The sequence below is a fragment of the Poecile atricapillus genome, chromosome Z (assembly GCF_030490865.1).
Source record: "Poecile atricapillus isolate bPoeAtr1 chromosome Z, bPoeAtr1.hap1, whole genome shotgun sequence".
Classification (NCBI taxonomy): domain Eukaryota; kingdom Metazoa; phylum Chordata; class Aves; order Passeriformes; family Paridae; genus Poecile; species Poecile atricapillus.
The window spans coordinates 94,992,524-95,064,612 of NC_081289.1; positions in this window are offsets into that span (position 1 = coordinate 94,992,524).

Genomic DNA, 72,089 nt, shown 5'->3' on the forward strand with positions numbered 1-72,089 from the left:
CCAATTCAAAATAAATGAATAAATAAATAAATAAATAAATAGGTCTATAAGGTCTAAACTTCAATTAGCCATACTAACAAATTTTTGATTGATATTGAATCTAATTCTTGGGGTAAAAAAAATCAGCAACAATAACCCCAAACAAACTAAGAGGAACATGGAATTTATTTTACGGGCTCAGGACAATTCTTACCACAGATATAACAATATGGCTTAGCAGCATTCAAGCCAATGACAAAAGATTCAAAACATTATCCATTTTCACTGTAAATTTGAATGTTATTTGAAAATGACATATTTCTGCTAAGGTAATTGTCCATTTCACCTGTGCCTTCAAACATTCCTAGGATATAAACTTCAGTCATTTAAATACATATTAAAATCTATTACAATATTTATTTTGAGTGACTCAATCCCATCTAAAAATTTTGCCATAGGTATTAATAATGAAACAAGATCCGGTGAACTGTGTATTCCATTCTCCTACTAATCCTTGCTAAAATAAATTGTTCCCACGGAGAAGCAGATTCTGCTTGAGCTGGCATCTGTGGAAAAGTAAATACAGTTTTGAAGCCAGAATCATATTCAGAAAATTGGAGCAGAATGTAGCCCTGTACATTTTTCTGATCCTGTTTTAAACAAGGGAAATGATGATGCTTTTACTGGTTCCCTGAGGAAACCTCTTCACAGTTTAACAGATGTGAATGCAAAGGTTACTTTTACTCCTGAAATTTGCTTTATTTTTATTTTCTCAATTTCTCCCTGTTTCCCCACTCATTTCCTAATGGGTGACACAGTGCATGCTATACCTATGTATAGATAATGACAAGCTCTGTCTGCTACCACTAGTATTCAGAGACCAAACATGACTGCTGAAATTACCCTGTAATCTTATTTCATGTAACAGATTCAATCCAACTTTTCTGGAATATCTCACACCACATCTTTTAGTTTTCCAGCACACTTCATTATAGCTCTGAGTCACAATGCATGTGTTGATGTGTTGTGTGATATCCCCCCATGTTCAAGTTTCAGTTCATTTTCCCCAGGCTACTCAACTATTGACATGCCAAATGAGGAATTCCCAAACAGCCTTCAGCTTTCTTTCTGCCTCCCACCCCACCCCCCAAAATGTGATGTATCTCATAGGCACAATTTTAATATATCTATGGAAATCACACATAGTTTCTTTAAAAAACCTTGAAGGTCACTCATGACAATGATTTAATATTGGCAGTTCAGCCAGGCAGTAGGACTGTTGTTCATTTTTTGAGTAGGACAAGGAAGTGCAGCACCACCTGTGTTGTGCCTCTCAAGCAGAGCACCTCCAAGCACATTACACACAAGAAACACACCACTTAAAATGAGCGCTACAGACTTGGGGTGGTTGAAAGGTGGGCTAAGAGGAAGAAAGCTTTTAGGAGAAAGCTGAATTTACAAGAATCAAAGAATCATAGAGACATGATGCATGTTTCCCTCCAACTCTTTTCCATGAATGTTATGGTGCAAAAAACATACCACTCTCAAGAAAAGAGCTGCAGCAGGAGGGTTACAGCGACTGGAGTCCTCCGGAGTCTATAGAACTGTTTTACTCTAATTAATGTTTCTTTATTCATCTATAAGCAGGCAGTGCTCAGATTTGAACATAAAACAAATGCACTACCAGGCAGGTAAACATAGGAGTTTCTTTTAGTTTAATCTTTTATTTAGTGAAATGTGATGGACAGTCAAGTGCCAGTAAATCTGGCTAGTCTGACTGGTTTTTTTCCCTGAAGAACCAGGGAAATCCTGTCTGATTTCTGGCTTTTGGAAAGGCACTCCAGGCTGTGGTTCTGTTCTAGAAGCACCCTAGAGGTATCTTCACCAGCATAAAATGTGAATATGCTTAGTATAATATATTCATATATATAATAATATATATTAAAATTCTTCTTACCAGTACAAACTTTCAAAGCAAAACAGGAAATGGGGGAAATTACTTGGAAATTAATTAATTATTTAGGATATTTTGACATTCAGATTTTCTTTACTAATATTTGTAAATTAAACTGTGGTAGATAATTTTTCATCTATCCTTTTGAGACTTCTCATTAGGACATGCCAGTATCTGTTTTTCTTTTTTATTTTTTACCATCAAACATTGTTTTCAGGATAACGCTCACACAATCTTTTGTAACTCATGATGTTTGCATATGGTCCTCTTGTAAGACTGGCTTTAAAGTGCTGTAACACATTTAGTGACCATCTGTCAACTGATTTTTGCCCTTGAAATTGGAAGTAAAATCTTTATTCGTGTCTCTGTCCAACACATATTAAGGAAGGCAGGAGGGCATCACCTAAGGCTGTCCTTTGACTACTGATGAGGATCACAGTATGGACATTAAAGTTAAATGAGGTATGTAGGGGAGAGATTTGTAAAAAGTAATGCTTTTCAGCACACTTATGATCTGCCCTGATTTCTTAGCTGAAACTTTACAAAAAGCCTCCTAGCACAGAAGAACCTGTGGAATTTTCTGGTAGGTCTCCTGGTTAGGCTAGAGGAGGACACACACTATAGGGTAGATACATGCTGTAGGATAGATATAGCCATGTGGAGTCATCAGATTGAATGAAATTGCTCTGTCTCAGTGCTGAGCGCAAGTCCTAGTCAAGGTAATATTTATAATTCATAATTGCCTGAATAGAGAATCAGGGAATATTTAATAACTAGGCAAGCAATATACATGTGCAATATAAATGAAATACTATTAAGTGGACCGGTTTTGTCCAAGGCTGTTTGTAAGAGATTCCCAACAGATGTGCATTCTGCACTACTGTTCTAGGTAAAAATAAAAGCATAATAAATAAAAAAATAAAAAAAAAAAAAAAAAGCAGATAAGGTCATGACAGCAAAATAAAAGTGATTTTCTTTGATACAGACAACCCTGTGACCCACATCTGGCACAATTTAGCAGTTAATCAGGAAGTTCCATTTGTGTCAGGCAATCTGAATCTGTTTCATTATCAGACTCCTTTAGATAGAGCATGCTGTGAGAAACATCAGAAAAAGCAGATAGAAATACATTATTTTTTAATTTTTTTTTAGTAAAGAGGGATAGTGTCAGAACCTAAAGTCAGTGGCACTTTGAAATCAATAACAATTAATTCTGTAACTATTCAGAAGTCAGTGACACCTGACAGAATAGTCAAGATATCAGATTTTAGAGACGTGAGTTCACTGAAGTTATACCAGCAGCCTTTAAATGTATTTCTCTGTAAAATTCATTATATCAGAAGTGCATAAAAAAGACAAGATGTAATGAAATAGTGGTGGATAAACTGAAATGTGAAGGATTATGGAATAAAATAAATCTGACTTTTGTGATGATGCATGAGTGATGATTAAAATAGATAATGTCTGAAAAGAGTAGACCAAGATTGATTACAGCAGAAGCCTAAATTGAAATAAATAGCATTTTTAAAATCTACAGTTCATATAAGAATTCATTAAATGAAGTGTGGGAACATGTAAAGTGATCACTTGAGAAAGACACAGATGATATTTATTGATGGAGAGAAGAAAAGTAACACTATTATTTTCAAGGGTGCATTAAAAAGAATGTTTATTAAAATAAAATATTTCTTTATTTCTTAGTTTTTATTCTTAAGTTTTGCTACTAAGATAGAGTTTCAATCAATAAATATATAACAGGGATTTATGTTATTGCATTAATGCCAGTTCTCATAAATTAGATTACTTCATCTATGATACACAACTATGTCCCATCCAAAACAAGTTAGAAGCAGAGCATGTCTGAATTCTGTGGTTACTTCATATCTTGCAGTGAGAATCAGATCATTAAAACACCTGTCTTAAAATGAGATAAGGACATGCAGTAGCCAATTTGCCATTTCCTGTAACACATTCCAGTCAAAATACAGTTATTCAACAAAAACATTTCCATCACAGATTCACTTGGCTTTTTAAATGGACAAGCCCATTTTCCTAGGAAACTGAACATCCTTCATGAAAAACTGCATCTGGTTAAAAATACAGAATCTTTTTGAAAACTGTCATTGTAAAACTGAATACAAACCCAGTCTGGTGTTACCTGGGCCTCACATCAGAATATAAGAATTGATATTTCTAGTTCTTATTTCTGCTTTTTCTCATCTGTTCTCATAGTCACGTGAGATAAGTTACTGACCTTCTCCTTTTCTCCTTTGCAAAAATTTATGAAATTGATTCAATATTCTTAAAATGTGTGCTGAGACTGACCTATGTGAAATGCTCCGAGATTTTTAAAAAGAAATGTTCTTTCTGAATGGGATTATGGATAAAGCACTACTTTTAAAGACTATGTTACATGCTGATGATCTTGTTCCCCCAGGATTTTGTTCTCTGCAGTCTCAAAAGACAGTGATCAACCCAAGATACCCTGATGGAACTTAATGGGAAAAAGATTAATTTCTCCAGTCACCATCTTCTATTAATTACCAATATTTATAATTTTGTTCCCATCATCAGACACAACACCGAGTACATTCTGTGAAAGAAACAGAGCAACTTTGTAAAAACTCATACTGCAAAGTCTGCATGCAGAATTCTGTTGGCGGTTTTAGCCTAAAATCATTCATGAAGACCTTGTGGGCTTTCTTCAAAGTCTAACAAACCTACTCTCTCTTCTGTATACTAAGTGTGACTAACTTCATGGCAGAGGCACTATAAACAACATTTGATCATTTTACTGGGTCTTTGATATATACTAACCTAGGAAAAAAGTTGTTCATCACTTCTTGCAAAGTTGAAATTCTGGTAAACAAATTTCCAATGCGCTTACTAGTGCTACCACTCTAGGAATTAACATTACATGAAATATGACATGGGGTTTTATTTTTAATTATATATATTTTTTGAATTTCCAAATTCAAAAATCTTGACTCAAAACTAAATTAACACAAGGCAAAAAACAAAACAAAACAAGGAAACAAAAAAAATCCACCAAAAACCAAACAGAAAACCCCAAACAAACAAAAAACAAAAAAAATATCCCACACAAACAAAAAAAACCCCACACAAACAAAAAGCCCAACCAAAAAAAACCAAGCCAACAAACCCCAAAAATCAACAAGAAAAAAAAAAGAAAAAAAAAAAGAAAAAAAAATAAGTGGAGGGAACAAGAAGCACCTGAGAAAATATCTCCTTTGGACTGAATTGCTTCTCTGGAAGCAGAGTCCCTTGGAGCAGGCATAGAGGAAGAAAGGAAGGAAAGGTTGAATTAAAATGCTGTAAGGCTGAAGAAGGATTACACAGCAGAAGATATAGGAGAAAAAAGATAATGGAATTTTAAACATTACAAATAGAAAGCATTTGTCTGGATATAAGGGCATTGATAAAAGTTAAAAGAGAATTGATAACTGTGACTCCTTAATCAAAAGGCTTTTATTCCCTTTGCTCTTTTTTTGTTTTCCTTAATGTGTTTTTACTGTGTTAATACAGAGGTATCAGATGTCGTTTTAGGTTAACCATTTAAAATCCTGATTCTGTGATCTATCACAGTACCTTTTGTGAGTATATCTTGTAAACTCTGGCCAGGCATCAAATAGCCTTTTCAAAAATCAAACTTTTGGGGCTTTTTGAAAAGTCCACATGCAGCATATGAAGGAAGGCTAAGTTAACAATTCTGCTGCAAGACAGGTCTGGATCTGGGAAACTTAACAGACGAGTATCCATGGGCTATATTGTACTGATAAAATTTCACTAAGCTCTTCCAGTGGCAATCCTCCACTTTCTAAAAGAAATCTTATGTCTGCAGCTTTTTGCCCTTATATCATGCCATTTTCCTTACCTGCTCTTAGTAGTTGTATTTGAAAGATCATTCATTTTGTTCTGAATTTTTTTTTCTATGTCCACGACACTCCAAGTTCTATGTTGTCACTAAATTTCAAATAGTGCACTCTTAGCTTCAATGACAAGGTTGCTATCAAAAACGTTGGATAAGACCTTCTCCTAGACTGAATCCTAAAGAGCAGTGCTTGTAATTTTCCTCTCACAAGAACAGTAATCTCTCACAAAAACTTCTGGTTTCCTTCTCCAATTGGCCAGCTCTCTATACAATCAGGGAAAATCTACATATTTTATGGATTATTTGATTACTTCCTACACAGCATTGACAAAGGCCTTGACTGAAGAATCTCTAAAGGATCAGGTTTTTCAGCAAAGAAGGATACCAAAATAGATAGATATTGTGTAATAGATTAATATTGTGTAAGATTATGTTTCCCTGTATACAAGAGCAAATTTGATGCCTTTCTTTAATTACTCTGTCTTTAAAAATTACTATTCCTAGAACACAGAAAGTGTCCTCACTATTGCAGCTACATTATATATATACATGTATATACATACACATTATCAGGCTAAATGTATGAGCCTGCCTGGATCACCCTGAATCCATGTTCTGTGTAACATAACATAAAAGGATTCCTGAAATGAGAGCTTATGATGAGCTTGCACTCCAGGGGCTGTTGTGATTGTTAGACTTGGCTGGACTCTGTTGTCAAGTATCACCTGCCACAGCTTTTTCACGCATGCAGTCTGGTTAATATTCAGTGCAAACGTGTTCTGTCTGCTTTCATCAAGGCAATATGGTTCTCCTTACTGGCACCAAAATTAGAGGTTTTTTATCTAGGGCTGATGACAATTTCTCTGGGTGATATTAAATGGGGAAACAGTGCCAAAATGACACGTTATAAATGGAGAAAGCATTAATTATGTTGTATGCTAACAGAAGGGTAGAGAGGAACAGCAGTACAGACAGTGTCAGTTGCCTATAGAAAACAGAGCAGAGGTGGATATTCCGATATTCAGGTGCTTCACACACTGGATGAGATGTTGAAAAGAGGAACACAACATATAACTGTTAGAGAAAAGCCAGTTGTAAAAAGACCTGAATTTTTAATAATCATTCACATTCTAAAATAAAATACAACACCTTAGCTACATTTCAAATTGCATAACCAGTTGAACCTGATTATGGCTGGTGTCTCAATCAGCAAGATCCATGAGTTCCTTAAAATATGGTATTGTTCCATCTCCAGAATGGATGACTTACATAAATAGCCAATCCAGTCCTATGAGCTCAAATTTCCAAACAGTTTTAGCAAAAATATAACTAAAAGTTAGTTTGTATTGTTACAGACATATATATTCAGTATTGTTGCATGCAAGTATTCATAACAGACTCCACTAGACAAAAACTATTCATTTGAAGTTTCTGTACCATTTAGAAATGAACAAGCTAAAGAATTCATTTCTTTGAGTAGAATAAATTATAAAAGTAATAAAAAGCTGTACTTATTTGCTCATATGAAACTTTATGAGAGTCTTATCTTATATCTGGATTGATTATATTATATCATGCCTCTGTGAACTAGATACAATGAGAAAAAAAAAAAGCAAAACAAAAATTAAATTGTGCCTGTTCTTAAACCTTTTAAAATATAAATGTCTGGCTCGTGGTATTGAAATATCGTTTGTGTGTTGATACTGTTCCCAAACTGAAATAAGCAGAGTAGAGGCTTCCAAAATAGCTGCTATTTTGTTATTAGTCAACAGACTATGAAAAGCAAGGGGTTATCAAAATAACTGAGCAATGGATAAAAAGTTGGAAGAAAACCAAGTCCCAAATTTTTATTCCCTTATTATTCAAGTTTGATTAGCTGTCTGCTGTAGCTGTTCCCCAGAGTACATAAGAGTCCAGAAAAGGAACTCCAGCAAAAGTGAGAGTACCTCAATCAGGAGCTGAATCCGTGGATTGCCCCAGAGGATATATCTGATGGAAGCCATGCTGGAAAGCAAAGCTCAAGGATTAGCTGTCTGCTTTAATCAAACACCATACAGATCTGAGTAGTGAGGCACAATATCTGAGAATAGAATCATAGAATACCTTTAGAATGGAAAAGACCCTTAAGATCATTGAGTCTAACCACAAACTTAGCAGTGCCAAGCTACCCCCTAAGCCATGTCCCTAAGGGCCATATTGATAGGTCTTAAATACCTCCAGGGACTTCTCTAGGGCTGTCACAATATTTGGGAACCTTTACAGTGATGAAGTTTTTTTTTAATATCCAGTCTTAAACTTTCCTGGTGCAACTTTAGGCTATTTTCTCTTGTGCTAGCTCTTGTTATTTGGGAGAAGAAAGAAAAACCTCCAAACAACCTCCTTTCATGTAGTTTTAAAGGCTTTTTCTCAGTGACTGCTCAGAGACTTACTCTCTAGACACCAAGACTGTGGAAAGTGTATAAAGTGTCAGTTTGGATGGTCTGGAGAAAAAGTATTCAGCAACCAATGCACTATGATATTTTTCACATATTGAGGGGAGTTATCAACACAGGCTGCTGGGTGAGAGGCTGGACATGACCCAGCCATGAGCACTCCCAGCCCAGGAAGCCAAACGTGTCCTGGGCTGCATCCAAAGCAGCGTGGGCAGAAGGGGAGGGAGGGGATTCTGCCCTTCTGCTCTGGTGAGAGCCCACCTGGAACCCTGCATCCAGCTCTGGGGGCCCAGCACAGGAAGGAGATGGACCTGCTGAAATGAGTTCAGAGGAGAGTTACAAAAGTGATGAGAGGTCTGGAGAACCTTTCCTATGAAGAAAGGCTGAGAGAGTTAGGGTTGTCCAACATAGAGAAGAGAATGCTTCAAAGAGACCTTATTGAGACCTTTCAGAATTTAAAGGGGGTTTACAAGAAAGATTAGGACAAACTCTTTAACAGGGCCCGTTATGGTAGGAAAAGGAAATTACAGGAAAAGTTTTACCTGAAAAGAGGGTAGATTTACACTAGATAAAAGGAAGACTATTGTCTCAGGATGAGCACATGTAAACCCTGGAACAAGTTTTCCAGAGTGGTGGCAGGTGCCCCATCCCTGGAAGTATTCAAGTTCAGGCTGGATAGAACTCTGAGCAACCTGATCTAGTTGAAGATGTCTGTGATCACTATGGGCAAGTAGGACTAGATAGCGTTTAAAGATCCCTTCCAACTCAGACTACTCTATGATTCTATAACATCTTCATAAAGATCCATTACGAATGAGTACGCACTTTGAAAGATAACACAAAGCCAAGATCCTCATCTGTTTAATTTAAATTCTAAAATATGTTATTTCTACAACAGATTCATTCTTCTGCATAATTTAATAGAACTCCTGGGGAAAAATAGCCTGAACACTGGGAGGAATGAAAAAAGTCCCTTTTGTTATTCCTGGGACCCGTCTTCCCTCTCATTTTATAAGATGGACAAAAAGACCTTATCAAATTTTTCAAAACTGCCTTTAAAGATTACAGGAATTAAGAAAACTTCAGTGAATCATAGACGTTTTTAAGGGTCTCTCAGATTAGTATTTCTTAAAAAAATAAATAGAAAATTAACTGACTCTTTAAAATAACAGAAGCAGTGAAAAGGAAAGTGAACTTCAGTATTCACAACCTAATTTACATTCTCTCTTCTTTCTGGCAACTCTTGTAGTTAACAGATGGTGCAAAGGCAAATATACCTTTTGATTATAGGGAAAAAATGAAAAAAAAAAAAATAGGTGATTCAGGAAATGTGTTCTTTTAAGTGTACTGTATGTAAGTATTAGGACTGGTTCACATGTTCTGCTTATACTTATACTCATGATATATTGTAACACAATATAAGCAAACTAGAGGACATTGAGTGCCTAATTGTCTTACAGGATTCTAAAAATGCATCCCATTAGCCCCAGTTCAGGAAACAGCTTGGTTCCTAAAATCATGCTGTATTCTAAATATGGACATCAGTGTTATTGACTTCATTGCTTAACTCCAGCCTCTCCATAAAATTCAAGTCAGGCAGGTACCAGTGACATTATATAATTCATCAGCATCAAACAGACATTTAGATGTCCACCTCCTTCACTTCCTGAGCTCTGAGTCAGATACCATAAATATGAGAGGTTGTCAGACATTTCAGTGCTCACCAGAGCACCCACAGTAACAGCTCTCCACAACTCCTTTCACAAGAAAAGACCAGAAAAGTCAGCATCAAAAAAAGGATAATCCTTATAGTCAGACCATTCACCAAATGACCTTTCTGTTTGTTCTGATGGTGCCCTGCATTTCATTGGAGCCCAGATGGTTTTGCTGTTTTTGGGCAGCAGAATACCAATTAGCTGTGACAGCACCAATTATTAACTCTTATGATACAGATTCTTCTGCATGAATATCTCATTTATCACCCCTTTCATACTGAGACCTTTATATTCTACTGCAGATAAGCCTAGCATCTTTTTCAAAATAATAATCGCCATAGTTAGCATGCAAACCTTGTTTTTTAATTTTTTTCTCTCCTTGTTTACATTTTAATATTTATGGAGTCCTGTGGACAATTCATATAAACTATTGAGAAGGTAGGCTCCATTTTCTGGTCTTCAGCTAAGGAAAACTGCAGTGAATGTAAATATATATTTCATCTATGAAGGCAAGTTATTGCTTAGTTTTCAAGTTTTGGTTTTGTTACAAGTCCCTGAGTAAGAGTTCATCAGACAAAAAGAGGGTTTCATTCCATGTGAAAGCTAAAACGTGAACTTTTCTCAGGGATAAAGATACCCAAAACTGTGAACTGGCCATCAAACTTCACCAGACTTCCTTTCTTCCACTTTCTTTAAAAACACAGCTCTTCTGTGTTTCACTTTGAAGTGGGGAGTATTTCTCATCACAATATTGTAGAGAGATGTGTGTATTGTGAAGCTTCTCTCTTGTGCAGAAGTCAAAAGAAATATAATAAAAGAACTAATTGCTTCATAATCAGCTAGTACTAGAAAATAAAATTGCCTTCCATATGTATTCCTGTTTTCAAGCACTTTTTGCATGCATGAAATATAATGTGGCTGGAGTCTCTTGTTCTATTGTAGTCCATGTTGCCAGAAGGCTGCAGCTGAAGCTTTCAGTGCCTGTTTTCTGCCATTTGTCATAGGGGTTGGGTTTTTTTGAATTTTATTTGTAACTCAGGTCACTCTGTTAATTGGGTTGTTTTATTTTGATGCTCAGGAGCAGTATTGTCCAGGCTGTATCTCTCTCTATAAACTGTTGTTTTGGTTTACTGTAAATTTGACTTCAAAACAGATTTTGCCATATCACTATTCATGACCCTGAAACAATTCATGTTCCTGTGCTCATCTCATGCTTTGATTGAGTTTGGGGACACAAATAAAACTCTCTGCATTCTTAAAAAATTAGCTGTTCTAGCTTGATAGTTCCAGCTGGGAAATGTTTCTTTAGTTTTCACCTGTTTTTCAGGAGAGCATCATGATACTAACCAGTTTTGATGTACCTTTATTTTCATTTTTTTTCCTCAATTGCTTCAGAAAATTTCTGTTGTGAAAAAAAAAAAATTAAATTTTTCACTTCAGGAGGCTTAAAATTCATCCTTTTCTCATTTAGAACATCATAAGGAGTTTGTGGGATTTTACCCTTGGCATAGGATATTTCTGTAGATCATTGCTAGTAAGATTTCTGGACTTATATCAAAAGTCTCCATTCATATGATTAAATTCTTGGTCTCTGTTTTTTTGTCATTGTACCAGGATGTGATATTTATGAAAAATCCTGTGGAACAGTTTTCTCCTTGTGATGTTTTCTTGTTTTGTTTTGTTTTGTTTTTTTTAAATAGGTATGCACAGGGGGATACAGTGTTATTTGTTGCTCCAAAATTAAGGAACGGACACTTGGAATGAATATCATATGCTCTATGTGGTACTTGTAAAATCCTATATAAAAGTACTGCTTTATTCTGGTACAAAGTCTTGTATATAACTCTTTTGTATCTCTTGTTACCGTAACAACAAATTGAAAAGCAAGACTAAGTTAATATCATAATACAATTTTTGACTGTTTATTCCTTCATCTAAAGATTTTCTTCTTCACTCTGAAGAGGCTTACATTATAGTTCATTTGCTGAATTATACTATAGTAATTATGCAGAGTTTAATATGAGAGATGAAAAGAGCAGGCAGACAGGATTCAGGATTTTAAATGAAAACAGATGATTTCTCCTTGTGGAACAGTATTTGTCCACAGACAAAAACAATCCAGCAGTCTCAATTCTCTCTATTGTACATCAGCTCGTGTTTCAATCACTTGTTGGCTGTGCATCTGTTATGGTAGTTGTGCATTAGCCTAAGGATCAGCATCTTTACTTTTCCTCCTGTTCCATAAGAGTACAGAGGGATGGCAAATGGTGTGATTATTCCACCACTAAACACAACCAGTAAAAATCCCAAAATGGAAATTATTTGCCATTCAAAATAGGAGTTGATAGAAAATTGTTACTTCTTAGGCTGATTTTCTAATGGACCTAGAAATGGTCTAATACTAGTGAATTTACAATTCTCACAGAAGTTTCTTTCACTTGAATAAGAATCATCTATAAAATGATTGAAGAACATATTTGAAAGATCCCACAAAGTACTTGAGGTCTGTAAAGAAACACAGTGCCCATGTCTTTGCATTATACTGCATACAAAACACTCTTTATATTCCCTATGTGCTCTCAGGGGTGAAGACAACAGCGGAGGCCAATGCACTGCCACCTTCTCTGTTCTTTCCATGCTGAGCCAACTGCAGCACTGAGCTTGCTAATCACTGATCAGGGTCACAATGAAGCACTGTAATATCTCTGTATTCTAAATTGCTACCACTGTATTTAATTTTGTTTATATTCCACTTCAGGAGACCATTTTTTTCCCTCCTGTCTACAGAATAGGCTACTGAGAGTATGCTAAGTCATTAATAGGTTACAGAGGGTAACATTCCTATGAAATCCTAAATCATTTCAAGCCAATTTGCAGAATTCAGAAAGCTCAGGTTGAGCAAAGTAGATCATGATGAAAACTGAAGTTTAATTTGTAAACTACATTAAACTACACTTTGGTCTACAGTAATATTTAATGTAAAAAAAAAAAAAAAAAAAAAAAAAAGTAGTATTTTCCCTTTCTTGGTAAGTACTAATTGTCCTTCAGCTGTATAATAAATTATTTTTAGGCAATAAATCAAAAAAGTAGTAAAAAGAAAAGTGCACAGCAACTTTGATCCTCTGTTACTTAAACTCTACACAGTGTTTTAGCTCTCAGTGTATTTCTTTCTCTTCCCTGTCTTTTCACATCTTTTTGCCCTGAGCACTCTAACTTCTCTGTATTGTCATTTGGGTTCTATTTTTGTTCATTGAATTGCAGATTATCTGAGGGCGTTAAAGTGTTATGATTCATTTACTAGAGAGAAATACAATTTGAACCACTTTGCAATAATTTGTTTTGCTGTAGTATAATTGCCATATCATGACATTTTTTTTGTAAAGACATCAATGCATTCTGTAATCTGTGCAGTTACCATGTATTATCTCACTCAATATAATTTATAAAATGTTGAAGTAACCAATCCAAATTTATTCTGTGTTAACTGGGAAGATTGCTGTGCACAGTGCTTCAGGAAAGAGGCAGGGCACACAGAGTGGTGTTCACAGTCGGGCTCATCGTTGTCACCCACTTGTGCAATAACCGCAGTGCCTCAGGGTGGCACGAAACAGGCACTACATGTTGGACACACAACACGAGCAGCTGTGTCCTCCCCATTTTCTGCACCTTGGTCGCTTCTGTAAGGGTGAAGGTCCATTTCCTGGTTCTTTTTCAGAACTCATGAGCCATGACTGTGCCTTTCTTGGAGCATCTCTTGATCACAATGTTTTCATCCTGATAAATAAAAGGGAGCATGGAGGGGACTGAATGGTGGTTCTTACCCTAGTTAATAGTTTATTTTAAAAAAACAAAAAAAATTGCATAGTGAACCTTTATAGGTTCTGCTTCTTATTTTTCTAATTTTCTAAATAATAATTTAAGATATTATTATTATTATTATTATTATTATTATTATTATTATTATTATTATTATTATTATTATTATTATTATTACTGCTGCTGCTGCTGCTGCTGCTGCTGCTGCTATATGACATCAACTCGAGTATATCAGAAGGAATATGGAACTGACACTGGAGGAACAGTAGTGAGATTTTATGTGGAACTAACAGTGAGCAGGTTGGAGAAAGGACAGCTTAGCTTTACCATTGGATAGGCCATCCAGAGGTTCTCTAAGAACTGGACTTCTACATGGTCCCCCTCCAAATTCTGTAGAAAAATATAAAAATATATCTCAAAAGGAAAACACGAGATTCTTGTTTGAAGAAGCAAGATGATATAGGATACAATGAAATAGTCAGAGTGCCAGAAGGTCATGATCAATGAAAATAGATTGTTAAAGCACAGTGGAAACTTCAAAGTACTCACAGATCCAAATAGGTTTATAAAAATAGATAAGTGAAAAAGGTTGCAAGAGAAAACAGCACAAACATTTTAATCATCAATTGCTTCTTAGATTGCTTTTGTTGTGCAAATGAGATACCCAGGAGGAGATTTTTTTTGAACACCAGTTCAGAGGGGTTTTGTACTCTGATTTTACATTTTTACATTTCCCACAGGTGTGGTGCTTGTGGAGAAGCACACAGAGCTCACTATCAGAGCTACCCAGCATCACCATTCGCATCTTAGTCACACTTTTGGCAGCCACAGCAGATTTGCCTGCAGCCCTACTGAACATCAGGAATCCAGCAGTGTTACAGGATGAACCTAGAGCTCCCATTCCTGCTTGTTAGAGGCTGCTGCTTCATCACTGCTGTGTGATTAATGAGCAATTTATTTTTTGCTCAGAAAGATCTGTGACTCTTTTTCTGTTTGCAAAATGGGTTCTGGGAATTGAATGTGGGGGGATGAAGTTAGATTTTAAAAATCTCATTTAGCATTGAACTCTACAAATGTTTTTGTCAGAAATGAGGAGATTTCAAAATGTCAAAACATTTTACTCAGAAAACATGCAAGTAAAATATTTTTGGCATTTTCAAAATTAAATGCTTCATTAAACAAATGGTGAAATGAAATGTTTTGAGAAACAAACCCTTCTGACTTTGTATTTAGCACTCCCCATACTCCACGTTTAAAAGCTGTCTTTATTAGAACATTAAGGTCAGAAGAAGATTAAATAATTCAGAGCTGAAAAAAATGCTTTTTAGTTTGATGTAAGCTGCTGCTTTAATGTTTTTGATCTACTTCATTGAAAACCTTACAAAATTTCCCCAGCACCCTTTTAGTCTGCCAGGTTTCTGAGTGTTTTCCCAGGCAACCACTGATGTGAAATGCATTACAGATCTACTTTCAAGCTTTCACTTTTCTACTGGTTTTTCTTAGTCTGTTGGTCTTTCTTAGCCCTCTCTGTACCCCAGAATAAATGTTTCTTATTTAAAAACTGCTGAAACTCCTCTTTAGCTGAATACTCCCTAGTCACTGTTCTTGCCCATTTGCTTACAGTCTGGACAGACAGATGAGGCATTGGATGTGGACTGCAATGCACACCAGGACAGTAGTTAAGCAGGAAGGGCTTTCAGATTTTGACATATCTGCATTTCTAGTAGGCTGCAGGGGGGCATATTATTTTTTTTATTTTTTCTTTTTTTTATTCAAATCTATGCAGAGTATTAAAAAAAAAAAAAAAAAAAAAAAAAAAAAAAGGCAAGCTAATTGCTGGTATTTCTCCATCTTTCATTAGCCAGCCTGTCCAGCTGCAGACTAGTCATGATCCAAGATTCTGATCCACAAATACAGAGCTTATGCTTCCCAGTTTCTCAGACAATAAGAAGCAAATTTCTTTCTGCCTAGGAAAATGCCCATTAAGAATTCCTTATTTTTTCTATCCTAATGAAAGATCAGCAGGAATATAAACCACTTTTAATGACTTTTTAAATCAACTGGCAGTATACTTCCTGTGGCGCGTGGTACCATTTAGTCCCCTTAGTCACTGAAGAAAAAAATTTCAACCCCTAGAACTACCTTACATGATTCAGAAGGAAGCACCATGGCAGGGCACCAAGGCCACTTTCATTCCAGACTTTCTGTACAAATGAACAAGATGACACTACCTTCCACACGTCAGACAAACACTAGCTGTCACCAGCCACAAACTCACTGTGGAAGACTCACATGAAGAAACAAAACAGACACAAAATACTGAGCTTAAAACACAGAACAAAACAAAACAAAAATTACAATGGAAATTAATTGTTTTAAAAAATTTTGAACAAAAATACTTTTGTTAACGCATTTTTTACAGAATGACATAGCTTCTATCTACTATGTTATTTTAGAAACCAATGATGTAACTTCATTTTGTTTTTCTGAAGATGCTGAAAAGCCATTTCTGGGAAAATATTTTGAAAGATAGATAAAATTCTGTGGTCACCAGGAAGTTAAGGGCAGGGGCTTTTGAATTCATATATTTTTCTCAATTCATTTTGGACATGTACAGTTAATTTGAGCAGTGATCATAATTTTAAGTTATGGGTTTCTCACTGTGTCATGGTGCTTGAAGCTGAAGTATTATTCTCTAATTTTTTTAATTGTACTTTAAATTCTAAATGTGGAAGTTTGCATTGCAGCTGCTTTGTTGATTGGGTAAAGTGTTTCTTTTTAGTTCTGTGAATTTCTGGAAGGCTTAAGGAGCAACTTTGGGGCATGATTTCCAGAAATGTCCCAAAAAAGTTATTTTTTTAATCTCTGCACACAAATTTCCACACCAATTTAGGTATACATAATGGTTGTCTTTCACCTCCCTCCATTCCAAAGCTGGAAATCTGCCCTTGTGTGTGAAGTAAAAGGTGAAGCCAGCAGAACTGAGCCACAGCTGCTCACAGGCAATTTTAACCTGACCTAACAGATAAGCTGCACATACCTGATCACTTACTACAGTGCAGTTTGCAGGGTAATTAAGCTAAGTCAGAAATGTTAATGAGGCAAGAACACATGAAAGTGTTTGGATTACAGAATGCACCAAGTGTGCACCTTTGGAGGTCACAGACGGCTGTACACACAGCCCTTGCATTCTGGCTGTTGCAGGAGGACAGCTGGACAAAGTGACCCGGCATACAAGCAGATGAAACCGGCATGCACTCTCCTTCTTCCACCCATTGCACAGGCCTGGATGTGGATGTGCTTTGCCTGGGAGTTACCCACTCCAGGCATAGCAACTGCAAGCTGTCCCAGAGCAGCAACCTGAGCAAGGTGGAAATGGCAGATACCAGCTGAAGCAAATGCTGCTGTGAGTTTGTGTCACAAGACTGCCAGACCACTGAAATCTATCACAAGGAATGGATTTTTCCAGGGAAGAATCTATCATTGGCAAAGGACATGAATCTATTACAAGTGATGATGTTTACAGAATGGAAATTTTTATAATATCCCAAATCTCAGGCTATCAAGAACAGAAAGACAGCTAAAGAACTAAAGTAGCTCCATATTTTTTCCACTCAGGTAATTATTCATTGATAGCAAACACATTTTCTCCTTACCAACAGTTAATAGCAGTTTGCAATGACTTTACAGGTAGTGTAATCCAGCAGAATTTTACAGGTAGTGTATTCCTAATTCAGATGTGATAGTTCAACAATATTTATTTGTTTATTTATTGAGTGACTACACATTCAAATAAGGAAAATCTTTTGAACCACAACTTTCTGTTTTAAAGGAATGACAGCATTTTAGCCATTTCTTTACAATTAAATATTTTTCTACATATTAAGTTTAAAATCACCCATCACAGACTTATTGCCAGACAATTCTGCAAAAAGTGAACAGAAAAATTGTTTTGTACCAGACTCTTAATCTATAGAAGAGAAAATTATTTACCCTACTGATATGTACATTATAGGCTATGCACAACCTCCATTTACGTGTAATGATGCCTTTTGGACAACAAAAGCTTCTTTTAATATGAATTTAAATTTAAATTTCAGCAGTCATTGGTGCTCCTCAGATACAATACTCCCCATACATGAAAATTATATCCTCATTTTTAGTAGGTATTTTCCCTGTATTTTTATTTGTTTCTCTAGAGAATCTGAGTGAGGAGTAAAATGAACAAGAAGAAATCAATAGTCCAACATATGTCAGTGAAAAACAAAATATCAGTCTGAGTAGTTCATAGATACTGGCATGAATTTCTGAAGTCAAAGAGTCACTTTCAAAAGTACAGTTTAAAGACTGCTTCCAAACATATAAATCAACTCAATTACAGAGAAGCTGTAAAATACCTAAGAGTTCAATATTTTTAGGTGACTTAAGCTCTTAAAATCCTACTTGTCATTGAAAGTCAGTGGTCTCTAAACACCTAAATCATTTCTATATTTGAAATTTGTGCTAAAAAATCACACAGAATATTCAAAGAATTTCACTCATTGCCACTTCAGCATCTCCAGGACAATATCTCTTTTTCAGAGTTGAGTCCCCCATAACCACAGGTTTCAAGAGTTTTGTGAGACGTGTGGATTTGTTTGGGGGCTTTTTTTTGTAGTTTTGAGGGATTTTTTGGTAATTGGTAGCAATTTTCTGAAATCTTTGACATTCATGTCTGAATTCAGAACAATTAGAAGAGCATTAATGCTGCCTTCTCCATCCTGCCCTCTACTTGCACAATAGTTGCAGAAGACACGACCATTGGAGAGAATCTAAATGTTTATCTTTACTTCTGTGTCACCTGTGTTTACAGTTAGAAAATTGAAATATTCCATAACATTGTTTCCAGTGTTATTTCATGGGGCTTTTTAAGCAAAATAAAACCACAATAAAAGCCACATACACAGACATATCAGGGGTTGGATAACATTGATCTTTTACTTTACCTTTTATTTCAAATTGTTACGCTCTGTTTATTTTCTAATCTTCTTTAAGCTCATGAACTTCTTCATACCTTTTATTATTGAAGGCCAAGCACACCATGGATAGAATTGGCACAAAAAATGCTCAGACCATCTATGATTCTGCATCTGGCCTTCACTGACAGATACCATAAGGGGAAAGGGGAAAGGGAGAAAGCACTTAATGAATTCCACATATTTAAATTTTTACAAGTTTTATCAATCAAAAGTAGTAATTGAAGCCTGCAATTACTCACATGGGCTAGAATACCTCACAGATGTAATAATGACAATAACAATAATTAATAATAGTAATAATGATGGAAATACAAAATATACCTGGAGCAGATAATTGTTACCTACTTATTTGTGCTGTAGGACTGTGGACAGTTATCTTCCTGACAACATTGCTGAATGAGGATTAGCTGAAGTTTTCTTCTGGTTTTGAAAAACAAACATCATATAAATAGATGCAAGTTCCTCTTTCTTGATGTCCTGATATTTCATGTGACTACAGTGAAAAAGCTTTATGTAGAAGTTCTCAGTTCCCAGGGATACAATAGTACCTCTACAGAAAACAGTGACTCAGGCACGTGTGGGAATAGAACATTTGCAAACCAGTATGTACAGACACAGGAATGGCTAATGTGGACTACCACCACCAAAAACATTCTGGTGCATTTTTTCTGACCACTAGATGACTTCAACCATTACGCAGTTCTCATAAATTGAGCATAAATAACAGAAAAACTTAAACTGACTTTTAACTGTGTAGCCTACAGGTATGCTGAGAATCAAGTATCACAAAGAATCATAGAGAACACAAATTTATATTTGGGAAAAAATCAGTCAGCCTAAGTAAAAAAGGCTTCTATTACTTGCATCAAATATGTATTATCTCTTTTCATGAAATTAAAGACAAAATGATGAGGAAAAAGAGTCAAAAGGAAAGGGAAGAAGCAAAGAATAAGATGGGGAGTGTTTATTGCAAGAACTTTTTCACACAGTAGTAGTCCAAATTAATTTATTTTAGAAGAGAGAAAGTTTTAGGACTGAAAAAAGAAATCAATCAATAAAGAAAATGTATTGAAGAATGCTATTCTTGAAATTATGTAAATAAAAGGCTTTGTTCCACATTTCTTCCTGTTCATTTCTGCCATATTCAAAGACTTCTTTGGCACCAATCTCCTGCACCAAGGGAAAATTTTCTGCATGAGAGCTGATTACTGCAACAAAAGACTGGTGCTTCAGTTAACCAGCAAAGACAAATGACTTGTAGGCACTGATCCATACTTTTGCTTTGTTATTTTCAGTTTAGGTGCGAGCTTCCTCTTCTTCTTAAACGGGATTAAATCCAGGTCCCGAGGAATGAGGCATTACATTATTTTGCAAAACTAAGTATCTAGTGATCTGGTGATACCTGGTATGAGCTAAGAAAGATTCCCTGTAGAGTTCTGTTCTCCTTATACTGATTCATCCTTGTACAGAGACCCGACCTGGGAGCAAATGTCATAATTTTGTTTTGCTTTGTTTTCAGGCAATATCAGGCAATGGGCAGGAGGGAAAACCTCTGGAGGAGCAGTCACTGGGTGAGCATGACCCCTCTCACTGCGCTTCATGCAGCAAATTTACTGGTTGATGTAGATTGAGTGGAACATGAGTTACAATCATTAGACGTGACAGCACTCTCTGCTGTATCAGAAACTACACTGGCACCAACAACCCAGAGCTGGAGGAAGCAGCCATGCTTTCATCCCTGAAAAAACAAGTTAGGATTTTAAATGGTTAAATAGTTACTTAAAATTTTACAAAGCCTCTTTCAAAAATATAAATTAGTGAATTTCTTTAAAAGTTTATTACAGTCTGACTTAAAATGAAGGATTCATGGTTTATTTACCAGAGAGTAACCTAAAGTTTGGAAAGACAACCATGTTCTTAATAGTTTCCTGTGTCTAAGTGACAGTTCATTACCCCAGTAAAATCTGCCTGACCTCCTCCCCACCATCCTCCTAACCACAAAAAGAAGTTAATGTTCTGTGGTCATATTGCTGCAGGCAGTTGACCTAGTGGACAGGAGAAAGAGGACTGGCATGATGCACGTGTCATCCACTTGCCCATGTTGTCAATATCCTCTCTGCATGCTGTGCTGGGATATGCTGGATGTGTTGCTTCTCCTTGGAATGACTCCTCTGAGTGGTTCTCCTTCTGTTCATATAAGGTGCAGAAGGGAGGGATGTTCTTCCCATCTTCCCCTATCTTTTAAACAGATCTCATCTTCTGAAGTTTCACAATAGGACCTAAATTAGTGAACACGAACATTGGTGAACATTAGTACCAGTAAACTGAGGGAGAACCTTGAAGAGTTAATAAAAACTGCAAAGTTTAAAAAAATTCTTTGAACTTAGTTGCTAGCTTTATTGCTATTCTGGGAAATAAGTCAGAGTAATTAACAATTACTTAGTTAAAGTATGTTAAAGAAGATTTGCATTTCTTTTGTGCTTTCACAGTTGCTGGATAAAGTGCTGCAGCATATCTATTTTCTCGGTGGCATTACAAGATATCAGATTGGGCATATGAACAACTGAGGCTGATTTATCAAATCTATATATTCTTATGTTGTAAAAATTTGGTAATTTGGTTATTTCTTTAGGGTCAATCCTATAAAATAAAATAAAATAAAAAAATAAAATAAAATAAAATAAAATAAAATAAAATAAAATAAAATAAAATAAAATAAAATAAAATAAAATAAAATAAAATAAAATAAAATAAAATAAAATAAAATAAAATAAAATAAAATAAAATAAAATAAAATATTATTCAAAATATTTAAAAATCAGTAAAGAGTATCATTATATATGAATACTGATAAAAAAAGAAATATTCAATTTGTTAAAGTAGGTCTATAGGTCTGCTGAAATTCCCCAAGTGCCTCAATTTGCTACTATAGACAAATTTGTGAGGAATGAAAACAATAAATCTGATATTAAATGTTTAACGTTGTGATATAGGCAGTGCAAGCTGATGCTTTTCCAGACTGAAAGATTTATTTGTATGACATTGAAGACTAGCTATCTGATTAAGTTCCCATGACTACAGCTCAGTCTTTATGTGGATGCATGCATTTGGGGCATCATTTAATGATGCGACCTCTGAAACAAGCAGATGGGGACTATGAGACAAAAAGTTCACAGCTGTCGAGCTAGGAGCTGTGAGCAACTGTTCCCTCTGCAGAACAGACACCTCATGGCTATTATGCTCCCTTTCCAAACAAAGAAGCAGTGCCAGCTGAATAATGAAAAACTCACAAGACCCAAGAAACTCTTTATTTGCTGCAAGGAGCCTCGAACAAAGCAGCTGACTTGTGAAGACGAATTAGGCTATTAGGACAGCTATTAGGCCTTAACATGAGCCCAGGGAGGTTACAAATCAGACAAACTTGTTGAGAAAAGTGATTATAGAGGAGTTGCTGCAGGGAGTTAGAAATACTATGGATTTAGCACAAGGCACTAAGCTTAGCACATGCTTGTTTATCTCACTTAGATTTTTTGTTTGGCCCAGAGACAGTTAAAATGATATGATATGATATGAGTTTTCAAAGAGAGATACATAAATATTTGAGCAAAGATAGATCATTCTAATTCCATAGTATTCTTAGAGGGTACGTATGATTTCGGTATTGCAGTTTTTATTCTGAGGTTTTAATTAAAATCCTTCCATACAAGTCTGGTGTTGGCTAGAACATGATTTTTATCTTAGACTTTTGATGTAAAGTAGCACCAATCATTTTCTGCTGAGGTGAAGAAAATGGTAGAGAGACACAGGTGATGAAGGCTATGAAAGCCTCTCACCCCTAAGCCTCTTAAACTTTTGAAGCCTATGATTATTGCAGTTGTATGTGTAGGCATAAGACCATCTTGTAATGGTAATCATTAAAAACAAACAAACAAACAATCAAACTGCAATAAAAGCAAAGGAAAACCCCTAAGAGGTCTTTTTTTTTTTAACTGGCCTTAAAGATGACTAGAAGCCAAGGTGACAGTGAATGATGGTGTTTCCTGGAATCATCTGAGACATCTTGACATTTAGAAAGAGGGATTTAGGAGTCAAGAGAAAAAGACTAAGACATTTATTAGGAGTCATAGTGAAGGTAGGAAGGAATTTGGCAATGAGACAGCAATAAATAGAATTCTAGAAGGACCAGAGTCCCTGTTTTATTTTCTTACTACTGATTTTTACAAGTTTTGATGAGATTGTTTTGGTTTGCATCCATTCAAGCATCAATAGAATCAGATGTATAGAACACTGATGGAGGAAAGAGCCTTAGGTGTGCAATACTGACCTAGTTTCTGACCAGAGGGTAGTATTATACTAAAATAAGCTTTCTCTGCTAAGATTCTTTTGTTTAAGCCCTTTGAAATTGATATAAATATAAATTTCTCTTTGTTAAAAATTTATTAACTTCATGTGACTACTTCTTTCCAGAAACAGCTATTTCTACGAATTAGAATATCCAGTTGTGATACATTTTGATAGGAACAAAAAGCTATAAAAATTGCCTTAGTGTTATGTTAACTCTAGATTCAGTTCTCTACTTCCTATCTTTTATAAGCTTAATAAGTGAGTTAATTTTAGAAGCTGGCATAGGATTTGAGTTTCTAGTGCTTTACTCTGGGTGGCTGTTACCTCTATGTTTATTGATGAAATAAATTATTTGATTGAAAATATAACTGTTAGTACAAAATTTCTTTGTGCGAAGAGCTGTGCCATTCACTGAATCAGGTTTATGATACTGCATGACCAGCACACATAACGGTTTAGCAAGATTATGGGCAGCTCTTTTCATCATCATCATCACCAAGTCAACATTCTGATTCCAATTTTGTCTTAACCATAGCAAAAGTAAACCAGGGGGTTTGTTGGACTGGTTCTACACAAAGTCCTCTGAATTTTGAAGATGTAGTCATGTTATCATGATTTCTATATGATGTTTTTCATGCTTTGTGCAATATCTAGCTTCAGTGGCAGCTCTAGCAATTTTTGATTTTGGGGTAATCCTGGAGTCTTGAAGTGGCAGGGGAGATGTTTCCTGTTCTGAAGCATTGTGGTGCCAGACTTGGTGCTGTCCTGAGTGCTGAGCAGCGTTTGACTCAAAACCCCAAACCAAGCCTGAATGAAGACTTGGCCTATATAGCCTAAGCAAGGTTTACCGCTGGAATGATTTGTTTAGACTTTATGTCTATTTATAAAGTTCTGGTAAAAAGAATTTACATTACTTTTCTCCAGGTTAGGGTCAAAGAGCAGTTCTTGTGGTCAAGCATGTTCGGAAATGAGAAATCCTACCAAACTGAATAAATAAAGGTCAGCATTCCAAACTAGATTAAAACTTGTGGATATATGAATCTTAATGATTTCATTCTCTAAAGGTTCAATGAAACGTGCTCCTTCAAATGCTCTCCTGAAGAAGACGATGGATGAAAGTCAAGAACTTCTTAGCATCTGTCATAAGCTGCAATTCTTAATGAAATACTGTGCTATTGCAGTCTCCAAAAGAAACACAAGGTCACAAGGACTATTGGATGAAGTACAGGAACCTAAGACAGAAGATGTAACACAGCTTAAGCATACTTGAGAGACTTTCTGAAGGACACTGATTCTTTGATGAGTATGGGAAAATCTCTATCTTCTCTATATTTTACACTTTTCAGTAATTGAGTCACTTCTCCTCTACTTCATACTTAGGGTCCTTGCCCATTTTGTATGTCTAAAATGAAGGCCATTATAATTGTATTACTCTAATTTATTTTGAATCAAATATATTATTTATGTATCACTTCTACCTGACACAGATAAAAAAAAAAATTAATTCAACAGGCCTGCTGTCCATGATAGTACTTTTCAATAATTTTTTCTATTTAGAATCCTGTCTCAGGGACTTTTATATTTAATATCAACATAACATGACAGTAATAGAAATAGAAAACAGACTGTCCAAATTCAGGAGTATTTTTTGAAACCTCTGACAGAATTTGTTGAGAAAAGTGAGATTTTAAATGGATAAAAATATTAACAATGTAACAGAAAATGCTTATTTATATATATACTTTACATGACATAAATGGATGAAATAAAGTTATTTTAATACAATTTTCTTGGAAAGGAAAATCTGCCAGTGACAAACTAATTCCTAATATAGCACACGGATCAAGTGTTCAATGTATAAGGGCAAGGTATCACTGAGGTGAATGCAGAACTTTACCCAAATGCCAAATGTCAGGTTTCTGAAAAAAGTGTTTTGACATGATATGAAAATCTTGAAATTATCTCATGTGGACAGCTCAAAAGATACAAATATTGACTAAGGTACAGCCCAAACATCTGGATCTTCAATGCCAAATGGGAGCATGGTGCTTGTGACCAGAGAAGTTTAATTGATGTATGATGGAGATCTCATTGCATTTGAAATAATTCATATCAAAGAGGCCAGCGAAAACTTAAGAAAACATAATATTAAGGATCAGCTTGACATATTCCTTCCCAAATTTGGATTAAAAAGGGTTTTCTTTGCATAAGCTGAATTTTGTAGCCATAGAAAAAGCACTCTGGTATTGCCACTGTAAAACAAAAATTTTGGTTCACCAAAATAGATAGAAAACCACTCTCACTAATCATAGTCTAGAAAATGTTTAACATCAGGAACAGCAACAGGATGGAATATTTTTCTAGACACTAGATAAAACATGAACATAGACATACAGAGAGAATCAAAATGAATTTTACTACATGCTACATTATTTCATTGCACAGATTTTGATTGGGTAGTTGGTTGGTTGGTTGGTTTGCTGGGTTTTGGTTTTTGGAGTTTTTTTTATTTGGCCTGGTTTGGTTTGGTTTTGGTTGTTTTGGGTTTTTTTTGTTTGTTTGTTTTTCCTTGTTTGTTTTTTTAATTTGTTATCTTGGTGTTTCAAATAAAAATTTTACTGGAGAAAAACAGGGCCTAAACAGCACAGACAAAGTGTTCATTCACAGTAATTTATTATTCAGTAAGATGGGCATGATGGTGTCCTGAGATTTACTAAGAGCAAGTTCAAGGTGCTGTACCTAATTCAGGATAAACCTCAGCACCAGCGCAGGCTGGAGATGAACCGATGGAGAGCAGCCCTGTGAGCAGAACTGGGGGTGCTGGGGTGAGAGGCTGAACATGACCCAGCCATGAGCACTCACAGCCCAGAAAGCCAAACGTGTCCTGGGCTGCATCCAAAGCAGCGTGGGCAGCAGGGGAGGGAGGGGATTCTGCCCCTCTGCTCTGCTCTGGTGAGAGCCCACCTGGAACCCTGCATCCAGCTCTGGGGGCCCAGAACAGGAAGGACATGGAACTGCTGGAGTGGGCCCAGAGGAGAGCTACAAAAGTGATGAGAGGTCTGGGCACCTCTCCTGTGAGGAAAGGCTGAGAGAGTTGGGGTTGTCCAGCCTGGAGATAATAAGGCTCCAAAGAGACTTTATTACAATCTTCCTGAACCTAAAGGAGGTTTTTAAGAAAAATTAAGTGGGCAGAGTTTTTAACAGGGCATGCAGCAATAGGACAATTGGTAATGGTTTTAAGCTGAATAGTCTAGATTCGGGCTGGATATAAGAAAAGTTTTTATGATTATATTGGTGAAATCATGCAATAGGTTTTCAGAGAAGTGGTAGATGCCCCATCCCTGGAATCATTTGAGATCAAGTTGGATGTGGCTCCGAGCAACCTGATCTACTTGAAGATGTCCCTGCTTATGACAGGGAATTTGGACTAAATGCCCTTTAAAGGTCCCTTCCAACCCCAGCCATCCTGTAAGACTATGATTCTATGCTTGTTGTGAAGTTAGTTTGCTCTGAGCATCATTTTTTCTCCCTTACATACTTACTAAAGACTTAAATCCTTGAGCCAGTACTACTGATGACAACAATTAAGATGTTAAAAGGTTTTGTTTTACGAGCTAGTTTTGCTACTTGTGTTATACATCAGAAAAGGACAGTGACAAGACTGATTTCCACTCCAGGTGACTACAAGGTTCTAGAAAGGCAAGACATTCTTTTATGACAGAAGAATTTTTGAATATTTTAATTTATTAGATCAATATATCTGCCTCCATGTTTTTGTGGTTTGACAAAACAGCATAACTGTTGTTTAAAGTGGTTTAAAACACCATGAGCTTATGTTTCTAAAATTATAGCTGAATAAAAGAAAAGGATATGAAAATTCTGCAAACCATTTTCTCCCATCCTTGTAAAAAGCCAGCACTAAATCCAGTGTCTGTGGTAAAATTCTAAAACTGCTGCTGTTATTTTCAAGAGGTACTGAAAGAACCACAGCTATCAAACTCTTCTCTGAAGTATCTGTAACAAAACAGCTAGTGCCACACTTAACTAAAAGCCTTTTCTGGCCAGACAACATGAATTGTTTGTGGAGGACAAGAATAAAGGAAGTATGTTCTCCCTCAGGTGATGGTGACCAGTACAAGCTGTAGCTTTGAACAAATGCATCAGTTAATATAAACCCCCAGTACTAGGACTTTCTACATGCATTAAATTTCTTCCTTTTATTGAAGGAATGGCATACACATCCTGCTATTTCTATATATTCCTTTACTTTCATAAGGGATTCACCTGTTCAAGGACACCAGATATTGGCTTTCTGTGGTTGTCAGATAGCTTATCTTGCCTGAAACACTATCTTGGCTACATATATTTTGTTGTAGCATTGTCAAAAAAACCAAATAGAACAACCTACAGTTACTTAAAACAGAGTAGGTCAGAAGAACAGAAAAAAACCAACCTAATACTTTATAGCTACTTGTAAGTATGGCCTATTTCTTCCTTGTGGCTTCATACATGTTTAGTCAACTGATAATTTCCAAACTCTGTTCTCAGACATAACTGAAAAATGGAGTGTAGTTTTCATATCAGAACATAAAGAAAAAAATTAAACTCTATCATGGTGATGCTCGCTTTCTTTGATGGCTAACTTTTTGAACATACACTACAAATAGATAATCTGTGCTCCTTTACATTATGTAAAAATAAGGCAGAAGGAGCTCTTCAGTCAGTCTATTCCAAATATTCAGCTGCTCTGGTTTCTGTCTCCACTGGCCCCGAATAACTATCTAGTAGCAAAATAAAAGATTATGGAATAGGCATTTGTAGTTATTCTCATTACTTGTAAGGTGACTCTGTAGAGTCCCTTTTCCTTGGAATTAACAGATGCACAACTTAAAATGTGGTTTTAAACTAAGGCATTGAGGGGCTTGTGCCAACAGTGCTTACTGATGATCAACACAGGCAAGTGTTGCTGAGATTTCCAGATAATTTCCTGTGATCACCAGTGGCATAGCTGTGGTTAAAGTCTAGTCTCCCTGTGGCTGATTCCTCGTCACCCAACTTTGTAAAAATCAAACAAAACTAACTAGGTAAGGTTTTTATTATTTAATTATAAGACGTCTATTTGTAACTGAAAGAGGTACATATCTGAACCATAGATAATTTAATTGTAAACTTCCCCTGTAATGCTCCTTAGTGACTGCAAAACCCATTAACAGCTGACACCATTGCAAGTCATAGTAAACAACTATGTGCTTGTTATGTGGCATTTGTCTCATATAGTGCTTCCCCAGTTAAAGTAACAAGAGGAACTTAAATGAGAAGAAATTATGCAAAGCAGGTTCATTTTGTCTTTGTTAGACAGTGGTTTCTAGTTAGTATCGTCAGACCACAAAATATCCACCTGATTTGCTTACTTGAAAGCCAGATGAAAGCTTGATTAAGAAATATTTAAAAAATAAAATAAAATAAAATAAAAAGTGGAAAGAGAAAGATAAAAAGGCTGCAGGAGATTTCACCAGGACTAAACAACAAAAATATTGAGGGAATATAGAATATTTGTTCCAACCACTACATAAAAACATCTTTTATGCCTTTAAAATGTCAGCCTGCATTTTTAAACTAAATTTGAATGTAACTTTTTAAGATTATGAAATGCTTTGTTGCACCATCTTTTGGTTTTAGTAACTAGGATCACAATCTCAAATAGGAAAATAAAGAAGTTAGAGAATATACAACAGAACAATTTTTAAGTTTGACAAACATTCAGATTCTAAATTGCCTTTAAATTTCAGGACTGTGCTTTTTTAAAAGAAAACATATGCTTAGACTCTTACCTCAGGCTTTGGAACCAATGACTGCTCAGGTTTCAGAGTTATTTATCAGCAGCTCACACTTAATTTAATTATCTTAGTGTAAGACATAGGTGTGATTCATATGTCTCATCCATTTCCTCCCTAGAGATGGTGAAATGAGATGCAAAAACACTGAGTAGGAGGTACATATTGCAGGCAGAATTTATGGTTATTTTGGGTTTTGGCTAGTGCTTTCCTCAGATTAAAAGGAATTCATAGCTCAGCTATGTAACTGTGATTTTTTTTCTAAAAAAATAAAAATGGGAGAAAAGATTAAACTGAAAATAGCATACTGCAACAGCAAGGGTGGGATATAGTACTCTATCAGCATTTTCCAAACACACCCTTCCAACCAGCACCTTACAACCTGACTTCAACAGTCTTCTCCATTTTGTCTATGGACCCTGGGTGTGGTAGTTTCTTCTCTCTGCTGCTTTACAACAACTCTATGTTCCAGCTGCTCCAGCGAAAATGCAGGCAGCACATTTTTATGCCATTATAGAGAGCATATTTTATAAGCTGCTACTATGGTAAGTCTGAATATTGCATTTTAAACTCTTTAGTTTATAGACTGATAAATTATGCATGTATTAACTCAGTTAACTCTATTAACATCTTAACACAAAACTAATGGAACAATTGAATTATTGATAAGCCACTTTGACATAATGAAATTATAGCTAGGAGCAATGCAACTTTGGGATGCAAATTTGTAGTTCTGAATCTTGATTTTCAGCCTACAATAATGTCTCTGCATATGAAAGGGTCCTTAAACATGTGCTTAGCTCTGAGAAAATCTTAACCACGTGCTCAGGTAACTTCCAAAGCTGACATAATCGTGGTCAGTGCAACAAGGGAGAAAAAAGGTTCCTGTAGGAATAGCATTGGTGATTCAGTAGGTGGCACTCTTGTTGACTGAATGACTCAGCTTCGTGCAAAGTATCGAAGGGCTCATTTTTCAGCTGAGATACAAACCAGGGGTTCCAATGACTCCTGATGTTTACAACTCGCATTACAATTTGAGGGTATTTCTACTGGGGAAAATCATGTATTAGCTGGACTTCCAAGCTGTGCTTTTTGGCTAATATTGTTCCAGTCAGTGGGCAGTTCCACAGTGTAGCAGGAACAATTGTATGGCCCTGAAGATGTTTCAGCTGTGGATGAAACAGGTCTCAAGCACAGGCTGTGATTTAGTACAGTCCAGAGAGCACCCCCAGGAACAACTCTGCATGAAAATATTTTGATCTGGAGAGAAAGCTGCCTGGAGATTGAGTGTGGTCCGGAGGACAAGCCTTCACACTGTTCCATCTGCTGGCTGAGACACAGCTCACCAGGACAGGAGTTTTGTAACACAGCTGAATTCGGTACCATGCTCCACACCATAGCTCAGTGCAGGACAGTTCAGAGAACAGCTGCAAGCAGCCTCTCCAGAGAAATGTAAGAGCAGCTGCTCTGATAACTGCGTTATATCTCACAAGAATATCCCATATATGTCAGGAAAAGATTATTAAACTTGCATTCTACAAATGCCAATTCATCTTTCAATTAAATTAATTCAAGGTCTCTGTACAATTGGTGCAATCTCTATTTAAATTAATCTATGGTATTTCATACCAGGTACAATTACACACTATTTTTCCTGCAGGATGCAAGTTATGTCCTTGCATGTCAGGATCCTTCACCTTTCTCTGAGTACAAGCCCAAAATCCAAATTATTTTCTGGTTAATGTGTTTCTTCTTAGAGATCTCCTACCATATAAGTTCAGAGTACTGCTGCATTCTCCATACAGAAACAGATGTTTTCAAGGACATTTTCCTTGTATTTCTATTGCATCACTGCTAAAGCTGTAGCTTTTTTGCTGAATCTCATTATAAAAGGTTGTCTGCAGGACAAGATCTTTTTTCCGTCATGAGCCCTTAGAAAAGTTATTGAGTTTGGTTCTTTAAATGTTCTAAATAATGTTAGCAGTTGGCAGTGCATGCAGCTATGGGGGAGGAGGGGAAAAGGAAAGCAAAAAAAACCCATGAAGATAGTGAAACCAGAAACAAAAAACCAGATTCTCTTCTGCTCTCTGCTTTACACAGTCATTTTATTGGTGCTGGCCAATACAGACTCAAAAGCTGGTAGTATCTTATGATCACTTTGCAAACCCTGCTCAGAAGAAGGGACCTTGAATAAAGTCAGTATAAGTCACTGGGGATGCAGTTTTACAGCTGTGTTAGGCAGTTGCTAGAGAGCCATTAAAAACATTGTACTCCCCTTCTGTCCTTGCTTGCACTACTGCTAGAGACATAGTCTGGATCATGGAGCTGGGCTGAACTAGTGTTCTTCCAGCTTCATGCTGCCTAGTGGCCTTGGCTTTCTAAAAACTGGGAAGCAGCAGAGCAGAGTGAGGATGGAAAGAGAAGTATGACAGTCATGCAGGTGCCAGAATTAGATGGACTTGAAGGTACTATAAAATTACATGTGAATCTGCTCTGATGGGGTCATCTCCCAGTCAATACTCTGAAAATACCACTCTTTGTTACACCTAATTTGTGTACTGAAAGTTACACATTTGATCTGATGGCAGAGGTCAAGAGCTCATATCCCTGAATGTTAGGAGCACATGTTTGTTGCCATTTAAGGCTGGAGAAGTGGGAAAGTCCTTGTATCTTTGCCTACAGAAAGCCACAGTGTGTCCTCCCTGCCTCTGTTGCTAGAGCTGCTAGATTGTCTTCTTCCCTACCTCACTCTCTCATTTCAACCTTTCAGTCCTTTGCTTCCCTTTCCCCTCCTGGAATAGGTACACTTATAAAAAAAGTGTGTCTTCACTCACTTTTACCTGTGGTGATGAAGTCCTCAGTCTGAAACATACTATTATTACCATAGACTGAATTTTTTTCTAACTAAATGTGATGCAAGGTTTCCTGTCTAGGAATGTCTTCTGCTCATATTTCCTTTGCCAACATTTTTAATATCTCAGGTGCTGATTTGCAGTGGAAATTCAGCCTTACTGTCACATACTGTTCTCAAATCAATGTTGTTTTTATGAATAAAAAGTAGTAACTGTGACTAATGACACAATAGGAGCAGGATGTGACAAAGTCTTTGCAAGACAAAAGGAGAGTCAGGTAAAATGAAGGCAGAAAATAGAACTCCTCATGTACTTCATGCTGAGCTCTTGAGTGTCTCACTGTACAGCTGCTGTTGCACAAGTGATTGCACCGAGAAATACTGTCTCCAGTCCAGTGCACAAAACATGACAGTGTGGGCTGAGAAGTGAAACAAGAGAGCTACAGTCAGCACTCCTTGGTTTTGGGCAGGATAAGGGAAATATTACAAACCTTCCTTGCAACATGACGATCATGATATAGAAAAAAAAAACAATTATAATGCCCATAGTAACCTTAGAAATATTTTTCAATATGAACATTGAAGATCTTTATTGTGCATTTACATTTGTCTCTGTCAGAATCCAATGAAACTTATTTGTGCCTCTGAACATACAATTTCCAAATACAATTTGATTCTGAAAGGGCTTAAAGCGTCTGAGGAAAGAGATTTTAGTGAAACCCAGTCAAATGAGCACTGAACTAAAAGGAAGCATATCCAGTGATTTCCAAGGAAAATGACTAGGAATATAAATGTGCTATGTATCAAAATATATACTGACACCAGGGAAATATTAATGCCTGGGAAGAGACTACATATTTCACTGTCACTTACAAAAAAATGTATATATCATTCTTCTTCGTGAATTAAGCTACAGTAAATTAATGATGATTCCCAAACTCAATAACCATGACATAAAAGGACATTTTTAAGAAGTATTCTGTATTAGAATTAAAAGAACTTGCAGCAGTGAAATATGAATGATGTCAAACATGTACTGAAGAATGGTGAATGAGGTTACAGGAAAGTCAGACGCAAGGTGATGTTTCTGAAAACACTTGTTACCTCTCTCTCTCTTTTCTTTGCCTCCTTTGGGCTCAATTCTCTGTGGATACAACTTTTCTCTAGTCTCCCAGCCTCCTCTGGGCTGAGTTCTCTGTAGATACAGCTTTTCTCTAATTTCCCAGCCTTCTCTGGGCTGAATTCTCTGTAGATACAGCTTTTCTCTAGTTTCCCAGCCTCCTCTGGGCTGAATTCTCTGTAGATACAGCTTTTCTCTAATTTCCCAGCCTTCTCTGGGCTGAATTCTTCTGGGATCCTCCCTCGTGGGGAGTTTCACTTATCTCAGTCTTTATGATTCGAAGTAAACTCTCGAGCTCGTTAGAATCTTGTTTCTCATGTTTATTGAAGGATCCTTACAAAACTTAACAGGTCTCTCTAGGCTGGTTACAAGGTTAATCTTTGCAATTTGGTACATTTCTTTCTTCTGATGGTACAAACAAGGCCTTGTGACACACTTCATGTCTGATACACAAAATGGCCCCGAACTACGCAGTTCTTTTATCTTTATACCTATTTTTACCCAATTAACAATAGACACATATATTATTTTTCTTAATGACCCAATGACCCATCACCTCTGATGCACTGCGGCATTTTCTATCCAATTACTAACTATTACCTAAAAACCTCCAGGAGAAGAACATGAAGAAGAAAGAAGAAGGGCAAGAGACAACACCCTAAATCCTCCATCTTGTCTCTTGTTCTCTAAACTACTTTTTCACCCAGTGATTTAATGTAGATTTTCTAATCTACACACCTACACTTTTAGCTTTTTCTATCTAACTTTAACATTTGTTTTCATGTATTGCCATGAAAACATGCTCATGAATTTCATGTTATATGAAATTCAGTGTTCCCTTGAATCCCAGAATTAAACACTAAAAACAAGGGCACACAGTCTACATCTCAGACTCCAACAAGACTGAGTTTTAGACTGAATACTTAAAGTACACATGTTAGCAAGAAGTCTTATTTTCTTTGTACTGACAGGAAATATGCTCTCTAAGGATGAGATTTTCAGAGAAGTTCAGCACCGAGGAGTTCCTGAAGAAATCATTTTGACAACATTCACTATTAAAGTGAATTGATAGGCACTGGATATTTAAAGTTACATCTAGTCTCTTCCCTATCAACTCCCTCTTAGAATGAAATAAACCTTACCTTCCTCAGCAAAAAATGAACAAACAAGCAAACAAACAAAACATAAAACAAAAACCATACAGAAATCCCTGATGAATTTGCTTTTGCAAAAAGACAGTTGTCAAAAATGCTTTGTATAGCTTTTTGCTATTTCAAGTCTGTTTTAGTAAGTCACCACTAAGTTCAGTAAGATATAAGGTCAAGTTATTCAGACTTCAGAAATAAAAGTTCTTTGAATCTGATTTACTGAGTTTTCTTGGCACTGCAGGCTGTTTAGGAAGAATACATACTGTACAGACTCTTCAAAGGCAAGTGTATAACTCTGACCTTATATTAAAGGGTTCTCTTTGACCAGCAGTCACTTCTGCAGCAGTTAATCATTTTTAAAATCCAGTGCCAAGGGTTTTTTTTGATCATAGGAATTTGTTTTTTCATTGACTAAATTGATTTTGTACTATTTTCTTCCTTATTAACTTGCATCAAGAAGAAAATTATTTGCATTTCTACTCAAAAAATACAAAGACATTAACAATATCTACCCAAGAACACCATAATATTTGCTTCAGAATTAGGCTGGCGGCACATGAGGATGAGGCCATCTGTATATTCATGAAACAGTTCTGTTTAAATGCCAGTCCCACCAGGAAATGTTGGACAGAAGAGCAAAAGAACAGGAGTCACTTAATAGGTGTAAATACTTGTAAATATACAACTGGCATGATTCACTTTTTTTTTTCTTTTTTTCTCAGGATGCAGAGTATTTAAGGCTTCCAAGACACTTTCCAACAGTCTAGATTCTGCTCTCAGATTTATAATTGCAGTAATTTAGACAGTCACATAATTCCCTCCATTTGTCTGCTGCCGTTGAGGAATTTTTCTCACAGAGAAATAGCAAGACCCCACCTTGTTAGGAAAACGCATAAAAACCTAAACATTTCATTGGAAAATCCTAAATGTAAGAACTTTGTGACAGTTACAGTAACATTTCTAACAAAAACATGTTACATGTTTTTTACTAGCAAAAAAGAATATTTCAAGTGCTCTAACTATTCAATTGATAGTGATCAGCAAGACATTTTGAGAGATTTAGATGCAGAACAACATCATTGCCTGGTGCACAGTGGAGGACCTATAGGTCTAGCAAAAGACAACAGAAAGGGAACATCTGTTAAGATAGACTCTGACCTGAAAAAGAGAAGCAAACTTTTCACAACAGCCAGTAAGGAAGAATAAATCTGGAGCTCCTCAAATCATTTGCAGAGAGTAACTCTTCTGATCATAAGAGCCCTCTTTAAGAGCAGGAGTCCAACTCTCTGATCTATGACTTATCTTGCTTTTTCTGATGCTGTCATTTCTTATCCTTGCCATGAGCTATTCCTTCACAATATGGAAATTGCAAAGTTCTAAAAGAGTTTGATGGAACAGTTTGTCTGTTACTGATGCCATTTGGTTTTTGCATTTTTTTCTATGTTCTCTGTATTTTTTACACATATATTTGTAGCTCTGTAGCCTATTGCATTAGTAGCTAGTTTTCCCTGTACTTTTCCATGTCATTTCCCTAGGTAGAAAGACAAAACAAATTCCATAAGTCCAAGCCCTGGGGGGCACAAGGCCCCGGTGCTATCTTGGTTCCTCCTTGCTACCAAGGTTGAGGAATAGCTCTTCAAAGCACATTTTCATTACAAAGTACAGCCAGTGCCAAGCAGGGGTGCTCCAGAGGAGGAGCTTGACCTGGGAGGGGGGTGGAATCACATCACCACTTGTCTTCCTAACAGATGCTTTTTATCAATTATGCTAATTTCCTAAAACTTATAAAAATGTACTTATCTTTGGGAGGTTGGGCTTTTGTGTAACTTTCCATAACCTTTCCATAACTTCTTCTGAATGCCTTCAAATAAAGATCAACTTTTATATTACCTCCTTACTAAAATAATGCTGAATTTCATTTCCAGGTTAAGAAAAAGACAACATTGCAAGGTCACTGAAATTTACTGCTTTATTCTTTATCTCTATTTCTTTTTTAGTAGTATAATAGAATTTAGTAAATATTTTGGCTGATATTTTGAAAGGTATTAAGTGAAAAAATATTCTTCTTTTGCTCCTCCTTTTAGGTCAAAGTGAGTATTCTGGATCTGTTAGCAGCTCTTCTTCCTCAAAGGAAAAATATTTTGTTGGATGGGTAACTTTCAAAGAAATAAAAAAGATATTTCTAACATTTTCCATTTTTTTTATAAAATACCGGCATTCCTATGAACATGCTTTGACAATTCAAGCACAGTTTAACTCCTTGTCTGTATAGCAATAGCTCATTGGAAATAACATTAAATCATATGAGATGTAAATTTACACCTATTTAGCTGTCACAGCAAAGGATTTAATTTACATTTCTCCGTCTCGTAATCCTCAATTATTATGTGCAGCTCAACACACACTTCTGTCACTTAATATTTGGCCCCTAAGAGCACGTGGATACACCTGGAAGTGTTTTCTGACTGCAGCAGTGGTTGTGACATTGGGTTCTGACTTCTTCTCATTCTGCTGCAGATGTTTCCACCTGTGAGAGTAAAGAGTACTTGCTTTCCCAAATGAAAAGAAGCCTGCAAACTCACTGCTGAGCTCCTAGCACTGCAGCTGAACTCACCCCAGAGCTGCAGGGTGGTCCAGCTCCTCCATCTGTGAAGTAAACACAGCCAGCGAGCATTTTTTCTGCATTTTCCTGAAAAAGTCATTCACATCTTAAAGGGTAGATGTCTTTTTTCTTGTCTGCAGGCCAGATGCCTGATTTTTGATAGAAAACCCAGGAGAACCATTACCATGCTCTGAATCTAAAGTGTGGCATGAGAAACAACTTTATAATCCAGACTCTGAGAATGTACTCCTGCTGCATCTTTTGCCCTTGATTAGATTAGAGCCAATAACAAGTCTCATTCTTTTGTAAAGTGCCTAAAGAGTTCTGGCAGCTATAGAAGAGGTACAAAAGGTATACATAACATTTTCTTCTGACCCAGGTCCTCTGAAACTGCTGCTTCTTGCACTTCCCTAGTATCACCTAGATATGCTTTCACCCCCAAGGCAGTTTCTTCAAGCTCCAGAAATGATGTACAAATTCTGTCTCCTTCTTGTGTTGTTCTGAAACACAAGGCTGTGATTACAAAAAGATAACGCTGTCCTTGAAAAATGTCAAACATTACTGTTTTATGAAAAAATGGGGCTTACATGTACTGTCCAAATAAAAAATTAAAAAAAAAAAAAAAAAGAAGTTTATTTTGCTTTTGGCTGGGTTTTGATGGAGTGTTGGAGTCTGAGATACAGACTGTGTGCCCTTGCTTTTAATATTTAGTTCCAGGATTCAAAGAAACACTGAATTTCATATAATATGAAATTCATGTGCATGTTTTCATGGTGATACATGAAAACAAATGTTAAAGTTAGATAGGAAATGTGTAAATGTGTAGATTAGAAATTTTCTTAAATCACTGGGTGAAAAAGCAGTTTAGAGAACAGGAGACAAGATGGAGGATTTAGGGTGTTGTCTCTTGTCCTTCTTCTTTCTTCATGTTCTTCTCCTACGGGTTTTTGGGTAGTAGTAGGTGATTGGGTAGAAAATATCACAGTGCAGCACACAAGTGTTGGGTCATTGGGTCACTAAGAAAAATAATTTAGTTGGCATCTGTTAATTGGGTAAATGGACATATAAAAGACCTTGAAGAAGATCTTTGTTAGCCATTTTACCCCTTTTCTATCATAGTGCACATAGCTCCTCGTACCTTGTAATGCTGATAAGAAAAAATAAACAACTGAGACCGAACGAGAGAAAAAACCGCCTCCCTCTCATCAATCTTCAGTTCAAAGGGAAAAAGAACCCAAATCAAAAAGTCCATAAAGAGACAATGGAGCTTGGGAGGTTTGCTGGTTTTTTTTCTGGACCTGCCTTTGCTATTTTAAAAACAGCATTTTTGAGCGATGCCAGTATAAGTCTCAAAAGAAGTTAAACAGGGAAATAATAACAAAAATCTCATAACATATTGATAAAGCTGAATAAATGCATGATGATAGATAGTCCTAGCTGTTATCACTGTGAGATACTGAGATTCACACCCTGATAAAGCTTGACACTAAACAAACTAAGACATTAAACAAACATTGCCAGACAGCAGAGGAAAGAAGTGCTGTATGAAATTAAATTTCAGAAAAGAAGGGGCAAGACCATTCTTCTTTTATTCTTTCTTTACAGAGGCCAAAATTGGGATAGAAAACTTGGGAAATTGTTGAGAATTAAGAAAAATTAATGCTGCTATATGTGCTGTCATGACCACCTTTAACTCTCCCTGCTAGGAGAGGGAGCTCTCTAAACATTTCTTCCACAAACTTTTGACAGATCAAATAATGCATAATGCAGAAGTTTCTCTTTCTTGGCGAGTAATGCACAATATGGAAATGATAATATATTAAGACAATCTAGAAAGTAATGGCATAGAATAAAATCTTATCCTTATTGGGAAATGTCGTAGGTTAACTTCACCTTTAAAACTGAGTGAAAAAAAAAAAAAAAAAAGAGGAAGTTGAAGCTACTGGTGACTGATGGGAGTTTTTCTTCTTGACCAATTATCAGTCATTTCAAGAATTGACAGCAGATCTGACCATTAAAAAAGTGAATTCAACTTGTAAACACCCCCTTAAGAAGTACACTCAGAGCTGTCTCGTGCTCTTTTTGTTTCCGGCTCTGGAGAGGTAACGAGCTCTGTCTTGGCTTTTCCCCCCCCCTCCCAGGCCCGGGACAAGGCCGCAGGGAGGGGGGGAGGAGAGAAAAGCAGAGTTTAGCAGTTTTGTTTAGTTTTCAAAGTCTGTTGCTAGACTAAAACCGGACACTATGAACTTTTGTAGCTTTCTTCTTTTAATTCCTTTACTACCTAGATAAACAACAGATTACTCCTTTTTCTTAGAACAAACAGAGAGAGACAATTAACATGTGAGGCATCATAAACCTACCAGAAACAGTGAAGAAAAGAGTTAAGTTTAAATAAGAAAGAGAGAAAAAGAAGATGCTTGTTGCTGAAAAGTCTTTCTGTTGCAGCTATAGAAATGGACAGTAGTTTAAAGACTCCTTTAATTCATGGCTAGAGTATGAGAGGAATAGAGTATTCAAAGTGTGGACTTTAAAGAAAAGAAAAATGATTATGATCCTGTGAGTTGCTGGAACTTGCGAGTGAAGTGAAGATTTTAAAGCCTTAAAGGAGCCAGGGAGATGGCTGTTTTCCAGGAAAGCTCACAGGGACAACTGAAAAAGATTTCTGCTTTGAATCACTTATCCTTAAAAATAACATCCCTGAATTCAATTTGACCCATTGCACACCTCAGAGTGGTGTGAGATGGGAGGAGTGGACTCTAGAAACTCCATGGATTAGCAGAAAGAGACTTCTGTTTCTCTACGGAGACTGATGAAAAGACTCTAAAATTGAAACTGTTTTTGACCACCAAGATTGTAAAACTTTTTTTGTCTCTATGTTGTTATGTGTACAAAGAAACGATCAAGTAGTGAAAAGAGTTCTCTGAAAGTTTATTTTGGTATTTTTATTCTAGTAGTTTGTTAATAAACTGTCTTTATTCCTTTTAAGTTTTAAGCCTGTTTTGCTCTTATTTTAATCCATATCTCTAGCAAAAAATAAATAAGTTTTTATTACTAGCTTGAAACCACGACAGGAAAATAAATTCTTGTGTTTATTTTCCATTTGTCCTCTTTTTGGTTAGGATAGAGTTTGTTTTCTTTCTAGTAGCAGGTAGAGTCCTGTGTTTTGGCTTCAGTATGAAAATAACGTTAACATATTGATATTTTAGTTGTTGACAGGCAGTGCTTACTCCAAATGAAGAATTGTTTAATATCCCATGCCCTGCCAACAAGCAGGAACAAGAAGCTGGGGAACAGGTGACCTGAACTGGCCAAAGCGAGATTCCACATCATGCCCTGTATATAGACTGGGGGGAATTGGCCGGAGCTGTGGATTGTTGCTTGGAGACCAGCTGACCCAGTGAATGAAGAGTTATTGTATTGCATCACCCATCTTTCTTTGGTTTATTCTTTTCTCTCATTTTCTTATGATGATGATGATTAATCTTTATTTTAGTTCAGTTAGTAAACTATTATCTCAACACATAGCTTTTGTATTTTATTTTGATCCTTCTCTCCATCCGACCAGAAGCAAAGGGAATGAGTAAGCAGCTTCATGGGATCTCTAATCTAAACCCCACCCATGAGCCAGGTGCTCAGCAATCACACGATGCATTTATCCAGCAGTGTGCTGGACACCTTGTCCAGGACATCCTGTGAGACAAAGTATTAAAAGCTTTACTGAAATCCAAAAGATTTCCTGTTAACAGAGAGGGTCTCATGAGTGAAGTCCTTGATCAGCTGAGTGGGTTATCTTTTCATAAAAGGAAATTGGATTTGACAAACAGGACTCTCTCCTCTTGAAGCCATGTTGGGTGTGACCAATGTCTTCATTGTCTTTCAATATCTTGGGGTTTTTTTTTTACTTTTTCATTGCTTTTCAATACCTTCCAGGATAACCTTCACCATAACTTTACCAAGCACTGAAGTGAGACTGACAGGTCTGTAGTTCTTGCCTTTTTTGAAAATCCAGACAACATTAGCCACCTATCAGTCATCTGGGATTTCTCTGGACTCCCAAGAATACTCATAAATCATTAAGTCTTTGAGATGACACTATCCAGCTCATTCAGTGCTCTTGGATAAATACCATCAGGCCCTATAGATTTGTTTGCATCTAGATGGAGCAGCAGGTCCCTCACAACATCAGGGTCAATTGGGATTTCATCACTCTAACAGCCATAGTGCTCCAGTTTAGGGTGCTGGGACCTCCTTAGATCATCATTGGTGTTAAGGACAGAGACAAAGAAAGCATTAAACATCTCTCGTCTGTTTCCCTGTTTGTAAGGTGACCATCCTTATCCCCTAATGAGCTGGTGTAATTGTGCATTGCCTTTTGCCATTTATGTATCTAAAGAATCTCTATTGTTCCCCATAGTTCTGGCCAGCTTCGACTCCAGCCAAGCTTAGCCTGCACAACTTTTTCCCTACAATGGAAATAGAAGCTCTATATTCGTCCCACATCACCTGACCTTACTTCCACTGAGGACACACCTTTATTTTTTGCCTAATGTCAAAAGAAAGATTCCTGGTCAGCCAAGCTGGATTTCTGCTTCATCTGCTTGACTTCCAACTTCTGGAATTGCCTGACCCTGTGACATTAGGAGCTGGTGCTTGAGAAATGACCGGCACTGCAGGACCCCAGCATAATCAAAACCATTTGCCTTACTTTGACCTTACTTGCTAGTTCCCTGAGCAGCCTGGAGCCAACTGTCCTCATGTCCAGGTTTGAAGTCTCTTGGCACATTTCCTCCTGTCAACAGAGATTTTAAACTTGGTTGCTTCATGGTTGCTGTGTCCAAGACAGACACCAATCATGACTTCACTCATGAGACCCTCTCTGTTAACAGGCAATCAATCAAATCAGCTTACTAACTGCATCATGAGGCAGTCATCTGTGTGTTTTAGGAATCTTCTGGACCTGTTTTTTCAAGCTGTATGATGATCCCAGTAAACATCTAGCAAGTTGAAGTCTCCCATAAGAACAAGGGCTGCTGATTTAGAAGTGTGTTTAACTTCTCAAAGAATATTTTGTCAGTGCCATCATCCTGGCTGGGTGCTCTAGACTCTCACAATGATATACACAGTATTTGTTTTGCACTTAATCCTTACCCAGAGGGTCTCAACTATGTCATCCCCAACTATAAGCTCCATACATTCCAGCTTTCCATTATGTACACCTGACACCCCCTGCCTCACCTGCCCTTCCTATTCCTCCTGAAGAGCCTGTAGCCCTCCAACATGGCACTCCAGTCACAGGACTCATACCACAAGATTTCACTTATGTCAGTGATGTCAAATTTCTCAGACTGAGAAAAAGCTTCAAACTCCTCTTGTTTCTTCCTCATGGCATAGAGACTTCACATGCATGGTTCATTGTAGTTGACACCTCATGGAGCAGATTGAGTGATCCCAGCAATGCTTGCTTCCTCAAGCTTTGGCACACCAACCCACTCCTGTCCCTGGTTTTGTCTTTTTCCCCATTTTGTTCCTTTCCACCTTTTGACACAGCCCAGGATAAAATTTGCTTTCTGTGCTGTGAGTGCACATTGCTGGGTCACATCCAGTGTCTCATCCACCAGCAAACCCAAGTCCTACTCACAGGGCTGCTCTTGATCTGTTCATCCTCCAGGCTATGTTAATATTGGGGTTGCCCCAACACAGGGGCAGCACCCTCTGGACACCATCCCATCCTTCAGGAGTGTAAACACCACTACTCAGCTTGGGGCTGTCTGAAAATTTGTGGAGGGTGCTCTCAATCCCTTCATCTATGTTATTATTAATGAAGATATGAAATAGCACCAGTCCCACTACAGACCCTGAGGTACACTGCTCAACACTGATATCCATCGAACATGAGCTGTTGAGCACCAAGCTGCAGAGTACTTTTGTTGAATTTCAGCACATTAAACAGATGTGTCTCACATCAACTAATATCTACACATATATATACACACAACTAATATCAATGAAATTCCAAGAGTCAAATATATGCGTCAGCAGAATCAAGAATTCTTGTACTATCCTTGCAGCTCTGTCTGAGTATGTTGTCTGATCCTCCTGTCAGTGCACAATGATGAAAAACAATCCCTTGAATTTGTGCTGCATAGGTCTGTGTCAGTTTGTAAAACTATAATCCTCCACAGAGACTTCACTTGAACAGTACCTCAGAGACATTCAAATAATGTTACTTTAAACACAATGAAAGAAATTCAAGCATTTTGCTCTAAACAAAAATGCATTATCATGTGGACTATCCACCACGCTTAACCCTTAGCTTTTCTGTCTCAAGTATGCAAACAAACCTTAAATTTAAGTTTATAAACCTTAATATTAATAAATTTAAACCTTATAAGTTTGCTCTGAGGAGCCTGCCAGCAGCCACAAAATGCTTAGATACCATTTCAGAAGAACAATGTATCTACAATCATAACAAGATTTCACAATAAACAAGCCAAATAAAGTTAAATAATTATAAGGAAGCAACAATATATGTACTAAAGAGAAATTAAGCACTTCCTTCTCTACCATTCATAAAATTTTAAAGAGTTTTTTCCAGAAGAAAGAAAAAAGAGAGTGAAAGAAAACCAGCAACTTGAATAAGCTACTTCATGGATTCGTCAGATGGCTACCAGCTAGATTACATAATTATTAAAATATCTAAAAACAATGTATCATCTCAACAAAGTAAGGAAATAAAAACTTGGCTTCTTTTGGGGACTTTCAAATCTGCTCCCTTCTCCTCTTATTCCTTTTGTTCTGTTCTCTCAACTGTTGGACTCAGCTGGCCTCACTGTCATGGTTAGCAATCCTTAGAACTGTATCCCACATATACAATTAATGCATACTGGATGAAAGCTACAAAAACATACATTACATTCTGTAATAATCAAACTTGACAGTTTTTAGTTAGTTAAACTAAAATCTTTACCCTTAAAAAAAGTGTATTTCTTATCTGTCTAGAAATATCTGGCATCCTGAGCTGAGCTGTTAACTTGAAATGGAAGATGTTTTCAAAAGGAGAGGAATCACCCATGAGGCAACTTGATATGGAAGAGTATTTAAGTCACAGCTAGGAACACACCTGTGATAGTTTTCTAGAAACTTTAGAAAAAGTTAGGCGAGCTATATGTAATAATAATTTTTATGTGAAAAGGATTTTCTTTAAAACTCTTCTCTATGTTATGAGGTAAGACAGTAAAAACAAAGATGAAACCAGGTTTCTGGTTGGCTGGTCTTGGAGACAAAGCAGTCACGTATTTGGAGCAGAAACCAGCAAAACAGGTTATCTCTCACTTCTGTCATTTAATTTGTCTTTAGAAATCTTTTCCACAGGGAAGGCATCTCTTAGAAGAAGGGGAAAATGACCTGTCTAGTTTTTCACTGCTGAATATGCAAGGCAGCTTGTGCCTCATCAGGCCATATTATCAGAGCCTCTTGTGTCTCACTCAGCCATGGTACTGTCCCTTCTTGTACCAACAGGTCTACTTCTATTAGTACAAGGCTTTTTGTTCATTCCCCTTGGTAACTGAAGTCCACAAGCACCAGACCTGAAAACCCTAAGATATCTTAAAAATACCTTTGGTTATGTTAAAAATAGCACTGTCATACTTCTTCAGAAGACGACAGAATTAAAACAGATCAAAGTTTGCACTGCAGGCTTAGAAGTTAATGAGAGAACACAGAAGGCAAAATCCTACTCCAGCTTTCTGCCTCAGCTGTCCACTTTACTCTTTACTTTAAAGATATTCTTACTGATGGGCTCATCTGCTATCTCACACATCTTGATGGTTTATCTTTTTTAATCATGATGACTAAGTACAATTCAATTTTGTATTTTAACATGTGATGTTTTTGTAATAGCATACCCATTTACCTAACACACATTCTGGTTTCCCATGGAGTTTCCTCTCATATAGTGCTTCAGGACTATCATATTTTTGTATATTGCAGCCTGTTGCTGATGAGACACTCTGAACAAACATTTTCTTCCACTTCACTTGACATGCTGGGCAGTGCTATTTTCACCCTGGTTAGCAACCATTATAACTGTGCAGTTGATCTTCAGCTCTTCATCTCAGAGGTGTGCTGTCACCGTGATTATCCACAGTGCTGTACATTCACTTGTAAACCCTTGTAACAGCACATTGGATATAGCCATCAAAATATTCCACAATTACATCAATCACCTGCTTACAGATTTTGTTAAAAAGTTTATTAATGGTCCTAGATAATTCAACATCAGCATCACCATCATGCTTTGGAACCCCAAAGCTACCCCAAAGCCTGGGTCAGAACATGAGCACATCTTCCATTTTCCTTACAGCTCCCCCCATGAAGCTGTAGCCTTCAAGGTTTTATTAATGGAGCCCCAAGCAAAGAAAATATGAGACTCGATCAATATTCCACTGAAAATAACTCTTAAACCACTGTTCTTAATACTATTAGTAACAACCAAAAAAATTAAATTAACCAAGTGGATCAGTTTTTCTTAATGGGGAGTTTCACTGTCTATTTAGAAAACAACATTTTTTTTGAAATAGTTTTTACACTCCTGAACAACTTCTACTACTTTGCTAGTCTTCGTGAGTTAAGTACAAAAGCCTTTCCTAATCTTTCATTAAAATTAACAAAACTGACAAATTGCATTGTTTGCAGTGCTATCCTCTCTTGAATGTAATATATCAAAATAGTTCATATCTTCAGTGAAACTAGTAAGAGACACTGTCATTTTCCATGAAAAAAAAACAAAAACCCAACCAAACCCATAACCCTTCTTGGCATTTTCAGTATGTTCCATTTCCAGAATATCATTCAAAGACTGGATTATTTTATATTCCCCATGGATTTCTAAAAAAACACCACAAAAACCCATAAAAAAAAAAACAAAAAAAACCCCAAACCAAACCAAAATCCAGCCAAACCAAAAGCCCCCAACATTTACTGAATGTTATAAAACTGCATTATTTACCTAACTGACAAAATTCCAGTATACAGGAGTTTCCATCTCTGTTTATCATTATTAAAGAAGTTTATTTATTGCATACTTATGTAATTTTTAATGCAAATTTGTTTTCCCCACCAACAGAATATTCAAAGTGGGCACTTATAATCTCTTATTACAGTGAGAGAATCACTTCCTGAGAAATAGAAGATAGCAGAAAAAAAGAAAAACACATTCCAGACACAGGGCAGACCATTTTCAGACAGTAGGAAGATGACTCTGCTCATAAACACATCTCTCCTTTCACAAATCCTGAGAATGAGATTGCTCAAGATTACAAATGAAGCTGTCATTAATTTTTTAAAAAATACATAAATTTTATAAAAGGCATTTTAGAGGGTATTGCTTAAGGGTCCTTTGGGATCTGTTTGACCTAGCTGGCCTTGGCAATATCTTGGGGTGGCTGAGAGGTTGACACTGAGAGGGAAAGCAGAACTTTACATATGCATGTGTCTGTTTGTTTAACACAAAAATACAATATTGACTTGGAGCAGAAGAACATTATCAAAGTCCTGAATGAACAGAAGTAAAGCTGAATTTTTTTGTAAGGAAAGACAAAGTAAAAACAAGTAGCAAAGACCAGAATGTTTATAAAAAGTTTAGCTTGCTGAGGAAGCTGGTCAGCTGGATCCCAGGGAGGCAGTTTTGAACGGCAACAGAACTCAGAGAAGCTGGCAAGGCTTTAAAGTCAAAATCCTCAAAGGGCAAGAATAAGCTTTCCCATACTCAGGCAACAAGAAGGTTTATCAGGAAATCCCCGTCCCCCTATCCTTGAATAGTGTCAAACCCATATGCTGGTTAACCTGGTCTGAGTTTCACCAGAAAATCTGCTGTTGCAGGTGAGTGTTGGATGAGCAATATCCTTAGGTTCCTGACAACCTGAACTGTCCAAGGATATGGCAAAGAAAGAAAAAACTTCACTAAGGAAAAATTCAGGTTTATAGGGTAGTCATGTTACTGGAAAAAATTAATGATGTACTAGTTAAATATATCACTGTAACAACCGTTTTTTTTTTTAAATCTGAGATTTATGAGAATCTTTTTTACATTTTCAGAGGAGAAATATCTGTGCTTCAAATTCAAGTAATACATCCCTCAAGATAAACAGATATCAAACACTCCTAAAAAGAAGATCAATAACAATGCTCCATTAGCCACGATGTAATGATGGAAGGCAGACCTCCAACCCATTCTGCTGAGGAGCTGCCATCTAGTACCAAAGTCAAGCTTTTATTTCCCAAGAGAAAAAAATGTAAAGATGTATGTATCAGTGTAAGTATCAGATAAGCTAAGATAGCTTTATTAGTTTAGAAGACACTTCATTCCATTTGTATGCATGTATACATGCAAATTTATGGCCTGTGTCATCAAATGGGGGAACGATATATCAGTCTTAACCATCATGTTTCTTTGTATTTCTTCTTAACCATTAATTTCAATGAAAGGTTACTTATTCAAAAGTCAGACATTCATAGTACATACTGTGGCCTATTTAAAAATTATATTCTCTTCAGAAAGGAAAATATGATCTTGATTGTCCTCTGATTTCCCCAGAGCAAGATCTGCTACAAACTTCACTGGTGTCTGTGGTATAATACCAGACACAGAAAGGAGACATGCTGCTATTTAGTAGTTTACACATGAATGTGTACATTTATAATGTTAAAAGTTAAATTGGAAAAAGCATACAATGAGAGGAGAAGTGCAACCTAGACAGCAGAACAAGAGCCTGGGAAGAGGGAAAGCACACTAATTTCAAGAATAGAGTGTGGAAATAGTTGTAATCCAAACTCTGGTTGTACGCTGTTGTAAACAAGTGCTTGTTTTACAGTACTTTGCATTCAAATGATACAAATACACATTGTCTAGTAAATGCAGGACAAGAAACTTTCTACTTTCTTACAAGATAGCCAAATTACTTTAATATTACAAATATTCTGTACAAGATATATAATACTTCCCGGACCTCTCACAGAAGGGTAGCTACTGCCTCTTGCTCTGCTGCCTTGTTGCCTCAATCCATCATAAAAAAAATGAAAAGGAATTTATGCGCCATCTTTCAGCTCACACAGTTTTGTATTTGAGAGCTAGGCTAAAAAATAACAAGCTACTGGTGTTCAAGTCAGGTCCTCCAATGATGTAAATGAGCTGAGTTAACTTTCCTTTTCTAGAAATTCAGCAGTATCAGTCAGATACAGAAAAGAACAGACACAAAAACAATAACAAAACCAAAAATTTGTATGGTGATTTTAAAGATTAATTTGTTGATAAAGAATGGCTGGAAAATTAATAAATGTTAAGGACATTTCCCCCTGAATATTTCATGGATTTAAACACTGTTGACTCTTTATGGCAGTCACCAAATCAGACACAGCTGAAGAGCTACACAGAGGGATAATCTATTACATTGTTTTTCTGATTCTGAAAAACGTTAAAGCAGGGAGAAAAATAAAAGCAGATTAAATATCAGTGCTTAGGAACAAGGTAAGCGCAGAAAGTTCAGTGTCAATAATCCATCTTATCCTCAAAGTAATGTTTCATTTCTGACACCCAACTTAATTGCAAGTAAGGAATAACTATTAGACCAAAAAATTGAAAGCTTCAAACTCAGTCCTGCTTTACGTGAGTTGTGTGGATCAGTTTGTCTTCAGTGTGGTGCCTTTCAAAAAGATCCTTTTGAAAAAGTGAACTTTGGTCCTGTTGCTTTTATAAGCAAGATAGTGTGTCCATAGGACGGGGAAATGGTGAGCTCTTTAGTAGGCAAAATATGATTAAAAGCTAATTCTCAAAGCTCTGAGTTAATAGGAATCTGATTGTTAATTTGTTAACGGAAAACAAAAAATAAAAAGACAGTATAAATCTTGACATGAAATTTAGATTTTACTAAGAAACATACATGTGTGTTTTCTTATTCTCAAATAATTCAATTAATTTTTTTTTTGTTCTGTAGTCAGACAAGTTTTCTGAGCAAGCCATGCCAACCCACATAGAAAATTATCTTCCTGCATTGATATGTGAGTTCTAGTGAATTTTTATTATTTCTGACTAATCCTAGAATGAGTTTTGGTAGTTAGGCATCCACTCTTCTTTTAAAATTGTGGGTGGTCACCATCACAAAGAAGAAATTTTAAAGGATTCACCAAAAGAATGAAAATATGGCCCCCTCATTATTCTTTGGTCAATAACTGGGCCATGTGACAGGGATCCTAGATGCTTCACTTCAGTAGTGTTTGGAGCTGTAGCTTTATCTGCAGCATCCCACAGACAGACTAACTAACTAATTATAGATTTATCAGGTCATCAAGTGTAATCTTTTCTTAGGTTACAAAGGTCTTTCAGGGAGAAGGGCTCACTAGTGCTTTCTGATTTTTGGTCAGTTGCTGGTTTTGAGGGTCCTTTCCCCACATCATTATTATTATTTTTTACTGTTTGATTGGTTTTGGTTTTGAATTTCATGTTTCTTGTGGTAAGAGCAACAGACATTAGCTTAGGCTCACTGTCTGGTTTAGCTGCTGGCTTAGGCTCACTCTCTGGTTTGGCTGCTGGCTTAGGCTCACTGTCTGGTTTTGCTGCTGGCTTGGCTGCAGCCTGGGTGACTGGGGTAGCTGCTGATTTATCTCCCTGCCCTACAGTATCTAGCAGCGTGTGATAAGCATACGCTAGGGCCCAGCTTATTGCAATGAGATTTTCCTCCTTAGAATCATCATAGCAATTCTCCTCCAGATATTTCCCTACTTCATCTGGGCTCTGAATTTGTTCATGTGAAAATTCCTAGGCTGAGGGATCAGAAAATTTCTTTAGAGTTTGGTTTATTTTCTTCTATATTCTACACTATTCAGGATTTTTTACACTTGGGTCTACTTCTAGGGCAGGAGTCTCATTGGCTCCTTTGGATATTTCAGCCTTTATTCAAGAGAAGTTGTAGACTATATAGAGGAAGCTTAACAGCTGAACTACCAGGAAAGTGGTATCCTTAACAGTCAGGGAGAAACTGGATATTTTTAAAAAGGGTCATAACAGATTTAAAGGAGAAGAATGAAAGGAAAGGCTGAAAAGCCTCATCCCCTGTTCTTCTTCTGACAAACTGGGTGAAATTACCAATAAACTTCCAAAATGTGCTACTGGGACTGGGAGGCAGGGTCGGAAAACAAAATCATAAGACAAACATACTTGGCAGAAATTTCAGTAGTTTTATGAACTTCCTATAAATCATTATCACTGAGCTCAGCACAATAATTATTCTAATCTGTGCTTCTTTACTGTAAAAGAGGTAAAAGAAAGGTATTAAAACTTAAAAAAAGTTTAAGGACTAGAACTACAGGAAGGCCTTCACCCCAAGAGACATTATGCACTTAAACAACATGGCTACTGACTGTTTTATTTGAATACAAAGTACAACTAAAATACAATTAGTAATCAGTACAGGTTTTTTCTACTTTCTCAAGCCCCCTGTTGGGTGCCAAGAACTGTATTTATCTTAGTTTAGGGCAAATTTGGGACAGAACCTCTAAATGGGGTTCCCTTAGAAAAGTAAAATTTAAATGGTTTCTTTTTCTAACTGGTTCGGGAAAAAGAGATTTTTTTGGAGAGAAGTGGAAAAAACTGTTTATTTAATAGAAATCAAATAATATTAAACAATTAAACCCCTCACTGTTTTATGGGATTGCAAGTCCAGGAAGAAAAGTCTTTTTCATGTGGTGTAGCTCAGCTCGCTCAGGTTCTTATCAGTCCTTTCGGTGCTGGAGAGTGCCAAGGCCCAGGCCCTGGTGGGCCACAGGCCTGAGCTCCCGGGGTTTGGTTGGGTTTTCAGTCCAGAGCAGGTTTGAACAGATCCAAGAATAAAGGAAAAAAAGTCCAGTGAACTCCTCTGACTCAGCTATCTAAAACTAACTAACCATAAATGAGAAGCTCTGTCCCGCTGTCTGTCAGTGCTGCAGACACCACAGTCCAGGAGCGGGATGTGTGGGAGTGATGTTTTTCTTTAACACAAACTGCGGCTTCTTCTTTCCCCACTTTGCTCTCAGAGGCAGTCTTAAAGGTGCAGAACTTAATATATAACATAAACCAGGTGACTGGGGATACAGACATCATAAAGTCACCCCAGGAAAATCCCATTGCAGCATCAGAACCAGAATTGAAGTAAACATTAAAATGCGTATTCTGGAAATTGAGATATATTCTAGGAAGAGTAAGATAGAAAATATAACTCCTGAAAGCTCTTTTTCTTTGTTGCCTTGGGGTTCCAGAGCTGGAATGCCCAACTCAAGAGATCAACAATTAATCTTGAATCATGCTGGTCAATCAGGGACTGACTGTTTGAAAAAAACAATTTCACAAACAAGATAGAAAAATTTCAAAGCTCCTGTAATGACTTATGCTTCTATTTTTTATTCTAATTTTCAACTCAATATATTACTATTGTGTTACTTTGGATTTAACAAAACAGCCTGAGGTATTGGTAGGATTAAGATGGACACTTTTGCATAGATCAATATTTGCTTTTATCATGCAAATCAGGCAGACAGAATTAATTTTGATGAATATAAGTTTAGGATACAAGCCATTTTATGGAATAAATATATTAAATTTTGTCTATTATGTATTATTAATTGAAAATTTCATTAAATTGTAAAAGTCAGAGCAAAATATCTCCAAGTGAGAGATGGAGCAAAGGAGGTATTGTCATTCCACCTTTTAAGGCATCAGTTTTCTGTAAATTCCATTTTATTGAAAGAGGACAGAACAGGACAATACACATGAAACTCCTGGACTGGTGAATTTGGTCTTTCAGGTTCTTGCAGTAGGGTGAATTCCATACAATTTAACAATCAGAAAATATATTTTCAGTATGGCCTTTAAAAAAGACATCTCCTCCTGATTTGTGTTTTCTGTGAAAAAGGGTATCTCAAGACTTCCATAAAGGCAGTAGTCTAAAAAAAATCTTCATCATTTTTACCCTTCTTTAAAAGTATTGCATTTACTGATTGGTTATTTAACATATATGGTTTCACAGAAGGTAATTTATATCAATGATACTCTGGAAAATTGTATCTTAAATTTCTCAGCCTTAAGGCATACATTCCTCTCCACTGGTAGGATACCTTATTTGGAACTCACAGAAGCTTCTCCATCAAAAGTCTGTAAGATCTGTTTGGATAAAAGTCTGTTAGGAGTCACATCTGATTCTTCTTTGTGGGGACAGTGATAATGCCCCAGATTTTTTTGTTTTATTTTTCTTTTTTTTCCCCCCCTTACAGCTTAATAACCCATAATCTTATCTTGTTACTTAGCTTATTTAAAACACTCTGCAAGTTTCTCAAATGTCTTTATCTTATCAGCTACAAGCTTCAGTTATGAGAATTTAAGAGGAAGTATAAAAGTAGTCATCTATACACAGAAGAGGTATAAAGCTTGCCTTGGGTCACACTTGAGTCATGAAAATAAGGCTAAAATGCAAAAACTAGTGAGTTATGAAACCCCCAATCATTTGCCCCTTCCTTCTGTTTCTAAAGCTTGTGAAACATAAATTAGTAAGGAAACATTCCTTAAAAGGAGCAAAATCTGGACTGAGAGATTTAAAATTAGAACTGTTTTATAGCAGTGGAATGATTTAGACTCATTTCTACATGATTTAAGGAAAATAAATTTCCCAAATCATAGATTGGTTTGGGTTGGAAAAAAAACTCCCCCCAAAAAATACAATGAATGTTTCAAATATGAAAAAATTCAGATATGTCTAAAAGGGCACTAAATTTTTCTGACCATTTCTTTCATGAAAGGCACAAGGAGAAACACCCTTTTCAGAATAATAAAAATACATATTTCACCTGAGGATGTATTTCTCAAAAAAAGTAATAGTACTCAGGAGCCATCCTTGATTTGTTTTCTTCCTCTTTGGGTGAATCATGAGCTAAGCTCAGGCAGTCAGCTAAGTTTTCTCCTTATCTGTTATAATTTGCCTACTAGCCTAAAGAGTCTACTAATATGCTGAGTCACAGGGGAACCCTGGGAGCAGCTGACATCAATAAAAGTCAGTTTTAGGGTGTTCTAAACAGTTGTCTAAATGTGGGCAAAATAGAGTCCAAGCATCGCAAAATAACTTAAATTCATTTCATCTTGTAATCCACATCTCCTGACTAGTTTATATCTTTAGATATAATTGAAAGAATAATTTTAATTTCCCCAACATAAGTCCATTAATGAAGTTGTCCTTAAAATATCTTCTGGTTAATCTCCCTAAACTGGATCCTTGAACTCATTCTGTGCAAGCTTGATCTATGACAAATGCAACCTAAAGCAAATCCTCTGATGAACTCTGAACTTTCTGTCTGTGGTATTTCCTTTATGTTTTAGACATGTTACATGGGAATGTCTAGAAAGACCCAGAAATTAAATTTGAGAGTCATCTAAATGTATAAATAGCTACACTGCCCAACAAACTACACAACCAAAGGCTGACAAAACTCAAAAATACAGCACATTGTTGAATGATTCTTTAATTTCTGATATTGTTTTTTTTTAACACGCATGATGTTATTTTATAATGTTGTTCCATTCAAAGACATCTGGAGACACAGTAAGCCAAGAAAAAGTAAAAACCAAAAATTAGAGGCTGGCTCTAACTGTCAAGTTTAAACATGTATGGGCAAAAAGCACAATTTTCATATGTATGCTCTTTTATATGAAGTTTTGGTATAGAATTCAATTAGACTTAAACTGTACTTTCTGTCTAAAGGGAAACATATGAAATATTGAATTCCACTCAGTTTAAGATTTTCTAAACAAAAAAAGGGAGGGAAATTACAAAGGAGAACATGGAGGAGAAAATAATGTTCAACATCCACGTGTGAAAAAGAGATATTAAAAATAATCTGAGTTCTTTTGCATAAGGGAAAATTATGCAGCTCTGCTAAAGCCTTCTCAGGAATCTAGAAACAATCAACAAGCTCACATGTATAGTCCTTTTTTCTTACTCCTGTGAGTTTTCCTTCTCTAGGAAACTGGAACGGTCAGATGTTGATGAAAATTCCAAAACTATTGTCACAAATGCAGCTGCTTTTCCATTATTGACAGACATTTTCAAAATCACCCTGTTTCAAAAACAGGGTGCCACAAGTAGCTTTAATTTGCTTATTTTCCTTGGTCAGAGATACATCAAATAACATTGTTCATGTTGCCCCTGCTCTCACAGAACTGAATACAAAATTGAAGAGCTGCATAATTGATGCATTTCTGATGCTCGTTTGGTTTTAAAAGGGTGCATTTTTACCACTAGTGATGATAAGTAGTGGTCATTAGCGCATTTTAGTTACTTCTCTCATGACTTGAAGAATAAAAATTTCCTAAATGCATTTCAATATTTTCAGTGAAGAGCCACTTAATACTAAACAGAATAAGCTGTTCACCCCTATTTCTTTGGCGTTACAAATTGTTTCTCTTCCCTTGCCCCAGTGCTGAAAACGTAACAGAAAATTATTAATTTTTAAATTAATAAGTCTAAATCTTAGTGTTTTCTAAGTTTTTTATTCTGAATCTAGTTTTTTAGATTTTGGATATGTGATTCTCTGAATTGCACTGGTATATAACTTTACTGTTTTGTACACCTTCCCTCCATTTATATTCCTGTGAAGTATATAGCCTCTCATTGCCCATCTGATTTAATTTTGACTGCTTGGATGCCTTTTAGATAAAGGACACCGTTCCACGGTGAAATTAGGAACATTCTTCTATTTTGTATTCCTTCTCCCTATCCTCTCCCCCGAAGCCATATGAGCAAGAGAAAAAACAGAATAAAGGAACAAAAATTCATACACATCTAGATGCAACTAATCCTCTCCACTGAGCAATAAGGTTCCATACTCTGCTGGAGAGCACATTAATCTTAATCCATCTAGAAAGAGGTCTATTCACAATATTTCACAATCTAAGTACTTTTGCAACAAATCTATTAATTATGCACTCAAACAAATTATTTTCTACCCTTGGAGAATTGTTACTGGAATTTTTCTTGAGCCAGAATGTTTCGTCTTTCCTTCCTCCTTATAAGTAATTTCTATATCCAATTGTCATCATTATTTTTTCATAGTATTCTCTTATCTCACTCCACAAATTCTTGGGGAAAGGGATCTTTCTCCAAAGATAAACCAAAAGATAAGCAACAATTTCCCCAATAAATGGAAATACAAATCTTCTATTGCCATGCACTTTCCCCTCCCCCTTACTTCTCCTATATTATTGCGTAACTCTAACTTTCACTGGTTTTCATTTGCCTTACTTAAACACACAGAATTAAACAAATTTTGCAGTAGTTAAAATCACAACAGAATCACTGGCTGTTTTAAAATTGTGACATACTGACCTGCCAACACATTTGGCATGGCAGGTCACTGCCAGCCTCCAGACATCTTCACTCACCACCCCACCAGAGCAGGCTCAGCCATGGAGCCAGATCAGGTTGCTCAGGCCTTTATCCCATTTGGTGAATCCATGCTGATCACCTTCTTGTCTTCTATGTGGGTAGAGATGGCTCCAGAATGAGCACACCCTCTCCTTTCAGGGACTGAACTGAAGTTCCCTGGATCTTCCTTCTTGCCCTCTTTGAAGACATGGGTGACATTTTCTTTCTCTCCTGAGGCAGCTTTCCTGGCCACCGTGACCTTTAAAAGATGATCATAAATGGCTTCATGATGGTGTCTGCCAGATCTCTCAGCTCTCACGGGTACATCCTGTCAGGGCCCAAGGACTTATGGATGTCAAGTTTGCTTAGGTGTTCTCTGAGATTGTGTTCATAATCTCTTCTCCAGGTTTTGCTGCCATTTCTTCCCAACTTTTCCAGCAGTGCTGTGCTCATTGCTAAAGGGCAGCAGTTATCTAAAGACAGAGAAGATAGAGAAGTGCTGTGAAATTCTGGGGAGCTACCTGAGGCTCAGCCTGCTCATGCACTTCAGTGCTCCTCTGCTATAAGCTCCAGGATGTTTCCATCAACACTGTATGCCTGCATCCTTTCAGTTCTTCCCCCACTATATTTGAGTAGTACAATTTCTTTCCCTGACAATTTCTAACATGCTAGGGAGCACATTTTGCTCCCTATATAAAGACATTTAAACAGATTTCAAAAGCTTTGAAAGCAACTGACAGGTGTTTTTTCATATAAAGAAACAAAGGACTTGTGACAGGAAACCCTGCTTATGGAAAAAAATAGATTTTTTTTCCTGAAAACTTTATCTCTCAATGTGAAATATTCATAAATCTGCAGGTAGCATACAATACATTAGATACCACCACCAACTCTAAGATAGAGTGAAAATTGCTGAAAAGTGTCTTGTTGTTATACAATGACCCTGAACAAGCCCATGAAATCTAAATTGCAAAGCACTGTTTTGTACTGTAATATCCTCCCTGCATGTACTAGAGGAAGTCAAGTCCTCATTTGTAATAACATGTCTATCTCAACACAACACACATGCCAGTAACAAAAATTCCATAGCTCACAGTTATATTTTAGTCATGCCTATTGCCTGTTCTCCAGCAAGCGCATTTAAAATAAAAATTCAAATACTGCACTAAGCAAACCCCTGAGAGAAATTAACATACACAACTAATTTCCTAACACATATTTTTTCCTGAAAAAACTTCCTGGGGTTTTCCATCCTGCAGTGTGTTTAAACTGGGCAGACTTTAGATTCACTCAGAAGTGTGTCCCCAAATAGGTCACTATGGATGGGATATCACACATGAGGGCTTTATGAGAAATGTGCACTGCATTCAACAGAAAATACAATCCTAAGCAGTGGTTGCCAACAGGAGAGAAAGCATCAAGAAGGGAAAAGGAAGAAGTTGCTTAATTTTGTTTTACACTTTAAAAAAAAAAAATATTAGTTGTATATGATAGCTATCACTTTTAGCAGAGAAACACTGCTTTCTCTAAGATTGAGATACTGAGTGAGAGCATTTAGGTTAGAGTATTAATTTAATGAAAAAGCCAAGGATCAATTACATAATAATTCTTTGAGTTTACAAGATAAACAATAATTCTGTAGGAAATAGTTGTTGATGAAACAGGTCACCGGCATCATGTTTGCTTCTGCTTGAATTTTTTTTATAGACGTTTTATTGGTTTTTTGTTACTAATGAGGTGTATTTAGTTAAGTTTCATAACTGCAGGAAAATTCTTCCATTTTTCACATAAACTCAAATTTGTCTCCAGGCAAGAAGGAGCAGGATTCTGAACCCTCCAAGTCTCTTCAACTTCTTAGATCAATGAATTAAGTGGGATTTAAGCTGCACTCTGGCCTCATACCACTTCTTCGCTCAAGCATTGAAGTTACCAATGTGTGATGGTCTCAATTACTTGGATAGTCTCCTTACTCTGCTAAGCAAATCCACTAGAGTAACAGATTTTTTAGAAATTATTTTGTCCAATTCTGTTATATTATGACCCATGCTGTGTCTACCTCATCACAATAGGAAGTTAGAGACATTTTATGCCAAGTTTGAAAATATGCACTTCTACCAGCTTGGAGATTTTAGAGGATAAAGTAAAATAAGATTTATTATTTTTTCAAAACAAGGTTTTAAAGTAATCTCAGTTGGCATTGTTACTGCAAGCAGAGGATATTTCTTCAAACATAGAGATTCATTTGGCAATTCACCTAATTTAATGGATTGATATTTCACATTCATAAATCATGTAATAACCACCATTCAATCACTAGTAACGCTGAGTCCACAAGAAAGGATTTGTAAGTCTCTTAAACATCGATATATAGTCTCTGAATTAGTTTGTATGGACTTTCTAATCCTTACACATGTTCTCCTAATAAATACTGTCTGCCCATGACCCATGAATCTTAACAATTGACACTGTAACTGAATGAACCAGACCACTCAGACTCATGAGGTGCGGCTGACATCCCTTGGTCTGTTCAGCCTGGAGGACACTGAGGGGAGACCTCACTGCAGTTACAGCTTCCTTGTGAGGGGAAGAGGAGGGGCAGGCACTGATCTTCCCTCTCTGGTGACCAGTGACTTGAAGAAAGAGAATCAAGCTGAGTTGAGGGAGGCTGAGGTTGGATGTATGGAAAAAGCTCTTGCCCATGTGTGTGATTGGGCACTGGAACAGGCTCCCCAGGGAAGTGGTTATAGCACCAACCCTGACAGAGCTCAAGAGGCTTTTGTACAATGCTCTCTGACACTCAGTGTGACTCCTGAGGTGTCCTGTACAGAGCCAGGAACTGGATTTTGATGATACTGATTGACCCCTTATAATTCAGTACATAATATATGACCTTCTATGACTCTGAGTCTACTGCAACCATGGATCAATCATGTCTTTTTCCACGAAAGCATTGTGGAACATTACACAATTAAAATATATTTTGTAAATAGGTGGTTAAGGCAACAGAAATCTGTTCTTTTTTTTTTTTTTTTTTTTTTTTTTGTGGGTCCCTAATGCAGCTGTTTCCAGCCTTCCGCCCCTAGCTGCTACTATTTTACATGGCTTTTCAGAAATTCCTGAACACCTGTTTTCACAAAATACACTAAAGATCCATTATTTTTGAGACGTCTACTGCTCTGTTAATTTTGATGTTGATCTACAGTTTAAATGTTATTTGGGTAGAGAAAGGAAGTACAAAATGGGAAAAAGCTGTACTGTTCCTTATGGCAGATTTATGTATGTATTTGAATACCTTCCACACAGTTCAAAGTGTTAATTCAACAAAATATTGTTTATATAAAATAAAAGAATAATGAAATTGCTTTTATCCCTATACAATGAGCACTAAGTGTAGGAATAGAAAGCCCTGTCGGAGACTGGGCCACTGTTAGAGCTGTAGAAGACAAGTTATTATCTCTACAAACCAGACACAGTGATAGCACTAAAGCAACAATGCACATTCCCTCTGGAACAGATTTAACTTAGAGACATGAGGTGCACAGAAACAAACAGCAAAGAACACATTTAAAAAGTGCTGTAACTGCCTTGCAGAGCAGCTCTAGTGTGGAGATAGTATGATTTTACTACACTTCTAAATAAGATCAGGAATATATTTAATGGGGATTACATTGCTTGTGGTAACAGCAATGTAAGCATGGTCTACAGACAGCTGACTCACACAAAAATGGTCATGAAACAATCTAATCCTACAGAGAAAATCAAGTCCCTAGAAAAAGTAATGTCCCTAGAAAAAAATTACTTTTACTGTCCAATTAAGATCTTAACTGACATGATTTATGTTTATCCTGATCTAAGTGCAGAGAACATAATCAGGTATATAATCAGACACTTGAAAACTTCTACTCTAAGTGGGATTTCAGCAAGGTGTCATCAGCCAGAGGTTATTCTAAAAACAATAGAGTTGTAAACAAAACTGCTCAACACATTCAGAATTAATGCAGATTTACAAGATGTTGCACATCATCTCCACATCCATGTCATTAGTGTTGAAAATATACTGCATCTCCTACATCTGGATATGTCTCTAGCCTACTTCCACACATGGGTAGAAACATAGCCATGCTTCAAGTCCTTGGTAACATTACCCAGAACAGAATATTTAGGGGAATCTTTCCCTTCTTACTGTTTTAAAACCATATTAGTTGTAAAAAGAAACTAAAATAATTTTAATAAGTATTTGTATAATCTTATTTCATTGCATTGGTTCTTCATTCTCTCTCTCTCTCTCCCCCCCACAGGCATAAAAGCATACACACATTCCACTTGGAATGTGTTCTCAGTATTTTAATGGTTCCAATCTAATTTAACTCAAAATTTGAAGGATATCCCAGGTCTGCAATTATGAGTCTGCAGCAGAGGAAAAAGAAAGTAAAAGGAAGTCCTTTCATTGTGATGACCTATTACAGTTTTAACTTCATCATGAGTTTCCTGTATGAAAGAGCCAATACCCCAAACTGTCGGATGACTGTTGATGTCAAATATGCACAAGATAATTTTTAAAAAATTTAGGAATTTTCAGACTATAAAACTTCATTTAAACTCAATTTGAACTGAAAATAAACACTACTAGTAATCCAGATGAGGGAATTAATTGTCTGAAGCAGATAAAAATTTATTTTGAATTACCCTACATGCACTATACTCATTAAAATTATCATATGAAGATTATTGTCCATTGATGAGAAACTGTCTCTTAATTAACTCTTCTGGTTACAAAAGATTCTTCTGTGATGTCGTTTTCTATACAAATGGGGAAATACTTTTGTTGAGTCTCAAGTAAAAACTTCAAGCAGCATATGAAGAAAGGAGAATAGATATAAAACCCATAAATAGATGCTAATTGTGAAAATAATATGTTACTTATTTCTTTAATTACTAAAAATAGCAATTGTGAAAATGTCTCTTGGGCACATCAGGACATTAAAGAAACTATCTGGAATTGTGTGTTGCATAGACTCTCACTTTTGAAAACATTTATTTTCTATATTCAGAAAGGTCAGAGAAAAATGTTCAGAGAGCTCAGCTCAGATGACTTAGCATTTATTTATAGCATTGAGGTGTCTCACTAAATAAGAACATCCAGCTTGTAAAACAATGTGGCTGAGTATTCCACTTGCTGTGCTCAGAAATGTACATTCAATCATGAACCTTAGAGGTACCAAATTCAGTGCAACCTAGGAAAGATCACAGAATCATAGAATGGCCACTGTTGGAAGGGACCTTAAAGATCATCTCTTTCCTAGTCCCCTGCTGTGGGCAGGGCCACCTTTCACTTGTCTAAGTTTCTCAGAGTTGCATCCAAACTGGTCTTCCAGGGATGGGGCATCCACAACTTCTCTGGGTAACCTGTTTCTATGCTTCACCATCTTCACAGAAAACATTTTTTTCCCTAATATCTAATATTTTACTAAAAGCCATTTCCTCTTGTCCTGTCACTTCATGTCTTTGTAAATAATCTCCCTTTACCTTTCTTGTAGGCTTTCTTCAGGTCCTGAAAGGATATCTCCAGGTTTATGAAGTAAAACCATTTCTACAGTCTCATTGTCAAGGCTATTGAATTTTCATTCTTCTGATGCCCCAGGTTCATATCCATATATGTCACAAGAACCAGTCATTATGAATGAAAAGTATGATTTCACTTAAAATGTTAAAAGAAAATTGAGAGAAAAACTGTATGTATGGAAAATGTCCCGTACTCATAGAGAATTTAGGATTATACAGGATTTGAATTGCAGAATTTTCATATTAAGAATCTTTTAAAAAATAAATAAATAGAAGATGTTGGAGATTTCAGTGCTGTTGAGGAAAAAAAGTCATGAATCCAATGTGATTATGTACAAGAAAAGCCCTAAAAAAATGGGTATTTAGTTACTGCTCCTGGAACTCAAGTACCTCAACACAACTAGCTGAATGAACTATTCATTAAATTCACTACCATCCTTGGTCTTGTATTAGGGATAAACTAACCCCCAAAAAGATCTTTTTCTGTCTGCTTTTGAGGCAATGTAGCAAACACAGAGAAATATCATGTTAAAAACAATACAAACATCCTTGCCTGAAGAATAAATTTTCAATCATAGACATCTCTTTCACTTCTCAGTGCATTTTTCCAACTCCAGGCTTTGTCCTTTGGCCCACCTAGGAAACAGTTAAAACTTCAGGCTATAAGGGAACAGTCAGCTTTCTTACAGAGATGTTTCATTGTGAATGGCATGGCAATATGCAAGCATCATTTTTTTTCATAGTGGGCATGTACTACTCTGTCTTTGCAGAGACATTTTTTAAATTTGGAACATAAATTAAATTAAATATTTATGCCAGAGCTGTCAAAAGAAAGACAAATAGGACTGGCAAACAATTCTCTTAATGAAGTTCAATCACTGTAATGCACACTGTTGTCAAAGGGTAAGTGCAAGTTAATTTTTCCTTTAAAAGTTTTTCTCTGTTTTTCCTGAAAGTCATGTCAGAAAAAAATGATAGTAGGAAAGGTGATTTATTCAGAATATAATCCTGTGCTCAGCTAAAGTGAATATAATTTATTTTCATTTTGGCAACATCAGCAGCTTCTTGGGGCTATTTATTTATGTTTACTTGTCCATTTTGAGGAAGGTAATTTCATTAATATGTATTTTTAAGCACAAACAGATTCACTTACACAAATGAGAGATATATTTTTTCCTTACTTATTTAACTGCAGAAATCAAAACAAATTGGGCAATAACCTAAGCATAGCCAGGTATGGTACCTCAATATCCTCTTTATCTTACCCAGGTGCAAAACTTACTTGATCATCAGCAGGCAGGACAAAAACCTATATGTTCCGTAACTCAGATTTTCAACTACAGAGAAATACTTTAAGAATTTTAAGAACCTGGTTTTTAGCACAGCTAATGTCATTTCTGTCTCTCACATTGCCAGCTTCTCTTCCTCTCAACACCATTTTAATATCTGCTAAGAGAGATTAGTAACACTGGGCGGGACCAAAGCTAAATTGTCTCATGCAATTTCTTGGAAGTATGCAGAAAAATTGCTGAAATACCTGAACTCCTAGGTCAGTGGCAAATTCCTGAAAAGCAGCTTACAGTAGTGCCACAAAATGTAATGTTAACAATATTTTATATGTCAAGTCCTCCTTAGCCTTATCAACTTAGTTTAATGACCTTTTCCAAATATTTTCTCAATTAATTATTCTCAGTATTCTCAATGTGAATAAGATTGGATTGTAGGGTTGAAAGCAAAGGACTGGCCTAGTTTAAAATAAAAAATTGGATAGCTGCATTCCAACTGCATACCTAAAAGGTCTTTGTTTCCTTGATGACCCCTAATTATCTCTCCTTTGTGCCCCGATTTCCCCATTTTTAAATATCGATGTCTTGTTTGACACAGTTGATCAATAATACTGTTCAAAGAAGTAGTAGCCTACATTCACTTCTGAAGGTCTTCAAACACCAGTTAAAATATTGAAAGAGAAGTAAAAAGTACTGATCTACATTCCAGTCTCATTGTGAAATCTCCTAGTACCTTTTAGTGCACTCTCTGCAATATTATATATGTATAACAAAATCTCTAGTGTATGCACAGTGTGATTTTAGATGGTTCTTAATAAAATAATCCCCGAGCTGGGAACATGAGAAATAAAACCAGATACATTAAACCCATGAAGCCAATCATCAACTAGTCTAAATTATCATCACTGAATTCCTTCTTCTGGAAGTCACTGGAATCCACCTTTTCAACCTGCTGGTTTGCCTGATTCATCATAATACAATGCCAGTCAGTTATAATTTACACTTTCAATATTTCTGCAGATGAAAATCCTGAGTCCTCCAGCTCAAATATCAGCTGGAATCTTGAAACCAGTCCATTTTTTTAATGACCAAACACACATATTGCAGCATGAATTATTGTCAATTATTATTCATAGAATATCAAATACTACTTTCAAAAGTCAATATAAAGTTTACAGAATACAACATACTTGCCTTGCCAAAAGAAAGAGAATTTTTCAGCAGGAAAATTCCACATATAGCCTTTTTTCTCAACAACAGAAAAAGTTAGAAACCTCTGAAATCTGTTTAAGAGAATAAGGAAGAGATGCCTTAGGCAAATACTAGGGAAAACATACATGTAAGTAGAATGAAAACCATCCACATATTGTTGCCTGCCTCTAAATTTTTCCTTTTAGGTGGAATTCATGAAATCTGCTAACTATGGAAACTCATCATTTTCCAATGCAAAAAACACCCTTTAGGCTGATGAATGAGTGATGGAGGTTCTGTACTGTACTAATGGTCAGTCACTTGTGAAACATACCAAAAGGGTGCTAGGTTTTGGTGAATTACTTCCTTGTGCTGGGCCATTTAAAGCTTATTTAGAAATTAAACCACATATTTCACTACTGTCTTGAAAATACAAGGCATCATATCCTTCCTAATAAGTTTATATATATGTATACTTATTTAAATTCCCATAATCTGCATATTTTGCTTACCATGCTCAACAATACCTTCCATAAAAGGGAGGTCTTAGTGATGTCAGTGCATTAGAACAGGGCAGGCATCTGAAAGCGAAATTTTGAGCAAATACCTGAACTTTTTTATATATACATATCACACTGCCTGAGAACACATCTGCTAATGATTTAGTAAGTTTCAATGCTCACCTCATTTGGTATCAGAGGTGAATAAATTAAGGTTTTAGTCAGCTTTGATGTCTTATACCTTCACTGGCAGCAGTGGATATGCTTGAAGAGATTATAAGTGTCATTTAGATATTCAGTATAATATGAAATAGTGTTGAGGGGTTTCTTTCCCTTTTGGGGTATTGTTTTCTTTGCCAATGCAATGAGATGTGCTTATCTAATCTGATTAATGACTCATGCATCTGCAATCTAGAAGCAACACCAGATCTAGTTTTCAACTTCAGCTTTTCTCTCCTCTTTTGAATAATAAGTATAACACAGAAATTTAAATTGGCTTTTTTTTGTGATCTATATATCTTCAGACATACTGTCCCTTGAGATGGACCAACACCTGTTTTTTATCAGACACAAGACAGTTTTGAAAATTTGGCTAAAAGACACAGATGCAAATACCAGCTTTGTGAAGCAAGCATCGTGAGTCCCAGATCTGAGACCTATTGTTTCCCTGGACCAACCTGAATATAGTTTAATTCTCTGTTCTCTGGTAAACATGAATCAAATCATACAGAACTGAATAGTCACTCACCTGAAAGCCCAACCCTAAGCAATACTTTAGTGCCTGCTTTAGGTTATCCAACTGCACAACCACTTATAGGTTGTAATAAAATGGGCAGAAGGTTATTCAGTTGCCCAACACTGCCAGTAGTTTCTGCTACAACCCTGTTTTCCTTTACTGGGACATAATGGAGTCAAAGAGCCCTTTGCTTGCTCACAAGACTTGGCCACCCCTGTTCTGGGTAAAACACAGCACAAACTTGCGAATTAACAACAAATTACTCCCAGGACATGGACCTAAACAAGGTTTATGCACAGCATCCTGAAAGGAGCTGGATGTCTTGAGGTGATGTAAGGATACTGCCACCTTGTCTGGAATGAGGAGAGGCCTCTTGTGTGTTTAGTGCACACTCACCTGTATCATCACTGCCCTGCATCTACTGACCTGTCTTTTAAGGAAAGGTAAGTATTTGAGGCTGTTGGTGGAAGCAGTGTCTGACTGCTCTTCTAGTAATTACCTGCCATACTTACAAAAAGGAAATGGGGGGGAGAGAGTCTGAAAGACAAAAATGTCTTTAGAAATACATTTTCAGAGCACAGGATGGAAGTACCAGCCCTGAAAATGGAGAAAAATAATAATGAGTTTTACATCTTTGATCTTTTCAGACAATGAAGGAGTGGACAAGATTTAGTCCACTACAGAATTAAGATAACAAAAAGCTGGAAGAAACTCTCTTTGATTTTCTTATTGCTGAATAGAAATCTTTGTTAGTCTATCACCACACTTGCTCTGGAAAGGCTGTCACAAGCCTGTAAGTAGATTTCCATTTCAAAACAGATATCTAAGCCCTATTAGGCATGATGTATGATCAGGGCTAGTACATGGACCCTTAAAATGAGGCCAGGTAAGCTGTACACCTCTCCTCCAAAAGCATGAGAAAGCTCCGGTCAGGAATAAGAGATCAGAAAGAGAAAAAAATAAACCATATTATGACCTGAAGAGAGATTAATTGGATTTGCAGTGGTGGTAGAATTTGACCCAAAATAGCTTGACTCTCATTATACAGAATCATCTATATAGGAATTTATTTCTTTTTTTTAATATTAACATTTGATTAAATGAGAAATTCTTGAACAAAATATTCTCTATCAGTAGGCAGAAGAAACAATGGAAAATTAGAGACATAAAAATGTTTTAGCAACGATTCTTCATATAGCTATACATTCATGTAGAAAGTAACAAGATTGTTTTGAAGGTTATGTTAAAAAGCCATGTCAGTTGCATTCCAGAGAATGAGAGAAAAAGTGATGACAGAATGAAAATGGAGAGAGAAAAAAAAAGATATATCAGTGGCAGAGAATATTTGTTTGGGTTTGAGTTTTTTGGCAAGATTTGGGGGGTTTATTTAAAAAAAGTACTTATTATTATACCAATAACCTACTTTAAATGTTAATGTTTGAGTACATATCTCTTCATGCAAGATATAATTCATTATAATTACAGCAACAGTCATACATAAATGGAAAATCAGCCCTCAAATAAGTATATCAGTTTTTAGTAAAACAGAGCCATTGTACAAGACATGAGAGAAATTATTTGCTTAATGATAAAACACTTTGTTTGCAAATTAGTATTTGATGACTATCACAACATGCAAGTTTTTCCCTAGTTACATTTCATCAATAGTGGTCATACACATTCAAACTCGAAAAAAGTCTACCCTTCATATTAATATTATTAGCAAACAATACAAAAGCATGTAAATGCCACGAGAAAAATAAATTTTTATCTTATAAGGTTATGCTTTTTTCACTTCCCCCACTCTGTTTTACCTAAAGTGAGACACATTTCTTGGGCTAGTAGATCTCTGTACTGTATTTTAATAATAAAAGTTTATATCACAGTAAAAGTTCAATTTATCCTTTTATATCTTAAGAAAGGATCAATTAGTAAAATTCCATATATTCTTTGCTACTCTTTAAAATAAATTCATGTCTCTCTTCTCCAAATTCCCTAATACTGTATTTATCATGATAATGACCATGACACAACCACAGCTGTCATGCCAAAATCAAGACATATATTAGTATCTAAATCACATTGTGCTACCCATAAAAAAAAAAAAAAAAAAAGGGGGAAAAAGTCCATTTTTCCTACTACTTACTGTAGTAAGTAGAAATAATTTAAAATATTAACTGATCTTGTTTTAATTGCATATCAGAAGATTATTTGGAAGTTAATGGTTCTCAGCTCAAATGAATCTCAAAACATATAGTTTTGTCTTTGTGAGTATTTCAAGTTTTCATGAGTATTTTAGTCCTTAGTTCCAATTCTTGTGGCTGCATACTCACCTTCAGTGGGAGTGTAGATGTGATTGTTGACATCCTGAGGCCTCTCTGAACAGCTAATCTTTAGCCTCGGCAATAATGAAAGAGTGAGATAGCAGAGCCCTGACTTAATGTGTGAGGCAGAAGCAACACAAGCCTCTTCACATGTCAAGACTATTCTTCTCGTTAGATATTATCTTACTAGTTGTACTTAACAGCCAGGAGAACATAAACTGTTAATGTAATCTTTCATATAATTCTGATTATTTGCTAACAATAAATAATTTAATGAGGTTTGTCTTGAAAGACAGTAACTCTAAAATCACCTCAAAATTCCTGCTCAGCATTAAATCTATGTAAAAATTTCCAGGTCAATCATATCCTGACAGAAGCTACAACCTTTTCTTCTTTTTAGGAGGAGCTATGAGTTGTGATGTTCTGCAACCTTTAATTCATTACCACTAATGAAGAGAATGAGAACTTTTTTTTAAAAAAAAAATAGGTTAGGTGTAAAATACCATCTCTTTGTTAAGGACTATAGGTATTAGACTTAGAATATTGCTCTGAAATTTTAATTGTATTATTTAATTTATTATTTAATTAATTTATAATTTAATTTATTATTTAAAATTGGTGCTAAGAAACATCATTAAATACCCAAGGATCCATAATCAGCACTTCACAAGCCATAAAAAACTATTTACAATATTAATATACAATTCAGATAGTTAGAAAATCAGTACAGAAGTTTGGTACTTGGCTTATTTTGATGTCATTCAAATTCTTACATCTTCAAAACGAGAGGTTATTTCCAATAAGTACAAATATTACCATGTGAGAAAAGGTTTAACGGCTTTATCAGGCAGCAGTTTCACTGAAGTCCATACAGAACCTGTAGGATTAAGTGTTCACAATCAGAATCTCTAAGTCACTGTTAGTGAACAGCTCTTAAGCTATTCACAAAAAATTAATTTGCAGTTCATAGTGAGCATATGATAATAGCATAAAAATCACACTAAACTGGGCAAATAGAAGGCTTGTTTAATGGCCATCTGAGAAGCCCATGGTGCGACAGTTACTCGAGAAACATACAATCTATAAAGGTGTAATAAATGCTGAGTAAATTATGACAATCACAACTTTCTTATTTTTACAATAAAGAGTACTAGGAAAGAAGAAAATCTTTTGCAGAACTGTGATTGCCAGGAAGTGAATACAGCTGCTTTGACAACTGTGGCATAAAGTTTGTGTTCATTACATTTCTGTCAGAATCCAAGCTCTAAATGTAAAAATTACATGGCAATTTTACTTTCCCTTTCTCAACAAATGTATGTGCTTTTCCTGGAACTCAGTAAACAGAGCAATTTTAATCTGCATGTATAGACTGAAAGAGTGCAGTGCAGAGACTAAAATTGATGAATGTTAAGTAAACAAAAGAGGCTGGTTAGAAGGCATGCACACACCAGATAAGGAATTAATGATCTGAGGAAATATGACATTGTTTCTATTAAGGCTTTAAAACATGTTTTTTATTACTCTCTACTCTGCAGACATCTCAGTATGATGCTGGGATGCTTTTGCATCAAGGGGTGATTCAGATTTTATTTGTTAATGAAATAGCACACAGTGCTAGGCACAACTAATGTGCCTAGCCGCCCAGAGAAGTGTCTAAATAGGTAATGTAAGCTCAGCAGCCCAGAGTCCAAAATTACTAGCCTTCCTTAAAAAGATCAATTAACAGGTAGCTCTTTCATGATTGTTTTCATTTAGGACCAAACCTGTGTTTCCTAAGACTATGGAGATTAATCAAGTACCCAACTTTCAAAATCAGTTAGATGTTATTTATTGTTAAATTTTCTGCCTCACAAAGTGAAAAGTTTACACTTTACACTGAAAAATTATGGTATAGATTATTTACTTTTCAAAATTAAGTAATTACATAAGAACATTAATTTTAAAGAAGAATAATGTTATGTACTAAACCTCTTTCAGTATAGAATAAAAAGTGAGCTCTAAGCATATGACACAAATAATCAAATGGGACATTTACCTACTAACTCTGTACTTGGATATATTTTACATAATGCTAATACAGTGACGCATAAGACTGATAGGAAGGAAACTGTGCTGGTAATCAGTAATCTAGAATTGCAGGAGGACTTCCAAGCCCTCCTCGAGATTATGGAAAGTAAAGACAGGAGATATATATATATATATATACACACATATATATATATATATATATATATATATATATATATATACACACACATATATATATATATATATATATATCCTTATATATTCCTATATTCCTAACTGCTTTTCACATCTGTGTACTGTCTCTCTCTAGGCAGAATCACATTTAAAAATGGGTATTATTGTGACCGATGCACCTCATTTACCAACATCCCAATTTCAGCACTTGGTGATGCAGAATATCTCTATCTGTTCCACCAACAAATCACCACTAGGGATACCTTGATGCACAGAACACAGCTAGAGGCCACTTAATTTCCATAGTACACCCCCAAATCTACTGAACTTAATTGCAATTTTTTGCAGCTGAGGTGAATGATAGGCCTGAATTGTGACAAAGCAGGGTGAGAATAGAGGTAACTATTTGTACTTATGTGGTTGTTTGTACTAATGGACCTATAATAAGCTCTTTCTTTTACACAATTTCATGAACAACATGACATTTAGAGTACAGAAAAAATTATATTCAGAAGTTGCAAGAATTTAATTTGTCCTCAATTTCGTATAAATAATGTCTAAAGATAATTACCAGAAAAAAAGCTGACATTAATCCAAACATCCAAATGATGAAGATACGGAAACACAGAAAGCATTAAAAGCATCAAAAATATTTACAGACCAATATTATAAGGCAGGAGCAGAAAAGGTCAAGGAAAACTGCAAAAAGTCTTTAAAAATACCTTGGCTGGCCTCCAGATTTAACTACAACAATAGAAGAAAGATGGTAAAAACATAATTGGAAAGGAAAATAGATAATAATATTCAATTTGGGAAAGAAATGCCAAATGCCAGAAAAATAAAATATTTTCATAGGAGACAATAACCAAAGAAAAAGAGGGAAAACTGTTATATGGAGGGATCAAAACATTTTCAAGGGTCTTTTAATCTCTCAGAAGACACAGGTCCTCAGAACTGAAAGCTTATCTATGATAAATAGGCATTTTGATTAAAGGTGTCATTAAATACACATTGAATAATGGATTCTCTGTGACACTGTTTTGTCAAAAACACTGATAATAGCTGTAGGTATAGTATAGGAGGAACAATTGAAAAGATAGTTATTTTCTCCAGCACTGTTGAGTAAAATCTTTTAGTTTTGCAGTCTTTTACTCTACAAAGCTACTCTACTCTTTTACTATACAAAGTATATATGGAGCACTCCTCTTTCCCACTCCCACTGGCATGATGCTCAGGGTTTCACTTCATTTTCAAAGGCAAACCCTTCCCCTGTCTAAATTCTACTGCTGTCCTCCCATGGTGCTTGCTGCAGCACCCCTACTGAAACAATAAGATTGTGCTATAGGCCAGATTAGTCCAGAAACACCAGTTAACTGCTTCAAATGTGTCCGTGACATAGGAATTGTAACCCATGTCTTGCAAAGTAGAATAAATTACACATTTAGTTATTTGCAGTGTTCATATTTACTCCCATGACAGAAGAATAACATCCAGTTATGAAGACAGCCCGCTTATGAGGACCAGCTAAAAGAATTGAAGCTGCTCAGTCTGGAGAAAAGAAGACTTTAATGTCTTCCAGTATCTAAAGTGGGCTACAAGAAAGCTGGAGAAGGGCTTTTTAAAAGGATATGTAGTGGTAGGACAAAAGTGATAGAACAGGCATCAAACTGAAAGTGCAGTACATTTAGAATGCATATAAGGAAGAAATTCTTTACTGTGTGTTGTAGTCTAGGGCATTGCGCTGCGGAAGAATTCGGGATGTAATGGGAAGCTGCTAGACCCCCTCTCTGTTAGGACAGTAAAACCTCTTGCAATTAGCCAATAGCACCCAGGTGTGACGTATGTAGATGGGAGTAACACAATGACCCTAGGTTATAAATTGTCAAATTCCCCTGCAATAAACGCCATTGCTTCGCCATCCATCATATTGATGTCTTGTGGGTAGATTGGCCAGGGTGGCCCGGGAGAGAGGCCACGGGGCTGGCTCCTGGACTAGGGTGTTTGCCTTGCTTGGAAAACCCACAACTGTGAGCGGCAAGGCACTGGCACAGGTTGCCCAGAGAAGTTGTGGATGACCCATCCTTGGAACTGTTCAAGTACAGGCTGTGTGCAGCTCTCAGCAACCTGACCTAGTGCAAGGTGTCCCTGCCCATGCCCATGTTCCAGGGGTCTGGAACTGGATGACCAAGCTCATCTTTGATTCTATGGTCTTGAGAGGCTGAAACCTGCCTTTGAGGGACAACTCAATTTAAAAGTTCAAGATACACATTCAGAAACTTATGTATCAAACCTAAAATTAAAAGTCCCTTTTATGTTGCTATATAAAGAGGCCTAAGAAATTTAGTCAGTTTATTTGCTGTTCCCTTCAAAAGTAATGGACCTCTCACTCTGCTATCCCAAATAACCAAAACAACTCTGTATTCATCTGAAGTAGGAGAAACCCTAGGTCACTCAACATTCCATTCTGCTTTCATTTTGGTCTTCTTACATCTTTGGACATCTTACACAAAGATTTTGTGGAAGAAATTGTAATTGTGTTAAAAAAAATGTGATAAATGTAACACTTTATTATGTGTGTATTTATTTAAGAGTGGCAAAACAGATAATTTTCTTTTAAATTTGTGAAAACTGTTATGCATGAGAAATGCTTAATTACCATGAGAACAGGGGTTTACAATTTCAGCTTGAAATCTATATAGGTATTGCAATTGGAGCTTCTGAGGCTCAAGAGTCCTGGCAAAGAAATTTACAAACTGCACCTCTCTAAATAGATAGATCATAACTGATATGAAATTGTTGGTATTTCACCCCAGATGTTACCCAAGCCCCAGCAGCTGCACACTCAGTTTCCCACCATTTGGACTGGAGAGAGAACCAGAAGGGTAAAAGTCAGAAAACCCATGGGTTGAAAGAAAAAGTTTCATAGGAAAAGCAAAAGCCAGACATGTAGGCAAAGCAAAACAAGGAATTCATTCACTGTTTCCCATGGGCAGGCAGGTGTTCAGCCATCTCCAGGAGAGCACGGCCCTATCAGCTACAATGGTGACTTGAGCAGACAAACATCCTCCTCCAAATGTGTTTGCCTTCCTTCTTCTACTTCCCCACTTTGTTTACTGAGCATGACAGCACATAGTCTGGAACATCCC